We start from the raw sequence: 72,089 nt of genomic DNA on the forward strand, positions 1-72,089 counted from the left end.
CTAAGTTCTAGGAGACTGATGACCTCATATGTTAAGTCCCAAAGTGCTCAGAGCCATTTGAATCATTTTTTTTAAATCATAAAGAAAAACCTAACAATTAAATAGGTCCTAAAAATAATGACTCTAATATGCGTTGTTCTGCACGCATGTGATGTATAGTTTTGCCTGGCAAACACAATAAACAAAAGGCAATTGAAATTAAAACTCCTGTGGACATAGTTCCACTACCATGTTATTCATTTATTACCAGCCGTTTTTAACTTAAAAAAAAATTACTATTTTTGGCGATGGACTTTCCTTTGTATGTTGATGAAGCACACACCTTTCGCTGTCAGCTGACGAGACACCCAGAGTCGCTACAATAATGCAGTTCTGGTCATAGGCGCCGTTTAAAGCCCACCTCCACCCAACTGACATGACACTGGCAAGAAACAAAAGTTACCCAGTCATCTTCCTGTGACTGATGACTGTCCGAACTCCAGGGGCTGGTCGGATCGAAACCAACCCCCTTCTGCCATTCAGACTTTACACAAAAACAGTAAATTTCAGGGCGAGGCTTGATACAAGCGAACAGAGCCTAGTGTATGCAAGGAAATCATGCTAGGTAGAGACTTATCATTTCCGTCAAAACAATTTCTTCCATTCAAAAACAGAAAGATCTAGGTTCTTGCGACTGCACTTCACTGAGAGAAGGTTTCTCCCATCAAAAAGGGAATGATGATGTGCAATTGAAAAGCATTAGCAAACAAACTACTCCCCTCCTGAATAAAAATACAAATTTCCACTGACACCTTAATTTTATTGCCACATTTTAAATAATACGTACTAATGCACAGCAACAATCAGTGTTTTACATGCAGCCAATAAAACACCATTTCTTTTCAGAAACCCAAACCAAAATATTGACCTCTGCAGAAATGTATCACAACAAAGACTTAAAATTAGTATTAAATTACTCTACTCTTCATTAGTTGCTAGCAAATTGGCAGCAGCTTAACTCTGATGAATTAAAACCCATTTTGTGCGTGTCGAAAACAAAGTCTCTATACATGAATGAATGCTACAGCACATGGAAATTATCAAAACCAAAACAAAAAAATCTGCTTTACACTTCAGTTGACATCCTTCTTTTCAGTTTTAAATGAGCTACTTACTAATCTCCAGCTGCCGCTTATAGACCCATGATTCTCTTCCTTTCTGCTATCTGCTGCTCATTTAACTCCTACAGAGGTTTTAAGCACCATTGCACATATTTGCCCTGAGTCAGCTCCGCCACCCTCCTCCCTCCCCCGTAAAAAATTCTTACATGTGATTGGCTAAATAGTCTATCACCACACAATTCACCCAGTATCAAAATTACCCCTACAGAATCTTAAACGTAAATGCAAGAAAATTATTCACACAGACATATAAGGTGAAAGGGTACAGTACCGCCTGACATTGAAAATAGGTACAACATTCTTCGTTATTCTTGCCAGTACAACAAAGTTTTTCTAATAATAACCCAATTTCAATTAATACAGCGAAGCCAGATACCAGTGTGGGAAAGAATGACAATTTATTTATTTAATTGATCAAGTGTGCTCTCCCACAAAATAAATCCCTACATCCAGTTTGGGAGATCAGTGAAATGAATGAATGTATGGTCGTCTGCTAACCGCAGATACTGAATGTGAATATATGATCATATTTGAGACAATCCTTTGGTCACATTTGGTGGAACCAAAGAGATGAAATTTACCGGAGCTGACCAATACGGTAGCAAGGTGCTCCTCCACTTCGGCAGAGGTGCGAGAGGATCTGAAGAACGGCCACGTTTCAGCACTCTGCCGCTGGATCTAGTGTTGGTAAGACCTGTCTTAGGTGTGCTCCGTAAAGACAAAAGAGTGGAGACATGGTGTGCATGTGAAATACTTAAGAGTAGTTTAAAATAATAATTTCTCTATTTCAGGAACTTTTGTGGGGAGAATTAAATGTCAGGCAGATAATATTAATGGGAATCAGCGGAAGTGACCAACGGTCACAGTGAAATCACGTGTAGCAATAAGTTGAAATACTTCCGAGTGCATAAGTTAAGCTGTATTACTAGTGTGTGTACTATAAGTTGGAAATATTTAAGAAATGGCGTGTGCAGGACTTGAAATTAGAGACGAGTACTTCCACGTGGTGAGTACTGTGTGAGTCTCAATCTGTGTATGAGACAAAGGATAAAGAGAAGTACTCGTCCATGGTATCAGTTGGGAACTCGCGTGTGTGATGAAAATGTTCTTAGTATTACTTTGCGTGTTATGTTTCCGTGTGACGCTTGATTCAAATTATTATACTCTGAGAGAGAAGCAAAGTGAGTCAGCCGTCTATTCAGCAACGCCACTTGGCTTGCATTGCACATGAAGACGTGTATATATCCTCCAGAGTTCGTAGTAGGAAAGAAAAGTAACGAAATGGGGCAGTGTCGTGCGAAACTGGGAATATACTTATTGAAGTGGGAAAGCTGAAAGTGATAATGTTGTGACTATTCCTTGTGTTGTATTCCACGTTGCAGTGTGGTGTATGTCACGTAATTTAAGTAAGTGTGGTTTGCTTGGGAGAGTAGCAAGGTAATTTCAGAGGTAGTGGTTATGCATGTTCCTTTTGTACCGCTCGGTCTGGAGGAAAGTTTCGTGATAATGGTTGTGAGAGTCGAAGTGTGAGATAGAGCAAAAGATCCACCATCCTATCCAGAAAGAGCACTGTAGCGTTAAATATTTACGAGACCATCAGATAGAGAATCACCAATGTAAAGCCATGCCAACTGGGCAGAATTTCTCATGTTTTATTGTTGTAGTTTATAGAATTTGTGTGTCTAGGTTATAGAATTTATCGGAATAAATAAGATAGTGAAAAGAAAAAGATTGGTGGCCATTTCCTTCGAGTTGTATGTTGTCATGATATCCAGAATTTATAATGTGTGCACCATTCATATTCCGTGCGATGGCCACGTGTTGATCAAAGCCGTTAAATAAGAAAGAAAATGTGGTATTGCTAATGCGTAGTGAACAGTCAGAGTTCTGTAAATTACTGATAGCTGTTGCGTAATATTCATACAGGAGGATAATTTGAAACTTAATTTTGATTACGAGAGTTCATGTTACTCTATAAATAAGAATGAATCCACTCCCTTGGCAGACCACTCATCTTGCAGGCCTGACTGCTTGATGCCACAGTATGAGCAAGGCATGTTGGTGCCTCTAAAAGGTAAGGCCAAACTTTCAGGAAACTCCTCACATACAAAGAAAGAAAATATGTTATGTTACTTTCTATGTTAGAGCTCATTTTATTACTTCTCTTCAAATCACATTAATCATGGAATGGAAATACACAGCAACAGAACGTACTAGCGTGATTTCAAACACTTTGTTACTGGAAATGTTCAAAATGTCCTCCGTTAGCGAGGATACATGCATCCACCTTCCTTCGCATGGAATCCCTGATGCGCTGATGCAGCCCTGGAGAATGGCTTATTGTATCACAGCCGTCCACAATACGAGCAAGAAGATTCTCTACATTTGGTACCGGGATTGGGTAGACAAGAGCTTTCAGACGCCCCCATAAATGAAAGTCAAGTGGTTGAGGTCAGGAGATCGTGGAGGCCATGGAATTGGTCCGCCTCTACCAATCCATCGGTCACAGGATCTGTTGATGTGAAGCGTACCAACACTTCGACTGAAATGTGCAGGAGCTCCACCGTATTTGAACCACATGTTGTGTCATACTTGTAAATGCACATGTTCTAGCAGCACAGGTAGAGTATCCCGTACGAAATCATGAACGTGCTCTATTGAGCGTAGGTAGAAGAACATGGGGCCCAATCAAGACACCACCAACAATGCCTGCCGAAACGTTCACAGAAAATCTGTGTTGATGACGTGATTGCACAACTGCGTGCTGATTCTCGTCAGCCTAAACATGTTGATTGTGAAACTTTACAATTTGATCACGTTGGAATGTAGCCTCATCTGTAAAGAGAACATTTGCACTGAAATGAGGATTGACACATTGTTGGATGAACCATTCGCAGAAGTGTGCCAGTGGAGGTCAATCAGCTGCTGATACTGCCTGCACATGCTGTAGATGGTACGGAAACAACTGATTCTCCCGTAGCACTCTCCATACAGTGACGTTACCTTGTACAGCAGCAACTCCTCTGACGCTGCCATTGGGGTTACTGCACGAAGAATTGCCTCGTCCATTGCAGGTGTCCTCGTGGTTCTAAGTCTTTCCCATTCGCGAGTCATAGGCTGGAATGTTCCGTGCTCCCTAATACGCCGATCAATTGCTTCGAACGTCTTCCAGTCGGGACACCTTCGTTCTGGAAATCTGTATCGATGCAAACGTACCGCGCCACGGCTAATGCCTCGTGCTACTCCATACATCAAATTTCCATGTGGCAACTCCGCATTTGTGAACATTTCACTGACTGCAAAACCACTTTCGTGATGAACACTAACCTGTTGATACTACGTACTGATGTGCTTGATACTAGTACTGTAGAGCAATGAGTCGCATGTCAACACAAGCACCGAAGTCAACATTACCTTCCTTCAATTGGGCCAACTGGCGGTGAATCGAGGAAGTACAGTATATACTGACGAAACTACAATGAGCTGTAACATGGAAATTAGGCGTTTACGGACACATGTCCACATAACATCTTTTCTTTATTTGTGTGTGAGGAATGTTTCCTGAAAGTTTGGCCGTACCTTTTTGTAACATCCTGTATATGTAGGGTCTACATAATATCTGCGAACACTTTCAATTATTTATTGCACAAGAACTAAACATTGCACATATGTCATACATTTTGCGTTTTGAAGAGAAATTCTGAAAGTATTTTTTACAAACTTTCGATATGTGAACGACCCATGACCCCGCAGACGTCGATACAGTAATCGAATTCTTGCCATACCCGTCCCAGCATGGCATCGTCGACTGTGCCAGTCACTTTCTTTATTCTCTCCCGGAGCTCTGCTACATGGTAGAGGCGAACATACACCAGATCCTTAAAGTGTTCCCACCGGAAAAAGTCACACGGAGTGAGATCTGGTGACCAGGGAGGCTATTTCCTAAGACAGCTGTCTCCTTCTGTAGACAGCCGATCCATCGAAGCCGCAGGTCCGTGTTCGCCACGTCTGCGACTGGCACTGACATCGGCAAATTAACAAACTATGCTGTGGCGGTATACGTGAAAAAAGCTTTCAGGATTCTCCTTCAAAATAACATATGTGTGATATCTGTACAACGTTTGGTTCTTGTGCTATAAATAATTGAAAGTGTTCCTGGACTTTATAGAGAGAGAGAGAGAGAGTAGACAACATTCCATTAGAACTACTGACGGCCTTGGGAGAGCCAGTCCTTACAAACCTCTACCATATGGTTAGCAAGATGTATGAAACAGACGAAATACCCTCAGACTTCAAGAAGAATATAATAATTCCAATCCCAAAGAAAGCAGGTGTTGACAGATGTGAAAATTACCGAAATATCAGTTTAATAAGTCCCAGCTGCAAAATACTAACGGGAATTCTTTACAGACGTATGGAAAAAATAGTAGAAGCCGACCTCGGGGAAGATCAGTTTGGATTCCGTAAAAATATGGGAACACTTGAGGCAATACTGACTGTACGACTTATTTTAGAAGCTAGATTAAGAAAAGGCAAACCTACGTTTGTGGCATTTGTAGACTTAGAGAAAGCTTTTGACAATATTGACTGGAACACTCTCTTTTAAATTCTAAAGGTCGCAGGGATAAAATACAGAGAGCGAAAGGCTATTTACAATTTGAACAGAAACCAGATGGCAGTTATAAGCGTCGCGGGACATGAAAGGGAAGCAGTGGTTGGGAAGTGAGTGAGACAGGGTTGTAGCCTCTCCAAGATGTTGATCAGTCTGGATATTGAGCAAGCAGTAAAGGAAACAAAAGAAAAATTTGCAGTAGGTATTAAAATCCATGGAGAAAAAATAAAAACTTTAAGGTTCGCCGATGACATTGTAATACTGTCAGAGACAGCAAAGGACTTGGAAGAGCAGTTGAACGGAATGGACAGTGACTTGAAAGGAGGATATAAGATGAACATCAACAAAAGTAAGACGAGGATAATGGAATGTAGGCGAATTTAGTCGGGTGATGCTGAGGGAATTAGATTAGGAAATTAGACCCTTAAAGTAGTAGAGGAGTTTTGCTATTTGGGGAGCAAAATAACTGATGATGGTCGAAGTAGAGAGGATATAAAATGTAGACTGGCAATGGCAAGGAAAGCGTTTCTGAAGAAGAGAAATTTGTTAACATCGAGCATAGATTTAAGTGTCAGGAAGCCGTTTCTGAAAGTTTTGTATGGGGTGCGGCCTTGTATGGAAGTGAAACATGGATGATAAATAGTTATGATAAGAAGAGAATAGAAGCATTCGAAATGTGGTGCTACAGAAGAATGCTGAAGATTAGATGGGTAGAACACATAACTAATGAGGAGGTACTAAATAGGATTGGGGAGAAGAGGAGTTTGTGGCACAACTTGACTTGAAGAAGGGATCGGTTGGCAGGTCATGTTCTGAGGCATCAAGGCATCACCAATTTAGTATTGGAGGGCAGCGTGGAGGGTAAAAATCGTAGAGGGAGACCAAGAGATGACTACACTAAGCAGATTCCGAAGGATGTAGGTTGCAGTAGGTACTGAGAGATGAAGAAGCTTGCACAGGATAGACTACCATGGAGAGCTGCATCAAACCAGTCTGAAGACTGAAGACCACAACAACAACAACATATTAGGCTTAAGTCATTAAACACCAGAAATGCCTGACTGAACAGGTCTCCCCAAATGTTTGTATCAAATACACCACCTTCCTCGTTGGTTTGCTATAATTCCCAAAGACATTTTTAATACTCACCCCTATGACTAAAAATTCTACTGCTTCATCAGTTCTGATTTGATTATAAAAATATTCTGCTATTCACTAATGGAACTACCAGAGTCTGCCAGAGCAGTCTCACTTACGTTTCCCATTTTTAACATTAATTATTGGCTGCACCTTTTCAGTTTGTTCATGACTAACGTCTGTCTCAGCAGAAAGGTCCTCCTCCACTTCCTGTATACCATCTTTCGCCGTAAGACACACTTAAACCCCCTCCGCCTACACAGTTACGCAGTTGTATCTCATCATCCTTATCAAATGTTAACTCAAATACATTGTGAAATTAAGTAGCCTCTACACTCAACCTCCCTAACTTATTGGCAAAATTAATTTTTTTTCCTCTCATATATCCATTTTCTGAATATATTTTTCAAAACCTTCCCAATCTCTGACTTCATAGTTGCTTTCATCTTTTTCCATCCATTCTGAATTTAATTCATCACACTCATACCCATATACTGTACATTATTGTAAATCAAGATGTTCTGGATTTCGTTATTTCAAACCCTTTTCTACTATCTCAACTGTTACTTACTGTGTTATCATTACTCCCCATTCTATCTTTTCACGCATGAGCACGCAATCTCCTCTTATCCTCAGTCTGCTGCAGAGTTCCATGTTCAACAATATACTATGAACGGTGGGCATCCAGACACTTGAGCGTGCACCATCATTGTGCACTTTCGCGTAGCAATGCCACAAATCACCCTCCAATTTACATTACAGAGCCGACAAGTCTCCGAACCCCACGCACTGTGAAGAGTGGGGGCGCCGGACAATTTAGGAAGTAGTGGTAGTTTCACTGTCCTCCTACCTGTTTCCGTAGATACTCACGACAGTAGCATGTGAACATTCGACCAGCTTCCTCGCTTTCGAACTGCTCACTGACAGTTTCTGCGTAATAATAATCTGCCCTCTGTCATAGTTGTTTATCTCAATGGATTTCCCCACATTCAGCCCATATCCTTGCTAGGGTTATCCCCTAGCCGTGTCTGCTCAACGTAGCGCTGGGCATAGGCATGATTTGGAATATCAGTTTATATGAACCTGCAAGCAAATTTTCACAGGTTTCTAGTGCTGTACTTAGTTTTTCCCTAGCTTATACAATTTGTTGATAAATAATGACTTTGTCCAGGAAAACTTCGTGTTATTTTGTTACTAATAATTACAAACAATTAAAACTAAGTATAGTTATTACATCCCTATGTGTACTTATGCTGCCAGTATTTTCAGTGTTTCCTGGCATACATATACGAAGGTTCAGATTTCTAAGCAGAATGTGCACTCCACTCTGTAATTCAAAATAGCTTAGGTTCGTAGAAAATCTTCTACGCTAGTCAGTGTGGCATGAGACCTATTCGTAGGTACTTCGTTCGTAAAGATCGCTTAAGTTCGTGTCGAGATATTAATTTATAAAATTCGGCATATACCTTAAACATTCAACAGGAAATAATGTAGAAACAACATTCACTATTGAGGGCACGTTTTCACCCAAGCACTCGTCATAATGTTGTTATTTTAAGCATGTTACTGGCTTTTCTGTCACTAGTTGCGTTCAGATTGCATTGGATTTAGTCTTATTTGCTGTTTTAATCTTGATGCTCCTTCCAGTCAGTGTGGATCCCCTCCGTGTTTTACGCCAGCGGCCGAAAACCTGGGTTTTCCCGACACGCGTCCAGAGCATATGTTTGCCTGACAAGTGGTCTAAAATTCTCTGTGGCTCGGAGGGTAGCGTAGTCTATTAGTGTTGAGTGTGGAGCGGTTCAACTCGACCTCCGCGCTCTCCATCCCGTCAAATTTGTGCGCCGGCTCGGCCGCACCCACTCAAAACTTGAAAAAAGTACATGCAGTACCCGAGCGCATAACGGTGACTATTCTTAACGATTATCGTCACAGTTACTGCGGTATATCCTCTCAAACATACACTGACGAAGAGAAAACGCAACACTAACAATAATCAATGGACAGTAACGAAATTTAGGGAATACTTTAGTCTACGTAGCATATTTAAGTTATTAACATTGTAAGCACCAGATATGCCATTGAAAAAGTTGAATGCTACTGCATTAATAACCGGTGTAACTGCCAGGTGTTGAATCTAAGCATGCAAACGTCCATGCGTTGTGTGCTACGGGTGCCGGATGTCAGTTTATTCGACGGAGTTCCATCTCTGTGGCACTCGGACGGTCAATGCTGGTTATGGATGACGTGAAGTTGTTTTGCACTGATGTCCCATATGTGCTCGACTGAAGACAGATCTAGTGATAGAGAAGCCAAGACAACATGCCGTCACTCTGTGTTGCATGTTGCATTACAAAAGCGGTACGCGGGCGAGCGTTAACCTGTCGTACAACATCCCCTTGAATGTTGATAATGAATGGCAGAATAAGTGGAATCATCAGTCAGCGTGAGTGGGATAACCATTAGAGTGTTCGTGTTGTTTTGCAAAATGTCTGATGGGATAACCGCAATCAGTGGTTTTATTAAGTTACTTAAAATCCGTCTTGATTGCAAAATGTTTATTCATATGACCGGTTTCGCCTCCTCTAGAACCGTCTTCAGATCTGCAATTTCGGTTACAGGAGTAACACGTCCACACACAGCAACCTTCACATGCCGATGTGACATGCCTTCTAACCAACATGCGGCCATAACTGTCTCGGCGGAAGAACCATCTTTCATCACAAACACAACAGACCTTCACCATGCTCTCCAATGAGCTCTCGCTTGACACCATTCAAGTCGTAAATGGCGGTGATTTTGGGTCAGTGGAATGCACACTACATGGCGCGTGGCTGTGTTGGAAGTAACTGGTTCGTAATAGTTCGTTGTGTGTGTCAGTTTCGGCTCAGCTTGCTGCTCCAGATGCAGTACGATGCGCCAGAGCCATATACCGAAAATGAAGGTCTTACCCCTCGGGAGCACCACAGTAGAGTCTCGCGACCACCTCTGCCAGCAATTATGTTCCAGTCTATTCTTTCTGTAATATCGCAGAGGGAACAAACCTTTTTTTAGCCCTGTAATACGACCTCGATCAAACTCAGTGAGCTGTCGCTAATGGAATCTTTGTCGTCTTAAAGGCAATGTAGACAAAACATCAACTCGCCACGTCCGATGTTCAAGGTAAATAACGCTCATGACCGTTACAGCGCATATTTAAAGTAAACGTGGTTTGCATCATCATAGAGGCGCTACTAGTTTCACTCGTTGTGATCGGAGCTAAATTTGAAAAGACATCACTTTCAGATGTAGAAACGCGCTTACGACTTTCGTTTATGTTGCACAGTTCCTGCTTGGTGTTACAGTTTCTTTTCTCTTCAGTGAATAGTTACGTGTGCTCGATGGAGGCTGTTGACAGAATCTAGAGCAGTTATCACAGGCCAAATCTCTAGCGAACCGTCAGTCACTATGTGAACCACTGTATCGAATGGCAAAACGGAAGCATGTGTCGCTATTACCTTTGTAATATCTGGTACTAATCCCATCTGTAGCAGCGCCATTCCAAGGGTTAGGAACTTCTCCATGTGGACAGTCGATAATCGACTGAAAATAGTCTCCAGTGAGTACCTCACCCGCTAACATGTCATCAAGGCTTACACAACGGACAAGTTTCTGACCTCGACCTTCTGTGATGAGGCGCGGGTGTACTTTGTCGCCCAGCTGAGGCTTCACAGTCCTTCAACCAATTACAGTCACTCACGACCGCAGCATTTTAATAGAAGAAACAGACGAATACCTACTGTCGTTCCCAAGCGATGGGCCATAAGAAACTTACCTTTGTTCAAGTAGCTTCACTCAGGTTTCCCATTTTGTGACCCGCGTAATATGAAAAAGTAAATTTTGAAACTGACATATCAACTAACACTCCTCTCAGAAAGTTTTTAATTTCTTATTTAATTTCCCCATACTATCCTAACGGAAATAACAGGACGTTCAATACCCCATGACATGACTGTAACATAGGTTATACGTAATTTCAGTCGTTTAGTTGAACCATGTGAAGTGGGACCATTGACTGGTTTGCCTTTACAGAATGTCTTTGGTGATATGGATGAAGCGTGAGAGAAACAGCGCGAGACCGGGAGTTCGCAAGCGAGGATGAGTGGCTCTGCACCCAGGAAGAGTTTGCAAGGGACGGCCAGCGTGAGAACGCGATTTGGTGAGGCTGCTGGGAGCAGAGGAGCATGCATGTGTGAAGGAAGGCACGTGTACAGACTTTCGCTAGTTCGGAGGAAGAAGACAGCCCGCCATGGGAGCCATCTTGTGTAGAATGAAGGTTCTTCACCTTTGGAACTCTTGAAACGTTCAGTCACTGAAAATGAGGCGACGGGTTTCGGTTTCATCCGATGAAGTGATCTTGTTCTATAACCTCTTAGAACTATGTTGTGAAGCTGATCTTCTAAGAGGGTGTGGCGGGAGGGGGTGTTGGCCAGAGAATTAAGGAAGCGTTGGTACCGAATAAGTTGATTTTGTTTGGTGAAAATAAGGAACGGACTGTAACCTGCTGTATTGTTGTGGTAGTCAGGCCTGAGAAGTGAGTTACGAGTGGTACAACAACACTACCGCTCCAAGGGATGGGTACACCGTAATTAATTTTAAGTAAGATTGGTCTATACATGGTACATTGATAAAAGGTTGTCATTTCTGCTATTGTAACATCTAATATTGTACGATTATGTAGTACACTGGAATTTTGTTTGTTTGAGGACTGTGTCTATAGACACAGTGTAGTAATTACCGGACATAGTGGGGAGATCTCGGGTTAATCTGTTGGTAAATGCTCTTGGTAAACTGAATTTTATAAATTGCATTTCCTTTGGTTAATTAACTGTAAATTTTCCCATGAGAGCATAACCTGATCATTTTTGTGTATGATTTCGATTAATTATTTGTTATCAATCGGTCTCGTATATGCTTTTGGTAGAATGATTTAACTGTAGAAATTTAACGGCAAGTGGCCTCTGGAATTGTTAGTTTACTGATTGTTTTTAAAGAACTGTCTTTATTAAGGCAGTCGACGCGGTACAGCTTTTGGGAATAAGTGATAGTTATTTGACCTGATTCTTAATGGTCAAGTGTGGTGAAGTGCGCTCTGCACACTAAGTGGTTTTTGCTTATTTTATTATTATTATTATTATTATTTCAACTTAAGGGATTGAAATGCAACTTTGTTCAACGTAGGGCCGGCCAAAGTTGCCGAGCGGTTCTACGCGCTACAGTCGGTCACCGCGAATCCTGCCTCGTGTACAGATATGTGTGATGTCCTTATGTTAGTTATGTCTAAGTAGTTCTAAGTTCTAGGGCACTGTTGGCCACAGCAGTTAAGTCCCATAGCGCTCAGAGATATTTCAATGTAGTTTTTTTTACGTAATCGTTTCAATATTGTTGCTTAAATATTTTTGGGTATTGTCTTTGCATAAGCTCTCGTAAGCGAACGTCAGAAAACAGACCAAAAGGATTTCAGTACGAGATGAACCTGATCAATTCATGATTGTTGGATTTTAGAAAATGGAAGAGACTACAATTTGTCTTTGACACGGTGTCGACTGTTCAGCCAATGTATAAAAAAGGTTGTTGGGCTAGTGAAAAGTAATAAACTTTTGTAATAATTAGTTTTCGACTTTCAGTGTACAACCAGGCCGCTCCACTTCCCCAGTATCGGTCGCATTGCCATAACATGTAAACTCTTCAGAATGTAAGTGCAAATGTGGAAGTTTTTCAACAATGTAAGAGAGAATGTTGTTTTATCAAATTCTCATAATATATTACAGTATTTTATTTCTCTCCTTTCTCTAGCACTTCCCTCATTATAGCCGCAGTCTCTTCGTTAAATCTAAGAACTATTTGTTTCTGTTACTGCTAGGTGAAAGATGAAGTAGATTAAGAGCCATTATTTCTATACAGTCTTTGAGAATAGATTTGTAGCTCCGAAACACGTTGGACGGTAATTAGAAAATAAAAATGTTATCAATGTAGACGGAATATTACAAATTAATGCATCTCTTACCAAGAAGTTACAGTCACGGACAGGACGCAACGTAATCTCTACTACTAACGTAAGAAAATTGGATTTTCTTAGGTCTCCCCTTTACTGTTGAAACTGGACTTCTGGAATGAGAATATGAGGTATGCCTCAGTTTCACCTGTCAAAGACAGTTTACCTTGCAATTGAAGTAGGTGAAACCACTCACTGTGCCGGTTAGTCACAGCTGGTTTTAATAATTATGTATGGCCTACTCACACGAGCCTCTCGTCAAGGTTGAGATGGCTCGAGAGATGTCTACCGGCCGCCGTGTCATCCTCTGCCTTGCAACGTCATGTCCATGCCAGTGCACCGTGGAGGGGCACGCCGTCTGCACATCGCTCTTCCGGCCTTTGGAGACTTTGGGATAGCAGGCTGAGTGCTACCCCGTACCAGTCCTTCCACCAATTTAAATCTTTGACAGTAGCAGGAATCGAATCCAGATCCTCCGCATGGCCGCAATATACTTTTTCCCAGAAACAAAAGAAAGGAATACAGAGCAAAAACAGAGACAAAAAAGCACAATTAGAGCAGAAGCTGCTGCCAGAATTATCCAATTCTTTGTCTCTAAAAGGCAAGATTTAGCACGTTGCGAAAGAGTTCTCAAAATCGGGGGAGTAGCACGCAGGATCTTAAGTCGTAGATTTAAACACCAGAAACGACATAACGTACAATGTGACCAACCAACCATTCGATCGTATTAGTCTTCGTCCTCGGTAAAAAGAGTAACTGGCCTCAGAACTATATCAGTGGACTATGTAGCTTCAACGGAGCGAATGAGAGAAGCCAATTGCTTCATGATGCAGGTCCAGTTTGCCAGGTAACCGCGAAAAGTACGATTAAATTGGTGGTGCAAAGTATCCAGGCACACTACTGCATTTATCTTTGTCACTAATCCAGGTACTATGTAGACGATCGCTGGTGGAAATGAAATTGTTGATAACCCTACGTCGAGAAGAGGCCGCTGCTATTGATAGAACCGGGAGACTGATGTTCGTTCACAGAGTTTTCCAGGATATTCGCAGTGATAACAGTTCAACTGAATTGGGGCAAAGAAATCCATCCCTGCGAGCCAACAAAAACTTGTTCCCGGGCGCCGACCGCTGCAATATTTCAGCCCCTAGGTGGGTCACAGCTAGATAGAACTCTCGAATGTGTCTCAGTTTAAAATCAGACAGCCACCATCAACAATGGGATCAAGACTCGCTGAACACACTACGATAAATATGGTGCGCCTAACATAAAAGATATATAAAACGGAACATCAGAGAGGCCCGATGGGCCAAAGGAACGTGGCTTCGTCAAGGCCTCATATTACAACCCGATGATATGACGCTTCCACAGAAAGATCCTGGACAACTTCTTCAGTTACTTAGCCCTCATGGAAGGAAGCGGGGAAAATTGTGCGATGTAATATGCCTTGCACAACACACGTATCCAAAATTTGTACGTTCTGAAGAAGAGTCTGAGAGCTTCGTTCCTACTCCAGTATTGTCAATTCGTACCTTCTGAAGAAGAGTGAGACAGCTTCGTTCATGTCCCAGTATTGCCTCTTGGATCTTATCAGTAACAGATTTATAGTTGAGAGTCGCCATTGGGAGCGGACAGCGATGGGTAACAACTCCCAGTGATGTATGCTGAGCCACGACACAATATTCCCCACCTTGTATGGAGTGGGAACACCCTCTAATCCCCTCGTTCCACATTGGGGTAAATGTGAGGCTCATGAGCACCAAAAGGGCACGAAAATTTCCTTAGAGAGGCCACCCATATGTGGCGATCTGTGAGAAGCAGAAGTAACGATACGATCACATACGTAATCTGGCAGAAAGGTGGCTAAGAATTTCGTGTCCTGCTCAGGCGTGAGCAGCCACGTCGAAGGGAAAAACGCTAGATGTATCCATGTAGTAAGGACCCACAAAGTCCTGAAATAAGGCGTGAACTGCACCAACTTGCGCTATTAGCTGACGGAGCTGTAAGAGAAGCAACGCAAGAGCGGCGATGCCGAGCTTGATGCCGAAACCGTCAGTTCCTCAACCACTACTGATGGTTTTTTGGACAACATGGTTGTGGAGATGTAGCAGCGATTAGTATGATTAATCAATTATTCAAAAACAGTCTTAATCGCATTTATTATTATTATACCGTCAACCGGTTTCAACCCGACGTAGGGTTACACTGTGGAATTACAGATATCCGTCAGAAAGACTCCATTATACAAGAGCTAAAATTGCGTAAATTTAAAATATGTTACCCATTGGTCGACTGTTGGTGGTGTCACTCCTCTCTACATCACGGCAGGAAACTATGAGAGACTAACCCTTCGTATGGGCTTAAATAGCGTGCTGAGATCACGTGAATAGACGGCAACACCCCGAGCGGCGATCAACGGCGTTTAATACATTTTATTATATATAATTACTAATCACCTTGGTTTAACATAAATCTAAGTGACAGTAAACAACAGTAAACGGAACCATTCCATTTAAAAAGAGTAACAATTATATTATTAATTGTAAAATAATAACAAATGTTCGGTAATCGACTCGTAAAATTCGTAAAATTATATTAGATTATATGCCTTAATATAAAGTAAAACAGTTAGTGACACAAAAATAATTTCACAGTGTAAACGCCCAGAAGATGACCCCTACGTTGGTTTGAAGCCGGTTCGCGGCATCATAATAATAAATGCGATTAAGACTGTTTTTGAATAATTTACAACTGATGGTTGTTTCCATCTCACCCGCAACCCTTTCACTTGTCACCGCTTCAACTGCAACAACTTCCATTTAATACAACATACATCTGCAAATACAGGGGAGGCGCGATTTGCACAGTCATTTAAGTCATGCAAGAAATAGTTAGATAATTCAAAAGTTCTCAGAAAGCTCCTTGCCCTAACAGCACAATAATTGACCAAAGTTTGATGGAGCTTGGTTTAGGCAGGGCAGTCCAACATTCCAGAGTGGTAGAGTGCCTAATAGCGGATTGACGACTACGCCCCAACATATGTATATCACACCATCGAGAGAACAATCTACCAAGTTATAACATCCACGATATATATATTTTTTTACTTATAATGTGACGAGTGGAATATGAACGTGTGGAAAATTACGTAACTCAATAATATTCATTCAATTATGTAATTATTTCTTAAAAAGATGATAATTGTGTAAAACAGAGACAATATTTGTCTCACGTTCTTTGTTAATCCATGTCATTCTTTTCTTTTGTTTTGTACCCTTTTGTCGTCTTCTTCTGATGTACGTCGCCGACGCAAGACGCGAATCGATTTGAGGTGTGTTCAATTGAAAACATTTAACGTAAAAATATTGTAGTTTTATGTTCATTTGCTGGTAAAAAACTAATAAAGCCAAATGCGTTAAAACTGTTTATGATTAATTATTGAAAAATCACTTATTCTTTTAATTATAATTTTGTATTAATTGTTTTATCATAGCTGCAAGAAGCGCAGCCATTGTTGGTAGCGATTACATAGCAAACTCGTCTGTACTTCTGGTCGAAATATCAAAGGGTTTGTATTAAACTAATTTGCAAAACAGTATTAATAATAATTTTTTGGTGGCATCAATTTAAATGAGTAATTATTTATTGAGCAAAGGAAAATCTTAATTAAAACAGAAATCCTCTATCTTTTGTTGGCCGCCATCTTAACTTTTATCTCAGCGGCAAATTTAAATTACTTGAAACTGCAAACAATATTCCAATGTATAAGAAATAAATGTGAACCCGTGATACTGAACTCTGTTTATGAAAAAAAAAAAAAAAAGAAACGAATCAGACTACATCTTCTAAGAACAGTGCTGATGGTATTTACTGTTGAGCAAAATTTCATTGCTGATATATGAGGCCAAAATTGAATTACGCACGAAACACGGAGAAAAATATACGTCAGTGTTGTGTGCGGGTGGTATTCTGTGGTTCCTTTTCATGATCAGTTTACTATGAATAATTAAATCCATCGAAGGCAAAAATTATAAAAACTCCGATGTATGATCTGTAATTTCTGTGATATGAACACAACTTACATTCAACATTATTACACTACGTCAGGTGCAATTGTTTTGCAATTTGAATAAAATAATTATCCGGGTGAAGTTGTGGTATGAACATTGCATTATAGGCCTAAATGTGTAATTGTCACCATCATTTACAAAATCAAGGCAACTGATAAATATAAGAGTGAATTCAAACCGCAGAATACCATAGAGTATCATATCATCCATATTCATCGCATTTGTCCATGTTGATGATACGCATTACCGCTTAAGTGAACGACATTTAGCATGCACTGGAAAAGGAATAGTTTCCGGTTGGAGAGTAGCGGCCAAAGCACAATGATCAGAAAAGCAAACAGGGATAACGTCGCCTGCAGGAATGTGATCGTGCCGCCAATCCTATAAGAAGAATCGGTCAATCCTGCTACTAGAATCCCAGTAAAATGTGTCAATTGGACCAAAGTCCAATTTTGACACTCCCAAACGTCTTTCATGTGCATCGAGCGTATCATCTCGTTTAAATCCGAACAGCAATTAAAATATGGAGACTGATCAACAAGACACAGAACGCAGTTACATCTCTACCCAACAGTAGACCCCGAGGACTCCTTCGCAAAAGATAAATAATATCTTCTTTATAAATACCACAATGTTCCACTGTGCGAGCTTAACCAGACGGAGCACGGAAGACAACTAGTCTCGGGCACCTCTATGTCAGTAATGGGATGCCGTCTTCTCCGCATCCTCCACCAAAAGTACGGTCGGTAATAGAATAATGACCTCCCGTATGCTCTCGACGGTGGGGATCGTAACTTGCGTCCCGTTGCGAAAGTTGTTGTTCGAAATCATCACCAACCTGAGTGCGGCGCCGCTTATTACGAATTTCGTACGTCACCGTCGAAGCAGCAGGTGGAACGGTGTCAGGGTTTGATTGCAATGGCGGAAAATTACCCACGGTTACAGTGAAAACTGTCGGATGATCATCAGATGCGAGGGAAGATGTAGCCCCAAGTTCATTACCAGGAGGACCAAGGTCAGCAACTGTCAGTTTAAGGCGCTGTTCCAAGGAGGACAGTAAAACAAACACTCTCAGCGGGCAGTTGGTTCGAAGGAAGGAAGGAAGGCTGGATCAGAAGTCCCGTCGAAATCGAGGTCATTAGAGATGGAGCAGAAGCTCGGATTGTGTCAAGAATGGGGAAGGTAAGAGGCCGTATCCTTTCAAAGAAACAATCACAGAATTTTCCTGGATCGATTTAGGGAAATCACTGAATATCTAAATCTGGATGGCGGGATGCGGGTTTTAACCGTTGTCCTCCCGCAAGTGAGTCTAGTGTGCTAAACACTGCTTCACCTCGCTCGGTCAGTTGGTTCTAAGATGGCCGCTTCCGCTGCACAGAAAATACATCCTCTCCTGTCCGTTGTACGTAATATGGAATACGATATCCACAAACCTGCCAAAGATATGGAATGCCGTTTTCGATTTGCATTTCCACCTAACATATGCCGCTATAATATTGAGGTCTATGTTGACTTGACCAGCACCAAAGATGAATGCCTCTCACGTCACTATATTGCGACAAAAGTCCTTAATGTAAATTCCTTGCTGACCAAAACATATCTATATTTCAGGGGAGGATGGTTACCTTGCTTTGATAGGACCTTGTCTACTTGAAGGTGATCTAAGAATTTCACAAAGAATACATAAATCTCGATATCCTAATAAGCAGAATGCATTTGATCCGAGATAACATGAAGAGTATCAACTAAAAAGCTGCGAATGTCTAATGATCCAGGAACATTACGCCCATCTGCTTCTCAAATGAATAACTCGCAGTACATTTACGTGGAACACTTTTGGACGCCATGGGAAACGACAGGAGCGGACTAGGTAGCTCTCAGAAACACACCCAACGAAGGAAGAGACGAGACAACAGAAGTGATACACACACGAAACGGCACAGACACCACTGAAGTCATAAACTCCAGACACTTGAGACGCTTTGGCAGAGAGGATGAGTGAAAAGCTACCCGCTCGCTCGGTGCACAAAGCGGAACTGCTACGGAGGCGGAGCAGTATGGGCTACTAGGGAAAATAATAAAAGGTTTATTGCCTTTGTACGACCACAGAGGTCACAGAGCAGACAATGTGCGTTCTTAGCGATCTCGACAAAACGAAAGTAAGTGAGACACTTGAAAAGCTGATAACTCAGCGTTATGACGCTTCTCCTACTGTGAGTGGCTACAAAACTGTAGGTAATGTTAGAATTAAAGAGGCGTATGAAACAGCTCGCTTTATTCATGGCAGTGCACATCAGTTAAATTTGATTGCTGGACGTTGTTTGTCAGGCAATAAGGAAGCCATATCCTTTTTAGCAACTTCGAAAGAATTTTATCTTTTTTTCTCAACCTCCTAAAAGCACAGTCATTACTGACGAGATAGTGAACAAACACATTGCTTTCTGGCCTCAGCCCTTCAGACGGAATTCCAAATCGTGAAGCATAAGCACTTTATACAAATAGTAGATGGAAATTGTTCAGCGCATAGGAAAAATTATTGACAATGATAATAATGATTACAGGACAATAAACTGTGCTCAAATGTGTCAAGGAACATGCACTTTGCAACAAGTATTAGAAGCCTAGACGGGTAGAAAATGACGATGATAATGTTGAACATTTTGTCTCATTCTTCCTCTTACGGGAATCCAAATAATATTGCGAACTATATATAGTCATCGTGACTGTGGAAGTGTGGGTTGATCTGGGGAACGTGCAGCGATAGCCGAAATGGTTAGAGCGACCGCTCGCGATCAGCGGAAAATCTCGTTTCGACTCCCGAAACTACATGTGTCAATAATAGGCACTATATCCATACCTAATACAGCTGATGTCTAAGCTCTCGCAGTTAGCGAATAAATTTCGTAATATTTAATACAGCCGTGGCTGATCAGCAATGTCTGTCGTTTCAAACGTGCATGCATTTCTGAAGGAACAGACATTGTAAAATAAACAAACAGAAACTACAATATCGTGCCTTGCACATGTCAAACTGTTTGTCCCACAAGTCAGAGGAGTTGATGATCCTTCGCGTCCGAACGAGTTATTTCTTGCCGAACTGGAAACAGAGATAAGCTCGATACCAGGGGCAGGCGGTGATTTCGGGCTGAACCATTCTTATTATGTAGGTTAATGTCTCCACTTAGCGTGTGTGCTGATGCTGAATAGGATGTAGAGCCGCGTAGCTAGCTGGACGGTGGTGTTTAATGTATGAGATATACTTGGTGAGACTTTCAATGCAGCCAATAAATTACGTTTGTACCACTGGAAATTTTGTGTGGTTTTCCTTGCGTCACACTCCCCCAGTCGACCCATGTCTGCATTCCTGTTTTGTTGTTTTGTGGAGTTATCTATGGGAGTTTTAACCTGTTACGTGGGTAGTTTGCTCGCGCGCCCCTTCCTCAGTGGGTAATATACGCCAGCGCGCTCGTTCCCGGTGGCGTTGCGCACTGTTCTCACGTTTCTCTTCGAGTTTTCATTCTTGAATTTAAATTGATATTGGGTGGAAATGAATAAAATGTATTGCAGAAGTTAACAAAACTATATTTTCACACTATTACGTATCGTTTTCAGTGTGAAACAGTTTAAAACAAGATGCAGCACACAAGGAAACTTCGCATTTTGCGCACCAGTATGAAGTCTCATTGCGTAGGTCTTTTCTCGTATACACCACACACCTCCTTCTTGGTCTTTTCTTCGTTGTGGGTGGCAGAAGGTCTGGGAAATGCCTGGCTGTAAGGCGTGTTGCTTTTGGTGTTCGAGGTGGGCGTCCTACTGTTGTCCCTTGATGTGGTGAAGATATGGTCAACTGTTCACCAAGACTAATCAGGAAGCTCATTCTACTTTGTTCGCCACCATGCTTCTTGACATAATGTATGCATTGTAGCATGCAATGTCCAACAAGTGGCGGAAAAGATTCTAATAGTATTTTTTTCAGCCTGCTTCTGGCCATCTGGTAGCTTTGTAACTGAGAATCGCACCTATCCACGCCCCCCCCCCCCCCCCCCCCCCCATATTCTTGTCGTGATCAACGACAACTCGTGGCTTTTGAACGATTCCCTTCTTCGAGTTTACATTTACAAATGTATCGTCATGGAAGGAGCTGACATAACAACGTCTCTTTTGTCTTCCCATTTAATTGCCATCTGCTTGCCTTTGTACCGTGCTATGTACTCCCCTTTCTTCAAATTTTCCTTTTTTACAAATTCAGGAAACCCCTTCCTGTCTTGCCGCAATGTGCCGACAACATCGGTGTTATTTCTGGTTAGTTTGTCCACCAAATCCGTACTGGTTTACCAGTTGTCAAGATAAATACAGTGGCCTTTCCCGAGTAGATCGCGTGCAAGCTCCAAAACAATTCGAGAGGTTATTTTTTCGTCTGGATAGTGGCTACCATAATTAGCGTCCTTTCCAGTATAAACAATAAAGTCCCATACATACCCGGAACTGCTTTCATAGAGTTCATACAATTTGATGCCAAATCTGCTACGCTTTGATGGAATATATTGCTTCCATCCAAGCCGTCCTTTCCACAGCAACAACGATTCGTCAACGGTGATGTTCCATTCTGGCATGCACACTGATCTGAATTTACGCCGAAGATCATAATGGGGTGAATTTTGAAACGTTATCTGCTGATAGTGCCTAGTGGATCATATGAGGCATTGTCAGCAAAGTGGAGGAATTTCAATAGAAGGTGAAACCGCTTTTCACTCATCCCTTTCCTGAAAAAAGGTGTGTCAACTGATTCTCTCTTTGAAAAGTACATTTTGTGGTCTGGTTTGTGAGGAATTCGTTGAAGTACAAGCGTTCCAATAAGTGTTTTTACCTTGTCGCGTGTAGTATTCTGCCAACAGTGAACCCTGGAGCGTGCTGCTAAATTGGGATGAGAAGCTATGAAGTATTCTGTATATAAGTTCGTCTGTTAAGCTATCATTGTGCACAAAGCATCATCCACGAAACACATAAAACAGTTTATCACATCGTTTTGTCTTAGAGGCACAACTGTACCACTATTACCACTGAACAAATATTGAATACGAACTGAACCAGCACGCACAAATTCACTAGGTACCGTCTACTGCAGGAGTGTCTCGTCGTCAGATGTTTCTGAATCGAAGTGACTTTCACTAGCCTCAACATCTGTATCTTGAAAACTTTCAGAACTATCACTGAAATTATTGTCTCTTTCTAAAAGCAGTTTCTCAATCTCCGAATCTGATAAACGACTTCTTTTCGCCATTGCAAAAGATCACTCACTAACGCTGCGTAAACACAGACGAAAAAGGCGCGCTTTTGCGGCTGCTTCACAGGACGCATTTTCGCGACGCGCAGTCAGGTGGACAATGTTATAACTAGCCTAGAAAACCCTGTGTTGCGTGACAAGAGCTACTATCTACTGTACGAAGCTCAACTAATACCACAGCGTCAACGACAGGCCGATAACTCGTCATTCCCACTAGCTACTAGCCACAGAACGCAGTGGACGGATATATCCGTCGAACCTGCTGTGCAATAGCAGAGTATGGGCGGCATGGACGGATATATCGGTCATGCCCACTTAAAAGGTTAAGGAGTCAGTTAGAGATGGTGTATGAACTCCCAGCAGTGTACGTACTGCAGTACAGTGGATTTTTCTGATATTAGTTAGGCTCCTAGAGTGATCTACGGATTGACAATTTTTTCAAATTGTTTAATAAACAACCTTATCCCCTTCAAAATACTCTCAACTGCAACTAATACATTTTTTTCATCGGTGCTTTCCACGTGTTTGTAATCATCTTTAGAAATGGCTGTCAGCTTCTCCCTTGTTTTTTCTCCATGACTTCTTCAGTGTTGTTGAATCGGTGTCCATTCATGCCCCTTCTCATGAGTGAATTAATAAAATGTGATGGGGAGTCAGGTCAGGCGATTAAGGTGGGTGCGACAGCGGAACCATGCAATTTTTAGGCAAAAACTGTCTAACAGATATGGCTGTGTGTGCAGATGTGTTGTCGTGGTGGAAGAAACAGTCTCCTGTCTGCCACAAGTTGGGTCTTTTTTGACGAAAACCGAGCTCCGAGATAACCCACTAATCTTTGACAGTTGATCAATTGTATGTCGACGGTCTATGAGCATAAGTTACGAATTTTTTCAATATTTTCGTCGATTCGGGCAGTTGATGAACGTCTAGAACGAGGTTTGTCATCAATCGACATGTAGCCATTTTTAAATCGAGTAAACTTCTCGTACACTTGAGTTTTTCTCATAGCGTCATCTTGGTAAGCTCTTTTCAACCTTAAAACAATTTCAGCAGCTGGACATTGTTCACTTGTATTTGCCAACATAAAAAACGAAATAAGAACAAAACAGCGCTAGCAAAAACAATCATTGCGTATGAACAGAAGAAGCCTCGTCGACAACACAGTCAGCGCTGAATTGCCAATGAGCTGCACTGTACACACGTAACGGCCGAAATACGTACTACACAAGATGCGCCAACGGTAATGTTATTCCGGTTTTTCTTGGATACCTCTTAGTACATGTGTAGCAGTGCAGAGAATTTATCTGAATGTGCCAATGAACGTTTCCGCTTATACCCATCGAGCAGTACGTCGCCCAATTAGTCTCCCATGACGCATATGGCCTAGAGTGAATGGAATGTTTCCGCGGCCGCGACTGTGACTCATCGCTACGCTACAGAGTCTCCGAGCTACGGACAGAAGGAACGTATCGGTGGGAAACTGACTCACTTACCGTTGAACACGCTAGCAGGTCCCAAACACAATCCGTTTTCACGGACTACAGGATAAGGTAAGGTACGAGGAGGTTCTCCGGAGAATCGGCGAAGAAAGGAATATATGGAAAACACTGAAAAGAAGGAACGGGAGGATGGTAGCACATCTGTGAAGACATCAGGGAAAAACTTCCATGATACTAGAGGGAGCTGCAGACGGTAAAAACTGTAGAGAAAACAGAGATTGGAATACATCCAGGAAATAATTTATGACGTAAGTTACAAGTGCTATTCTGGGATGAAAAGTAGATCATACCACTATTCACTATTTGGGCACTACGAACAGTCGTCAGTGCTGTAAGGTCAGTTACACTTTTGTTGTAAACTATGGATGAATTATTGAGTTTTTCATTTTTTACAATTGTCGTAACTATCTTTCTCTTTTACTATTTCATGGAAATGACACACAAAACACAACTGTTTCTGTAAAATTTTTATGGTTTTCTTCTTTATTTACTTCGAATGAGAACACGTGTCACGTCGTATACATGTCTTTACCTTTTAATCGGAATTTGAATACAACAGATTTTTTACTGACAAAACAAAAAAAATTCTTTAAAAAATTCAAATGACCAGTTTCGATAACAGGCAAAATATAATACTTACAAGAAGCACTTACAGGACAATAGCCAAAATTTCACTAATAATTAATCCACTGTCGACTATTTGTTGTCCACTTTGTTCACATACAGTCGTCCTATGATGTGTTCATCTATATGTTGACTCTTTCCGTCAAAACAATATTATTCAAAGATGATACCAATCGTTCACAAACAACAAAAACTTCCTAGCAAAGTCGTTTTTAAAAAAGTGTTATAAAAATAAAATATTTTAGCACTACTTTTATGGTAAATTGTTATGTCGGCTATGTAACCGGTCCGCCAGAAGTATATATACCTGTTATAACCGAGACCAAACAAATACCCAAAAAAAAGCCACCAGTCTCCGGACTGCATGAAAGATGTCATCTTCTAAATTGCGGAAAAAGTGTCTGGCGTCCACAGTATCTAAAAGGAAGAGACCGAAAGCGTGATCAGCGATGACATGTCAACACGTCACAACCTGTCTTGCGACCTCTCCTAAAGATAGGAACAACCCGCACCTCTTTCGACGCGTGTAATACAATACATTGTTGTCACAGTTTGGGGCAGAAAACTACCCTTAAAAGGCAGAAAATCGGCAATGATCAACGGCATCAGGATGCAGAAGGCAACGGAAACCACAGCATTGAAGACACATCATGCATATGCAAAGGACATGTGGCCCATATGTGAGAAAGGGTGATAAAGATCTCTCCACTGGATTAAGATTGCAGACTAGTCCCCAGTTCGAATCTCCGGGAGGGGACTGCCAACGAGGAGGTGACCATGACAAAAAGATTGAATAATCAACGGAAAAATAACATTTTACGAATGGAATGTCAGAAGTTTGAACGTGCTAGGGAAGCTAGAAAATGCAAAGACTCAGTCTAAATAAAATGGGGGCCAGTGAAGTGAAATAGGAAGAAGACAAGGATTCCTGGTCAGGTGAGTAATGGTAATATCAACAGCTGCTGATGCGCAAGTCGTTATAAACAGGAAGGTAGCGCAGAGAGTTACAGTGAACAGTTCAGTAACAGGTTCGTTCTCATCAGAATCTACAACAAATCAACACCGGCAACAAAGGACCATGTATACACGCAGACGTCGCAAGGAGAAGTTGAAAGGCAGAAAAATATAATCGGATACTAAACTGGTAATTCAGTTCGTAAAGGGAGATGAAAAACGAATAGTGTTGATTGGAATGCGGTTGTAGGGGAAGGAGCAGAGGTAATTATTACGGAAGAATGTGGGCTAGGATACAGGAATGAGACAGGAGACAGACTAATTGAGTTCTGCAATTAATTTCAACTAGTAATAGGGAATACTCTGTTCAAGAAATACAAGAGGAGGAGCTATAGTTGGAATAAGCTGGGAGATACAGATTTCAGTTAGATCGCATCGTGGTCAGGCAGATTCAGATATTGGACTGTAAGGCTTAACCAGGATTAGATATGGACTCAGGTCACCATTCAAAAGTGGTGAAGAGTAGATACGCTGCAAGTTCTCTGAAGTAATAAACACTGCAATAATAAACAGCTCAGTAGGCAGTTCAGGTGAAGAGAAACTGACATCTCAGAAAAGGGTAGCAGTTGGAAAGAAAAACAAAGGTGCCGGCCATTGCGACCGAGCGGTTCTAGGCGCTTCAGTCCGGAACCGCGCTGCTGCTACGGTCGCAGGTTCGAATCCTCCCTGGGGCTTGGATGTGTGTGATGTCTTTAGGTTAGTTAGGTTTAAGTAGTTCTAAGTCTAGGGGACTGATAACCTCAGATGTTAAGTCCCATAGTGCCTAGAGCCATTTTTTGAAAAACTTAGATACAAAGTAGATAAATGCAGAAAAGTAGAGAATAAAATTCTCCAACGAAATTCATGTATACAGAAATACAAGTCACTTAGGAATAAAATAAATAAGAAGAGCAGAGAAGCTAGGATGAAATGTAGTAATGATAAGTGTGAAAATATCGAAAGAGGGATATTTATCGGAAGGACTGACTCAGCATACAGAAAAGTGGAAAGAACCTTCCTTGAAAATAAAAGCAAGGATATTAAGAGCTCAATGTAAATTGCACTGTTAATTGCAGAAGTAAGAGCGTGTAGATGGAAAGAGTATATTGAGGGACTCTATGAGAAGGACACGTACCTGATGACTGGATAGAAGACGAAACAGCAGGAAATACGGTAGAGTTAGCGGAACCAGTATTGGAAGGTAAAAGGGCTTTGGAAGACTTAAAATCAGATAAGGCCGTAGGGATTGAAAATATTCCATCCGAATTTCTGAAACCGGCATTGGAAGTGGCTACAAAACTGGTTTTCACGTTAGCATGTAGAATGTATAAGACGGCCGGTATACCATCAACATCCGCATAATTCCGAGGATTGCATGAGCCGACAATTCCGAGAATTTTCGTACAGTCAGGTAACAGCTCAAGCATCCATGTTGTTTCTGCGTCTAATACACAGGAGAATGGAAAAATAGTTAAGGGCTTTTTTGATGACGATCAGTTTGTCTATTGCAAACCTAAAGGAACCCGAGGGGAACATCTGACGTTGCAGTTGATAACGGAAGCAAGACTGAACAAAGGATTTGTCGATTGGAAAGAGCTTTCTAACTCCTGAGAAAAGAAACAATAAGAGTGGAAGAAGTGCTCGGATTAAAAATGGTACGAGACAAGGATGTAATCATTCTCTCCTACTGTTCAGCCCATGTATCGAAGAATCAATGACTGGAATAAATGAAATACTCAGGAGTGGGATTAAAATTCAAGGTGAAAAGATATCAATGATAAGATTCACTGATGACATTGTCATCCTCAGTGAAAGTGAAGAAGAATTACTAGATCTGTTGAATGGAATGAACTGTCGAACTGGTACAGATTATGGATTGAGGATCAATTGAAAAAAGGTAAACCTAATTAGAAATAGCAGAAACGTGAACAGCGTGAAGCTTAACATCAATGTTGGTGATCATAAAGTAGACGAAATTAAGAAATTCTGCCTCCTTGGAAGCAAAATAACCCTTGATGGACGCAGCAAGATTGACGTAAAAAGCGGACTAGCACAGGCTGTCTAAGAGCAATCTGACAGACACAAAGATAGGCCTTCATTTGTGGAAGGAATTTCTGAGGACGCGAATTTGGAGCACAGCAGAATACGGTAGTGATTCATGGACTGTGGGAAAACCGGAAGAGAAGGGAATCGAAGCATCTGAGAAGTGGTGCAGCAGGCTAATGTAGAAAGTTAGGTAAAATGATAAGTTGAGGAATGAAAACGTCTGCGCGGAATCGTAGAAGAAAGCAATATATTGAAAACATTTTCAAGAAAACGGTTAGGATGATGGAATATCTGTTAAGACATTAGGGAATCACTTTCACGCTATTAGAAGAAGCTGTAGATGGTGAAAGGAGACAGAGATTGGAATACATCCAGCAGTAGCTGAAGACGTACGTTGCACGAGGATAAGTCAAATGAAAACCTTAAATATTTTTAAATATTATTTATTGTGCAGAAGTGGTACAAAGCTGTATCACTTTTTAACATAATCTTCCCCACGCTCAATGCATGTCCTCCAGCGTTTACAATGTGCACAAATTCTTTTGGTAGTCCGCGCAACCACTCAATCACCGCGTGCCGTACCTCTTCATCAGAACGGAACTTCTTTCCTCCCACTGCGTCTTTGAGTGCTCCAAACATATGGAAATCACTTGGGGCAAGGTCTGGTGAGTATGGTGGACGAGGAAGACACTTAAAATTCAGGTCTGTGATTGTTGCAACTGTTGTACGGGCAGTCTGGGGCCTTGCGTTGTGATGTTGCAAAAGGACACCTGCTGACAGCAATTCACGTTGCTTTGATTGCAGGCCGCAGACGATGTTTTAGGAGATCTGTGTATGATGCACTGGTGACAGTGGACCGTCTAGGCATGTAATGCTCCAAAATGACGCCTTTTTCGTCCCAAAAGAGAGTCAGCATAACCTCCCCTGCTGATGGTTCTGTTAGAAACTTCTTTGCTTTTGGTGATGAGGAATGGCGACATTCCTTGCTCGCTCACTTCGTTTCAGGTTGGTGGAAGTGAACCCAGGTTCTGTCTCCAGTAACGATTCTTGCAAGGAAGCCATCACCTTATCGTTCAAAGCGCCGAAGAAGTTCTTCACAAGCATCAACACGTTCTCTCATTGCAGGAGTCAGCTGCCGTGACACTCATCTTGCAGACACTTTGTGAATCTGGAGCACATCATGCACAATGTGGTGTACGACTAATCGGCAAACATGCTACAATATCATTCAATGTCACTCGGCGGTTTTCATTCACTACGGCTTCAACTACTGCAATGTTCTTTGCAATCACAACTCGTTGTGTCTGACCTGGACGAGGAGCATCTGCCACTGAAGTCATACCATTTGCGAACTGCATACTCAATTCATAGACTCTCTGCTGCGACAAACGTACATCACCATACTGAACCTTTATTCGTCGATGAATTTCAATAGGTTTCACGCCTTCACTACACAAAAATCGAATAACAGAACGCTATTCTTCCGTGATGCAAGTCAGAAGTGGGCCGGCAATCTTTATACAGCTACTGCGACGGTATGTGTGCATCTGCACTGTGCTGCCACCTACAGGCCCTTCTGCACGCTGTTTGTAGCACGCTTACCAACTTACAGGTTAACGGAGCGAAATCTCTATCCCTAATTACAAATTTAAGGTTTTCATTCGATTCGCCCTCTTAAGTAATACTCAGAGACTGAAATTTCGACACGAGAGAAATTGATTGCGGGCCATAGGAGACCAGTGAAAATAAATAAAAAAGATTCATTTCCTTTAATTCGACATCAACCCATCGATCTTCCCTCCTTCAAGCTATTTTTTTTTTCACTGTTCCTTCTTTCGATGGCGATCCTCATTTGTGTGACTGATGAGGTGTCGCGCTGAAGTTAATTTCCAACGCTAATCGTCAGTTTTTGATATTTCCTGTTCTACTGTAAGACTGATAAATCACACAAACCATAGCTACTATATCAGAAAATGTACGTATAGGGTTTCACCTCTAAGAGACGTCAGGCGGATTATCTTTTAAGTTTCGGCAGATATTTGCAGTTTTGTTTTTGCAACGTGTAGCTGGAGTCAGTTCAAACAAATGTTGCTTATTGGACAGTCCTAAAACATCGACTGCACACCGACCAGCGCAGCGCCACGTAACGCCGTCAAGAAGTCGCTGACCAGCGCGCCAATGGGAAGAGTGGGCAGCGCCACACCTGCAGGAATACCAGAGTTCAGCGCCCCCTGTCAACACTGATTTCACCAGCCGCCCATCGCAATAGCGTCCCAGTTCGGTAGCAGACTTGGAGAGCATCAGTACTAATTAAAAGGAAGACTTAGCCTGCGTGCTGCGTGTGGGAATAGATCGGCATTACACTTCTATGTAGGAGGCATAGAAAGCACAGGAAGCAAAGTATTGTTTCTTCCCTTAATAGAAATGCAGAGTTAAGTTAATCGCAGAGTGTTTTTTTACAGAAGATTCTGGATTCTTGTCACTAGCCAGCGTAACTTCATTCCTTCTTTGTTTGTGTCGACACAACACTCATCACGTCCTTAATGCGACGCCCATTGTCGACAGGAACTGTCGGTTTGTTTCTCATTACAAATAGAATGGTTTTTAAAGTGGAATTTGAGAGCTGGTTTCTCAGGATGGGGCAGGATAAGGTTACGATTGTGGATGGCGTCGTAATCAGTTACTCTCAGTTGCACAACAAATAAGTAAACTTTATTTAAAGAAATTAAAGTTTTAAAACGATCTCTTAAAAAAACACAATTGAATGTATGACGGCTGAAGACCTTATCACAAAAACAATTCCACAGTTTTAGGGTTGAAGGCCACCAACAATAACCTCAAACAACAAACGGCTAAAGGCCTGGATTAAAAGCCAGGAAAACTATTCCAAACAGCACTTTTAAAATAAATACCTTGCTTTTAAAACAAGTTTGCTTAAGAAAAAAACTTACTGTAACACAGCTGAAGGCCTTGTAACGAAAGAAGTTGAACTATTGCTCAGCTGAAGGCCACGTAAACAATAACTTGAAAATTACAAATATCCTTGAAACAAACACTACAATCTAAGCAATTAGGACAAGCGGTTCTCGGCAAGTGTTCCAGGGGTCGGCCTGTTAAGGTATCTCAAACATAAGGTAAGGTGAGACAGGCAGCTAATTGATGTAATCACGTAACGGGATGGCAACTCAAACTAGGGGCAGCTGAAGCGCCGACCGACCGAATAACCAATCCGCCTAACGTCCGGTCAGTGGTACAACGATAGAATATTTGTAAGCAAGACCGAAGAGACAGACATCTACTGAACGATGTGCAGATGAGGTCTCGCAAGATCCAGGATGATGAGCTGAAATCGGTCTGCAAATTTAAATACGTGGCGTCGTACATACATAGGGACGGAGGACTGGAAAGCAAGATACAACACCATATAAATTGCGGTTGGAACTACTGGAGAAAAATGAGTGGAGTGTTGTGTGACAAGAAGGTGAACATTGGGTTGAAAGGGAAAGTGTACAAGTCGGTGGTAAGGCCTGCGATGATATACCCGGCAGAGACATGGCCAATCACAGTAGCCCAGGAAAGGAAGATGGAAGTGGTGGAAATGAGGATGCTGAGGTGGATGTGTGGGGTAACTAGGAGGGACAGGATTAGAAATTAATTTCTTAGAGGAACTGTAAAAGTGGGACCCATGGGGAAAAAGAAACAAGAGAGCAGACTAAACTGGTACGGACACTTACAGAGAAGAGGGGAAGAGTATCGGAAACAGAGTTGAAGATACACTCCTGGAAATTGAAATAAGAACACCGTGAATTCATTGTCCCAGGAAGGGGAAACTTTATTGACAAATTCCTGGGGTCAGATACATCACATGATTACACTGACAGAACCACAGACACATAGACACAGGCAACAGAGCATGCACAATGTCGGCACTAGTACAGTGTATATCCACCTTTCGCAGCAATGCAGGCTGCTATTCTCCCATGGAGACGATCGTAGAGATGCTGGATGTAGTCCTGTGGAACGGCTTGCTATGCCATTTCCACCTGGCGCCTCAGTTGGATCAGCTTTCGTGCTGGACGTGCAGACCGCGTGAGACGACGCTTCATCCAGTCCCAAACATGCTCAATGGAGGACAGATTCGGAGATCTTGCTGGCCAGGGTAGTTGACTTACACCTTCTAGAACACGTTGGGTGGCACGGGATACATGCGGACGTGCATTGTCCTGTTGGAACAGCAAGTTCCCTTGCCGGTCTAGGAATGGTAGAACGATGGGTTCGATGACGGTTTGGATGTACCGTGCACTATTCAGTGTCCCCTCGACGATCACCAGAGGTGTACGGCCAGTGTAGGAGATCGCTCCCCACACCATGATGCCGGGTGTTGGCCCTGTGTGCCTCGGTCGTATGCAGTCCTGATTGTGGCACTCACCTGCATGGCGCCAAACACGCATACGACCATCATTGGCACCAAGGCAGAAGCGACTCTCATCGCTGAAGACGACACGTCTCCATTCGTCCCTCCATTCACCCTGTCGCGACACCACTGGATGCGGGCTGCACGATGTTGGGGCGTGAGCGGAAGACGGCCTAACGGTGTGCGGGACCGTAGCCCAGCTTCATGGAGACGGTTGCGAATGGTCCTCGCCGATACCCCAGGAGCAACAGTGTCCCTAATTTGCTGGGAAGTGGCGGTGCGGTCCCCTACGGCACTGCGTAGGATCCTACGGTCTTGGCGTGCATCCGTGCGTCGCTGCAGTCCGGTCCCAGATCGACGGGCACGTGCACCTTCCACCGACCACTGGCGACAACATCGATGTACTGTGGAGACCTCACGCCCCACGTGTTGAGCAATTCGGCGGTACGTCCACCCGGCCTCCCGCATGCCCACTATACGCCCTCGCTCAAAGTCCGTCAACTGCACATACGGTTCACGTCCAAGCTGTCGCGGCATGCTACCAGTGCTAAAGACTGCGATGGAGCTCCGTATGGCATGGCAAATTGGCTGGCACTGACGGCGGCGGTGCACAAATGCTGTGCAGCTAGCGCCATTCGACGGCCAACACCGCGGTTCCTGGTATGTCCGCTGTGCCGTGCGTGTGATCATTGCTTGTACAGCCCTCTCGCAGTGTCCGGAGCTAGTATGGTGGGTCTGACAATGTGTTCTTTTTTTTCCATTTCCAGGAGTGTATAAAGATTGAAGGAGCGGCAAAGAGAGGAAGGCCGAAGATGAGGTGGAAGGATAAGATATCCGGGGATCTAAGGGAGAGGTGATGGAACAAGGAAGAGGTAATGGGTAGAGTACTATGGAGGAGAAGGATCCAGAAGAGCAACGCCGACCCTACGAGACGTGGGACAAGGCGACGATAAAGAAGAAGAAGAAGAAGAGACAGACAGCACTACGTCTTCAGAATACACCCAAGGCTGAATGAAACACTAGAACCAAGGAAGATCTCCCAAAAAATAAGCACAGTACAATACAAGAGGGCGTCAAACTACACGCCGTGTCGGACATCATCAACACGACGAGGAAAGGTACACTGCCGGGAAAGTGCGCTAACCTCCAGGGCATGTAACTTGGGCGTTAGCAGTCACCAGGCAGAAAACACCGCTGGTTGCACTTCGCTAATAAAATTAATACTAAATTCAATGATGAATAAGAAATAAAGAAAGATGGCTACAATATTTCTCCGCCTCGAAACACTTCACTTGTTGTGGCCCCGCTCAGTGCCCCTGGGAGCAAGATCCTGCCGACCAGAGGCGATATCTCAGAATCGTCGAGGTTGCATTAGCAGTTAACTCTTCACTCAACTTAAACGTCCAGAGCTCAGTGTGCAATGAAGTCAGAATCGCAGCTACGCCTCCTCGATCCGGCAGTGGCAGCGCGCCGCCAGAGGCCCCAGCTTGTGCTCGCGCTGCACTGAACTGCTCGCTGCTGCGCCCCCCAACCGACGTGATGTCCGTTCGCAACTCTTCGCCAAATCGAGCACGCAGACAGCATTAAAATAACTGCTCATTAAAAACCACAGGATACACATGGATCCGGGAAAACACTTCCACCAACATCTCACAATGCTAAAACCAGTCACTGTGAAACAACACGGATGAATTGTAAGTCGGCACAAACACGGATACTCCAGAAGCGGTCGGAAGAACAAATGCACGTCGTCCGCTGCGACGACCGACCGAACGACCAACCATCGGTCGTCCTCACTCAAGTCAGGCTCAGGAAAGGTCCTACTATGAATCGTGGACTGACAACTTACTGCCATGAGGTCACTTCGACGGGCAGACACACACACACACACACAGGTGAAAGTTGCACTACTAGAATATCACGGTCCATTCACCTAAAACTCGCTGAATCCGGTCCTTGACGTGGTAGAGCACCCTCGCGACCACTCCGTCGGACAGTGGATGTGTGTCGCTAGCGGCCGGGGGAGTACTGGCTGTCCGGACCTCACTGCAGCTCCGTCCCAACTCGCTCGACACACGACTACCCGGAAATACCAGAGCCCGCTCACAAAGATGGTACCACAGTTGGTGATATCGATAAATGCTGCTGCTGCCACTCACGGACAGACAAGGCGAGCAAACTTAGTGGCACCAGTGAACACACACAGAAAACGAGACTCCACTACCGCTATCACAAGGTGCCAAGTTATGAACTGCATCAACGCGAGCCACACACGGCTCAGAATTCTAGGTTCCCATTCAACAGAGCGGCCCCAAATTAGTCCTGTGCGATATTCCTTTTGTCGACGTGTATTAAAAGGAAGAGTAAAACACGAGGAGTAACCAGTGCTACAGCAGGGGAGCACCACCATATTCCACGCTGACTGCTGGTGGCATGTGGAAAAAATGGTTCAAATGGCTCTGGAAATGGGACTTAACATCTGAGGTCATCAGTCCCCTAGAACGTCGAACCTAACTAACCTAAGGACATCACACACATCCATGCCCGAGGCAGGATTCGAACCTGCGACCGTAGAAGTCGCGCGGTTCCAGACTGTAGCGTCTAGAACCGCTCAGCCACTCTGGGCGGCCGTCATGTGGAAGCACTGTTCAGTTGCTGCCGCAGTATTGTTGGTTCTATGTGTTTTACTGTCCCTCTTAATACGTAATGATTGAACTAATAACGTACTAGAGCAATATGGGACCGCTCTATCGAATGAGCAAGTAAAATCTGATTTAAAAATCGTTTTATTTGTATTTGGAAACAAACCGACGCATCCGTTGATGCAGGGGATCGTATGAAGGACGTGGTGAACAGTATTTTTGGACTGATTCCAACTACACGTTGCAACAACGAAATCGCAAATATCTGCCGAAACTCCGGAGAAAATGCGTCCGACGACCCATAGCAGAGACACTTGGTATAGCACTAGTGCTCGTAAAATGTATAGCTGTCTTCAGTATTGAGCCTCGGTTCTCCACTAATCCACTTTCTCTCTCTCAGTCACCACAGTAGCCGCAAAAAAAGTGCTCCCCCACAGAGAAAAAATTCCAGTGGCTCTGTGGCGGGCTAACCCGATGATATTGAGTATCGCGTTAGTCGATAGTCGAGACTTTTTTTACCTTTTCCGTTCCCACCACGGCCGGTTTTGAAGAGCTGTATTATAAAAGGGATTCACTGTGTTGTTTTAGGCTTCCATGGTGAACATTTTCGATGAGAAAAAAAGGCTTTCATAAAGCACGCCCGTCACGACTCTGTAAATTTCACAACATAGCCTACAGAGGAAGAAAATAGTGCTTGCCTTCTTGACATGTTGACTAGAATATATGTTGTGTTTACCGTTTGTAATAGGAAAATTGCAAAGTTCTCTGTCACTTTTATAAAAACATCGTTAATTCACGACAATTTTGCCACAAAGACCGATTTTTTCTTTAAGTAACATCAGCAACAGGGAATGCAAACCCTTTCATTAAGTAAAGCGTTTTACTTTGACAGCACTTGTCCATATCAGCATGGACTATATTGTAGGCCACAAGCTGGCTGTATGAGGAGTAATTTTCATAATCTTTGCATCAGGCGGATTAGTTTCGGAGAACATGTGTCGAGATCTCTTTGTCCTGCCAGAGTTAATGATGCTTCGGGTAGATGATGTCAAGCTGGTGGCTGTCTTGCTTCCGGTCCGCCACGTCCTTTACTTCGACTTGTACTGTAGTTTTCATTCGGGATGCCGTTTTCGCCATCTCGGGATAAGCTTAATCATTACGTTCATGGTTAACAGAACACTGTCTCGGTTACCTTGCGTGAACTCAGGAAAGTACTACGTCATTTCTCATCCTCTTAAACGCACTTAATGCGGGAACCGATGTAGTAAAAATTTTTTAATTTACTAACACTATTATTTTTCTATGCTTGCGTCACGACGATTGTTAGTTCAACGCACTTTAACAGAGACAGGTTAGCTTTTCAAATGCGAATCTTTAAACCGCCTATCTTTTATCAGTCAGCATGCAGCAACTAAACTGAAATAGGGTTTTACGTTTGGTTAATACTAGATCTTCACATCGTATTCCGTCGACCGAAAAACTTATGGATTACTGACATGATCACACACAATTACCGCGACGAGTGACGTGAAGCATTTTCAGATGCACTGCATTCCGCATGATATACGCGGCGTGTTTTTTAAGTAAGTACCGTTTTGAAATTTAAAAAAAGACATGCTAAGATGTAATTGCGCAGGCTTCCGCGGCCAGAGTCAGTTGACATAAAGGTTTTCTGGGTTTGGTAACGCTTCGTAATGTAAAAACTACTGCTGCTATACAAAAGCCAACGTTTCTGCCACGATAGCAGCGGTCTTCTTCCGGGTCATCGACAAGATGAGATCTTTGGTCTGATTCGCCACATGCGGACGGGCATTGTCTTGTAGCAAAACGATGCCCTTCTTCTTGTGGTACCGCTCAAGGGAAGTCAATGCACTGTCTAAACGTTTGGTTCTGTGCACATTCGTCAACATTTTCGGTACACAACGTGAGCACAATTTTCGGTAATTCCAGTGCTCGGTCACAATGCCATACAAAACACTACGTGAAATGTCTGAAGATGGCCTTGTAAGCCGAAAACCGTTAGCAATAAATGTAATATCGTAGAACAAAATCAAACTGGTGCTTTTCATTTATTACTACGAGAAACATTAGGAACGTCATCCCACAAGGAGGAAATCGTAAAGAGTCTGTTTTGTCCTACCTTATTGTCCACTTCCTGCACCAAACTTTCATTAACGACCGAAGGACGCCCACTCCGTTGTTCATCCGGCACATTTGTGTGGCCATCTTGAAATGCTGTCACCCACTTTTTTACCATTCCATAACTCACAATTTTTTTTCGTAAATTACACAGATCTCATGATGAATATCGATCGCTTTTAGGCTTTTAGCACTAAGAAATCCTATCACAGCCTGTACTTCACTGTCGGCGGGACTCAATGATTATCGGAGGCATCTTAAACACTCAGTACACAACGTACACGAGGAAAAAATAGACTGTAATGGCGTCAGTGCATAGATTAAGGTACAGGCTTTCATAAAAAATAAAATAATTGAGATACCTTAGCACGTCTTTTTTTTAAATTTCAAAACGGTATTTACTAAAAAACACGCTTCGTATTTTAAGAAGCATTGCATATGCAGCGTGGTGTCTTTCAGTCAATTTATGGTGGAATTTTACGTTAAAGAATTGTCTGTATGTCTAGGTATGCCTGTATGTTTGTGTCAGTGCGTGTGTCGCTGATGGTTCCCATGTACCAGTCCTCCACTGGTGGATCCACCTTTGGACAAGGAACACATCTCTGGACGTAATGTGCGCTGGATCCATATTCGAACCTTAGACCAGACATGGGTTATTTTGGATCCGCCTCTGAAAAGGTAATGTCGCAGAGAAGAGCTGAGCTTTCACGTCCTTGTTGCGCAGGTAAGAATTAACGTTAGGGTCATGAGAAGAATAGAGAAAAGTGAAAATTTGCACACTGCTATATAGATACAAGCTAGATTCAGTAATTGTTTTCATTGTTCCGTACGTCAGTTATTATCACTGTCTTGAGTGTTTGAAATCTATCAGTCACACATGCTAATTCACACTTCATACTGCGTTTTGGAATACTGCTGTTAAATAATTCTGTACTATTCTATATTCATAGTGTTGCTTAGTCACGTTTCATGTTCATGAAGTTGCTCAGTTATATTATGTTCATGTTATAGTACATAGAATAATCAGATTAAAAATTAATTGCCAGTCAAAATTAGAACATACGTTTTAACGCTGTAACTTCTTGCAGGTAGAAGGCTGCAGATAATTAGATATATGGAAGTTATACAGTAGTTCAATCATAAAGCGAAGAAATATAGAGGTTTCAACATGTAGACGTAGTTCACTATGGGAGACCTCAAGTCATCGAATAGTAAGAAATAGAAAATTCACACTGTACCTGTGCTCTTAGTGTATCCAGCCCCACCCTGCAGAAAGATTCACTCGCCAATTATGGTTGACAAGAACAGTTTTCGGTAGAACGAACTTCTTTAATTTTATCATAGTGGCTATCACACAATGTAAATGTGAACTGATATACTGAATTTCTCTCACTGATTTATGGAATTTTAAGAGAAATCTTTCTTGCGAAGATGCCTCTGTCAATAGTCTCGGAAAGGGGAACCACATGCCTAACATGTATGGGGAATCGCGGAGTTCCTTGAATCTTTCCTGTCTCTACAATTACTTTTGCTGATTAGAGATCTCCAAAAAAGGTGTGCAATAGACAAGCATTTCTTACTACCGCCTGAATAATCACGGTAAACTACTTTCACCGACACAGAAAATAATTACGACTAATCATAAATGTTAGAGAACATCGGACCACACGAACAGAAATATAATGCTTACTCTCTATCATGATGGAAATCTTCCATATGTATGTATTATCGGCAAAACCCGATTTTAGGATGAACTAGTTTCGCCTAGGTTAAACTCGTTTATCCTGTTTACGATAGGATAAAACAGTTTAGCCTGGTTGGAATCGGTTTATCCTAGGTAGAATTTACATGCTTTGGGATAAACTGGTACGTCCTTGTCTGAACTAATTTTACATAGTTGGTATCTTCTATAAGCTTATCAAAGTAAACTGAATAAAGGAATAGAAATAAAAAGTCAATATGATTCAATAAAGTTTTTTATTAACTAATCAGTAATTTCACATCTATCACTAAATCAACTTACATGTATCCATCCATGGCAAACACCTTATCTGCAGTTTGCTTATTTACTTATTTTTGTAAGGTTTACTTTGGTGGCACTTAGAATTGCAGATTACTTTGTCTTTCTTACAATTGCATTTGTTTGTTGTACAGTTTTTCATGCAACTATAACTGTCTTCGTACTGTTCAGTATTACTGTCATCTTCGATTGCTTTCTTTAGGTCATCTTCATCTTCAATATCATTTATGATTTCTTGAGGCAACGAGGACGTGGAAAGTCGTACTGTATTGAGCAATGACAAACATGCCCAACATAACTTCACTACCAGAAATATTGTCTTTAACCTTTTGTTGTAGATTTTGTAAATAGCGCAAAAAAATTTGCAGTATTAAAACATAATACTAATTTTTAGAAGGAAAGTAATGTAATAAACATATATTTGATTACGAATGCCACACAAAACGAAAAACGAGCAAATAAAATCTCAGCCTCTACAAAACTCTTTGGAGACAACAACACCTACACTCTTTGGTTTGTTTATATTTTGTAAAATCTGTGGGAGTCGACATCGGTGGAACAGTGCCTGTTTCACTTGATATTTAAGGACACTGGAAAGCATTCAGTATGTTTTCCAGAGCAGTGCTAGCAACAAGAATAAAATCAGTTAGTAATACCATCAAATTAATCTTACAATCTTAATATTCTTCCCACACACAGTGCTCACTTTCTCGTCTCTATTTTTGCCACAGATGCACGACCCCCTCAATACTCCAAACTAAATTGTATCATCTGATGATGAATCGCCAGGTTATTCGAAACGGGCCATGATAAACAAAAATGAAAGAAAAAATGGCGATTGGTTGCAGTAATTCCTGGAGCCTTTCATCAACAGTTGTTCGCAGCAGTTCCGGTGGAATCTGAGCAACGTGTTCCTCTATACAAGACTTTAGAGCAGGTATTGGCTGAAAGTGTCGCTGGTAAAAGCCTTCCTTTAGAGAGCCCCAGAGCCAAAAGTCGCATGGACTCAGATCAGGTAATCTTGTAGGTCATGCAGCTGGAAAATCTCTGAAGATAACACGTTCGTAGAAGGCTGCATTAAGCATACGTTCCTTTACTGTCTCTCGACATGAATCACGTGCTTTGAAGAGGTATCGATAGCGTACAGACGTCACGATATGACTGACAGGCTCTCTGAATGTATTCTCTTCAAAGAAGGAAGTTCCGAGAATAAAAGTGCTTGTGGAACCACACCACACAGTCACACAGGGCGACAGCAGTGACTCTTCGCGCTCAAGACGAGGTTTAACTGTACCTCAAATCCAGACGTTCTGTGTATTCATGGCATTCTACAATGTATAACGTGCCTCGTTATTCCAAGGAATGTTGCACTGCCATATATTAGCAACTTCGATCCATGCCACAAACCAACTAGCAAATTCCGAACGTTGTTGCGGACGATGAGGTTTCAGTTGCTGCGCCGTCTGGATCTTATACGGGCACCAGTGTAAAACGGACCACATATCTTTACAGTGCTGGGACGATTCTCGTTACAGTGCTTGAGCACTAGCACTAACGGGCATATGCTTCATGATTACTTACAGCAGCAGCAACTTCGTAAATAGCTTCCACCATGATAGGACGTATTCCTCTTCCAGGTGTCACACCAAGCTCCCCGTGTTTTCGAACTTCATTATCATGTTGCCTAAGCCATTTAATCATGTCGGGAAACTTCTCAGTCCTTTCAGTCATCGATACCCTCTCAGTGCAACACTGTGTGAAAATAGTTTCAAAATGGTTCAAATGGCCTAGAACTTAGAACTACTTAAACCTAAGAATATCACACACAGCCAAGCCCGAAGCAGGATTCGAACCTGCTACCGTAGCGGTTGCGCGGTTCCAGACTGAAGCGCCTAGAACCGCTCGGCCACATCGGCCGGCTACAGATTAACCAACAGCGCGCCGGCTGATGTGGCCGAGCGGTTCGAGGCGCTTCAGTCTGGAGCACCGCGACCGCTGCGGACGCAGGTTCGAATCGTGCCTCGGGCATGGATGTGTGTGATGTCCTTAGGTCAGTTAGGTTTAATTAGTTTTAAGTTATAGGGGACTGATGACCTCAGATGTTAAGTACCATAGTGCTCAGAGCCATTTGACCCGTTGTGAACTAACAGCGCAAGGTCTCTCGTCTTGGTAGCCATATTGTTCACTCACTTTACGGCTTGTAAAGCTGCAGCGTGGATGTCACACCGTCATACAAACATTATATAACCCCGGATTTGCTCCTTGTGGACATAAATATAATTAATTTGTTTTCTGCCATAAATCTGATCTGCATTAATGCATTAGCATATCTAACAACCTTCGCTGCCACACGATAATTACGGCCCATTCAGGAATTCCATGAGCAGCAGCACTTTAATTATGGCTACCCGCTATGTCAAGAGATTAAAAATTAGCAGCTTGGAATAGCCATTGTATTCCGACTGCCTGCGACAAAGCATAAATGGGCCAGCCGCTCCCCTGATAACAGAAAGTAGCTACATCGTTCTCGCCACAAAGATGTGCACAGGACACGGTAGCCATCTGCCGTGTGTACCAAGGCTGACACTGTTACGAACCTGTACACAGTATGTTTTTCACTTTTTACCAGATATCCCATAATTAATTTGCCAGAACCCATCCCAAGTAAGCCCGCATCTCGTGGTCGTGCGGTAGCGTTCTCGCTTCCCACGCCCGGGTTCCCGGGTTCGATTCCCGGCGGGGTCAGGGATTTTCTCTGCCTCGAGATGGCTGGGTGTTGTGCGATGTCCTTAGGTTAGTTAGGTTTAAGTAGTTCTAAGTTCTAGAGGACTGATGACCATAGATGTTAAGTCCCATAGTGCTCACAGCCATTTGAACAATTTTTTTATCCCAAGTAATCGTAATTCTGTAGTTCGTTCTCTAGATTGTCGCACAGATGACAAAATGGTAGCTATCGAAATAGGCGACAGAGGGATAGAGAAACAATTAAAATCGCTCAGAAGAGGAAAGGCCGCTGGACCTGATGGGATACCAGTTCGATTTTACACAGAGTACGCGAAGGAACTTGCCCCCCTTCTTACAGCTGTGTACCGTAGGTCTCTAGAAGAGCGTAGAGTTCCAAAGGATTGGAAAAGGGCACAGGTCATCCCAGTTTTCAAGAAGGGACGTCGAACAGATGTGCAGAACTATAGACCTATATCTCTAACGTCGATCAGTTGAAGAATTTTGGAACACATATTATGTTCGAGTATAATAACTTTTCTGGAGACTAGAAATATACTCTGTGGGAATAAGAATGGGTTTCGAAAAAGACGGTAGTGTGAAACCAAGCTCGCGCTATTCGTCCACGAGACTCAGAGGGACAAAGACACGGGTTCACAGGTAGATGCCGTGTTTCTTGACTTCCGCAAAGCGTTCGATACAGTTCCCAACAGTCGTTCAATGAACAAAGTAAGAGCATATGGACTATCATACCAATTGAGTGATTGGATTGAGGAGTGCCTAGATAACAGAACGCAGCATGTCTTTCTCAATGGAGAGAAGTCTTCCGCAGTAAGAGTGATTTCAGGTGTGCCGCAGTGGAGTGTCATAGGACCGTTGCTATTCACAATATACATAAATGACCTGGTGGATGAGATCAGAAGTTCACTGAGGCTTTTTGCAGATGATGCTGTGGTGTATCGAGATGTTGTAACAACGGAAAATTTTACTGAAATGCAGGAGGAACTGCAGCGAATTGACGCATGGTGCAGGGAATGGCAATTGAATCTCAATGTAGACAAGTGTAATGTGCTGCCAATACACTGAAAGATAGATCATTTATCATTTAGCTACAAAATAGCTGGTCAGCAACTGGAAGCAGTTAATTCTATAAATTATCTGGGAGTACGCATTAGGAGTGATTTTAAATGGAATGATCATATAAAGTTGATCGTTGGTAAGGCAGATGCCAGACTGAGAATCATTCGAAGAACCCTAAGGAAATGCAATCCGAAAACAAAGGTAGTATGTTACAGTACGCTTGCTCGCCCACTGCTTGAATACTCCTCAGCAGTGTGGGACCCGTACCAGATAGGGTTGATGGAAGAGATAGAGAAGATCCAACGGAGAGCAGCGCGCTTCGTTACAGGATCATTTAGTAATCGCGAAAGCGTTACGGAGATGATAGATAACTCCAGTGGAAGAATTTGCAGGAGAGACGCTCAGTAGCTCGGTACGGGCTTTTCTTAAAGTTTCGAGAACATACCTTCACCGAAGAGTCAAGCAGCATATTGCTCCCTCCTACGTATATCTCGCGAAGAGACCATGAGGATAAAATCAGAGAGATTAGAGCCCGCACAGAAGCATACCGACAATCCTTCTTTCCACGAACAATACGAGACTGGAATAGAAAGGAGAACCGATAGAGGTACTCAGGGTACCCTCCACCACACTTCGTCACGTGGCTTGCGGAGAAATGGATGTAGATGTAAATGTAGATAATTGTGACAGATATTAACCCAAAAATACTACAGAACTTTCTTTATATTGTAAGACCTCTTACCGATTTAATGTGTCCCACCAAAACGTCCTCTCTAGTGCGCAATTCTTCACCTCACAGCAGCTGTGTGGATGAATCGCTAAAATACATTGACGGTAAAAAAATCGCAACATCAAAAAGGATAAATGGATGTTGGTGTGCGCGTTTTTACATCTGAAAGGCGATTTTGAAAGTTGGAAGTTGATATTTCTTTGGAAAGTTGGCCACTCATTCTGCTGTGTCTGCGTACACAAACTCCGAGTCTGAGATATTATTGTCGTGAGTTTTAGCGTGCGAACGGTTGTCGAGAGTCGTAAGACGCAGCCTAAGGTGAAGACAAGCCGCAACGCAGATGAGGACACAGCCCGCCGTGACCGTGCTTGTAGCGCCGAAGGAGACTGCTATTAACTGATGAAATTTGGTAATTTACCATTTTGTTGCACGTAGTTGTTACTAGCTTGTGCACTGGAAAGATTTTGTCAGAATAGTGTATGCATACATTGAAAAAAATATTCGTATCTTTGTTCAGAATCGTGATTATTGATTATACACGCTGTGGAATAATTAAAGTTGTTGCTACTAGTCATACAGTCCACACAACGGAAAAGCCCGTGAAAATTTGTTAGTTTCTAAATCGTCATTTTCTGAATACGATAAATTAAAGCTATTTATTTGTTTCCTCCATTTTCTTAGACCACTGATGGCTTCCTTACCAAACCCCTCCGGATCATTCAATTTCTATATATAAAACAGAGCAGTAGTTGTATCCGAAGTAATGACCATGCATTGCACCCTGCATGAATCGCAGTATTTCCTTTCAACTAGTTTAGTATATTACTGAATGCAGAATATTCACTCAGTTCCCTCGGCAAGACGAGCTAAGTTGTCTGTTGCGCGCAGGTTGTTTTAATTGTTATGCTAGGTTAGAAAATATTTTTGTAATCACAATCAGAAACGAGTGAATTAAATTTTACGTGATTTGTAGGAAGAGTAACAAATTTCTGTTGATATTTTCAGAGGTGAAAATTTACACATTTCCGTACGTCTTTCACAAGAACAATAATAATTACAAATACATTGAAATAAATCATATTTTCACATGGCGACCTTGCCATGATTTCGTTTCGTTGGATGATTTTGCAATTAGAGATGCTTCGCCTTGTTACTGCATGCAAGTTTTATGCAATAGTAGAGGGTCAGCAGTATTTCTGTTGCTTGTTCGGTGCTCCGTATTAATACATTTCTTTTTATTTCAGCACTCTTCTGGTTCAGAATTTATTCATTTTGTAACAGTGGAGCTAACAGTTTTGTGTTAAGATATTTGTTTTACATTTTTGTCTCATTGCTACAATGACAATGAAAACTAGACACAAGCAAGATTGAGAAGACTGTAGAAGTAGCTCCAAATAAAGTTTTGGAAACTATGAGGCACACTGTCGATAATTCTTCTCAGGGTGATTATACCCTCTGTCAATAACGTGAATAATCGGAGTATAGTCTATTAGTTTCCAATCATGGGTGGTGAACTGCGGGAAATTACATGCAATTCAGGAGATCAAAATTCCATGACACAATCCGATTTTGGTATGAAAGATTGAGGTATGGCTTCTATAACAGCAAAATTATTTTGTCCTCCCATCTTTCAGTAATAATGTTACACAATTAATATTACCTCAAGTTGATGGGATTAGAAAATCAAATAATGTGATTACATACTCCAATGATGAAATCGGAGACTTTAATAAGGAGATCAAATGTCTAATGACGAGCTTCGTAGGGAGATCAAAAAATCTAGTAACAAACAGGAACAAAACTTGAAATTGTTTCTGGATGACACTAAGGACAATTTAGATCGTAAATTCGAAGAAATGTCAGTGTGCCTGAAAATTCAAGTACACAAAAAATGGCACTGAGCACTATGGGACTTAACATCTGAGATAATCAGTCCCCTAGAACGTAGAGCTACTTGAACCAAACTAACCTAAGGACATCACACACATCCATGCTCGGTGTAAGATTTGAATCTGCGACCGTAGTGGTGTGTGGCTCCAGAACCGTTCTAGAACCGCTCGGTCACAGAGACCGTCTCAGGTACCTGTGGAACTCAAGAACTAATCTTGAACCCAGACTTAACCATGTGCAGTCTGTTGATAATTTTGAGTTGCGACAACAGAAGTCACGACAACAATTGCATATAGACGAATTAGGTCATAAGTTCGCGTCATTACAGTTATAAATTAATCCTGGAGTTTCAAAGACGTTAAATCAGTTGATGCCTGTTGCAAAACGAGTCGAAGAATTATCCGAGAATGTCACGCGAATGAACAATGATTCATATAAAAGGTCAGGTGATACTCAGCCGGTTCCTTCCGCTGATACTCAAGAATTTCAGTCTCTGTAACGGTTTAAAGAAGGGCAGTTGACGATTTATCAGCAAAATTAATGTGACGTGTCAAAGACACAGGAAAAACTTGCCAATATGGATGAAAAAATCGGTTGCGATAACGATACCAGTACGTTCGATAATTATCACGTAGAAAATTACAACGAATGCACTAATTTTGGAAATGCTTATCTGTTGCGACAATGATAACAGTACGTATAATAATTATCATGTTGTAGAGTCTCTTTTTATTTCTTTCTTGTTATTCCTATTATTTGTCAGGCATGGAGAGCTGGGCTACATGGGTTCTTCCCTTGGCTCAGAGGATGAGGTACAATAAAACATCCCTTACTCACAGGAGTTATTTATTGACAAACATTTCCTTGACAACAGTGCATTCAGCGGACTTCAACTGGTTTACTTTACTCGCTTGGTTCAGTGCTTCCGTAGCAACACGGCGTAGTGGCCTCGGTGCTGGCGGCGGCGGGAGATGCTAACGCAGACTGCAAGGAATGCCCCAGAACCAGCAGCTGACGACGGCCGCACGTCGCGAGCGCTGCTTACGCAGCAAGACTGTGTGCCGGCGAGTGTACTGGCCTGCAATTCTGGGCTGCTGGCCGGCCACTTCGATGACGAAAGTTGCCCCGTGCTAGGAGCGAACCCGTGTTCGCAGATTCGGCGGCTCTGGGCGGCGTCCATTGAACTGGAGTTCTTCCCAATTCACGGGTGACTTTACTGGTTCGGCCGCATCCCTTCGTCCGAACCAGTCACACGGGTTATTTACTATACGTCTCCCTCTGTTGCTCTAGGTGAGACTTCGACTTTTATGACTTCACTCAGAACGAAGACTCGACTTCTGTGACTTACTGGCGAAGGGACGACATCTTCTTCTTTCTTCGTAAACCGTGGTAACTAGACGCTGCTATCCGGTTCGTTGCTGTCCTATGACCTCCATAGCTGCCGCTTGTTCTTCATGCGTACCGTCGGGAGTGCATCAGCACGCCCAGCAAACGTGACGAGGCTTCCGGAACATGGCAAGGGTACTCCATAAGTTGACCAGCACTTCCAGCAGACTTCGACCAGACTCCCAGCAGACTTCAGAAGAAACTGCAAACTTCGAGAGGGAGCTGCCTCTTTCTAGGGTATTTATTTCGTGTTCCTGTTGACGGCGTGGCGTTTGTAGCACAGTGACTGACCTCTGTGGTTCGATGCTAGAAGGTTCCCTCGTGTATCGTACACGTGACTTATGCTGGCTCCTGATCCGTCTGCCCTGCTTTCCAGCGGGGCGGGCAATGTCCTCCGGACGACGCCCCAGTAGACTGCTGACTGCTTGGTTCGCATACTCGATCGGAAGATTACCTCTCCGCGGTCCTGCTCCACTTCCGTGTATCTGCTAGCGTGCTTGAGTCCCTGCAACTTCCTTCACCAAGTCTTTACTTAATTTTATGACTAATATTTACACATACGATCACTACACATATTACACTCCTCCACCGATCGTAAAAATTCGTCCTCGAATTTACACTATGTCCACTGTCAGTAGACTGCTGACTGCTTGGTTCGCATACTCCATCGGACGATTACCTCTCCGCGGTCCTGCTCCACTTCCGTGTATCTGCTAGCGTGCTTGAGTCCCTGCAACTTCCTTCACCAAGTCTTTACTTAATTTTATGACTAATATTTACACATACGATCACTACACCTATTACACTCCTCCACGGTTCGTATAAATTCGTCCTCGAATTTACACTATGTCCACTGTTTGGGAAATTCATCCTCCACAACACATCTATTTACTCACAACACTTTGTTCTTGGTTATTATTTTCGCAATACATTTTCACAATACTGTCACTACTGTACTTACGACATTCCTCCCTCTCCACGAAATTCGTTCAGAATTTTTACCCTCAGCTAGCACAACAACAGAGGATATTACAAATAGAAGTACATAATGTAAACCTTAATATAAAACTATAATATAATAATGTCATGCAATACATATTTGTTCTAACGGAATGTAAGTAAAAGGGTAGGAAAAATTACAATTGTGGCATTGTGTAGGTTTCAGCCATTCTGCCAGTATTTGATGTAGGACTACATTAGGGTTTGTTTTAGTTTTACATTTGACGTACAGGAAAATAATACAAAGTATAACTATAACCAAGAAGCTTCCAGAAATACCTGTGCTCACAGTGATAAGTCGTATTTTATGTTGCTGCTGTAACTCTAACACATGCTGCATTATAGCATTGGTGTTAATTTTGCCTTGTTGTGCAATAATGAAAGCGTCTAGGGATTGTAAGATAGAAGTGTCTAGGGAATTATTTAGATATGAAAGGTTTTGAGGAGGTAATAGTTGCATTGTTGTTCGTGGCCAATAGATTAGTGAGAAGTTTGAGGAAACAACAGTTGAACCGGTTACAGTTGCTGGTAAACGAAATTTTGAGCAGGAGAAGGAACAAAAGGTACCATTTACTAACAATCCGCTGTCTCGAAGTTCAATGTGCTGATTTACAGTAACTACTCCGTTATTGTAACATTGCCTAACCACGCTGGTTGGATGGTGTACTGCATAAAGCCAATGATTTCCTATTTGTTCGAAAAAGAACGGTGTATCAGTTAGTACGTCGCGTGCGCAATTTGAGGCATTATTTCGTTGGAAAAATAACTGAGATTCACAATTCTCGGCGTTCACTTCTGTGGCACGTGATGGGCATATGATGAATTCCTCATGTATGCACTTATTCAATTCTGCAGTAGTCATTACTGCGGTTGAGTTCGATGCTTTCGAAACTAACAATACCTGGTTTGTGCGGAATTGTACAAATTTATTGATTTTACTCCACTTAACTGGAAATGGGTGTATTATGTAACAATCAAATATATCAGTTTTACCAGTTACTGGGAAGGAAATGTGAATTCTTAATTGTACATCGTCTGTATCGACAAAGATTTTTGCTAAGTTGTAATATTGCGGTAAATATTCCTTGCGTGGAGGAAAAATTAATTGGAGTGAATCTGGTAGTTGTTTACAGATCTGGATCAAGGTTACTATGAACTTCCTTAGTGATATTAAAGTTGGTGATAAATGTCCTTGTATTGCATGTTGTACAGCTTCTTTGATATCTCCTATTGCTAACCGCGCATCTGTTAACTTACCTGTGAGTAACCGAAGTAACTTCCCTACTAAAATTTTCGGGTCCGCCCAAACTAGCCTGGTTTCGACGATCCGTAAATCCGTATTTAGTACCGCTGACGTAGTTTGGATGTATTTATTTAATTCTTGCGTGACATTTCGAATGATCTTCGTGTTATGAAGTATTGATCGTTCTAAATCGTTCAGCCTTGTGGTATGCCAGGCCATGCTAGCTCTATTGTGACTTACTATTTCCGTAATATCTTGCAAAGTATTATTTAATTGAATGATGTCATCATCGTCGGCTGTACCAAAAAGAGTTTTTAGCACTTTCCCTCCAGAGTTTATCCATCCTCTCTTGACCCGTCTAACTGCATGAGGTACTAATTCTTCCAGTTGATGTAATTGATCTCATAGTTGGTTGTAACAGTTTTGTAGAGTTTCATACTCAATTTCTGTCTCGTTAAATATCTCTGCTTTTCGTGCCGTTGTGTTTAATGTACTGAACTCTACGTCTAGCTTCCTTAATTCATTGCGTATTTGCCATAGATTATATTGTAACACTATCGTCCACTGGTGATTGGTTAATATTACCGGATCTTGGTGAACAAAAATGACGCCACTTGTTAACTGATGAACCTGCAAGCCATCGGTCATGCATGTTACGAGTAATAGTAGTACTGCTGCATGGTAGTATTCCATTGTAGTGGAGGGCGATACTTGTAATAATTTGATTACTAAGTAAATTGCTATAAGTAAGTGATTAATGTATGTGGAGACCATGAGAAGAAAGGAGAAAGAGAAAAAAAAAAAATAAATCAATGGTTCTCAAGGTTTTAAAACCTTCGTATCCGTGAGTAACCTTCAGGCTTACCTACTTCCAGTCTAATACATATTATCTATTGCTATACCAATAATCCATAACAATTAATTTGTGTTTAGTATTGTATTTACACTCTTCCTTTCTTGCTATAAGACCCTTATCGCTACAAAACCTATATACAGTTTCATCAACAGTCGGATGGCTTGTGCAGTGGATGCTTATTTCACTGTGCACGGTCGAAGACGATATGATGCTGTATGTATTTTTTGTGCAGATGTGTCTGTTGTTTGTCGTTGTCTTGGTGCTGCACGTTTATGTTGTATTGGTGGAGGTGTCATATCTCCTTTGTAGGGTTTTACTCTGCTGGCATGTACTACAGTTGTTTTAGTTGGTAATTGCAACTTAACATTCACTGGTGATGTTATTTCTACTACTTGGTACGGACCCTGGTAATCTGTAACGAACTTCTTAGTTTTTCCTTTCGGAACGTACGGTGTTGATAGCAGAACCCATTGTCCAATTTTAAAATTCTGATACTTGGCGTGTACGTTGGTTGCCTTTTCCTGTCGTTCGAAAGCTTTTGTGTTCGATTTTTGCACCTTTCTCCATGCATCTTTAATTATTCTAGCAAACTTCCTAACTGCTTCTCCATTCTTCCCTTCTTTGGGCCTAATGACGTCGAAAGGTGATGGCATCTTTCTGCCGAAGGCTACTTCATAAGGAGACATGCCCGTTCCTTCGTGAATTTTGGTGTTTTACGCGGCAGTGCAGTAGGGTAAATAGACGTCCCAGTCTGTGTGTTCCTTATTTATATAGTGACTAAGCATTTTTCCTATAGTGCGATGTACTCTCTCCGTTCGTCCGTTAGCCTGTGGGTGTAAAGGAGTGGTTCGTAACTTCCGTACTCTTAAGAGGTGACAAAGTTGCTGCACGATATCAGACATGAAGTTTCGCCCCTGGTCAGTTATGATAGCTTCCAGCACACCGAACTCCAGAATTCAATAATTTACTAGAGCCTGCGCAATAGTGTTTCGCCTTCTGATCAGGTAGAGCGACCATCGTGAGATATCTTGAAAAATGGTCCAAAATAGTTAATACGTATTTATTTCCTGTTGCTGTTTTGCTAAAAGGGCCATAGACGTCTGTGCCGACGATTTGGAAGGGTTTTCAAGCTTCAGGGAGTCTTTGTAAAGGTATACGTTGACGGCAAACATTCGCTCGTTGTGCAAAAAGGAATGCAATTACGTACGTAGTGCGCGACGTCCAACTTTCTCGTCTGCAACCAAAAACGTTCGGCTATTCGTCGTTCCGTAGTTCCCTGACCTCCATGCCCTGATAGAATGTGTTCATGCGCCTCCCGCATGACTTCCTGTCTAAGGTGTTCAGGCACTACTACACTCCTGGAAATGGAAAAAAGAACACATTGACACCAGTGTGTCAGACCCACCATACTTGCTCCGGACACTGCGAGAGGACTGTACAAGCACTGATCACACGCACGGCACAGCGGACACACCAGGAACCGCGGTGTTGGCCGTCGAATGGCGCTAGCTGCGCAGCATTTGTGCACCGCCGCCGTCAGAGACACTGTTGCTCCTGGGGTATCGGCGAGGGCCATTCGCAACCGTCTCCATGAAGCTGGGCTACGGTCCCGCACACCGTTAGGCCGTCTTCCGCTCACGCCCCAACATCGTGCAGCCCGCCTCCAGTGGTGTCGCGACAGGCGTGAATGGAGGGACGAATGGAGACGTGTCGTCTTCAGCGATGAGAGTCGCTTCTGCCTTGGTGCCAATGATGGTCGTATGCGTGTTTGGCGCCGTGCAGGTGAGCGCCACAATCAGGACTGCATACGACCGAGGCACACAGGGCCAACAGCCGGCATCATGGTGTGGGGAGCGATCTCCTACACTGGCCGTACACCTCTAGTGATCGTCGAGGGGACACTGAATAGTGCACGGTACATCCAAACCGTCATCGAACAAATCGTTCTACCATTCCTAGACCGGAAAGAGAACTTGCTGTTCCAACAGGACAATGCACGTCCGCATGTATCCCGTGCCACCCAACGTGCTCTAGAAGGTGTAAGTCAACTACCCTGGCCAGCAAGATCTCCGGATCTGTCCCCCATTGAGCATGTTTGGGACTGGATGAAGCGTCGTCTCACGCGGTCTGCACGTCCAGCACGAACGCTGGTCCAACTGAGGCGCCAGGTGGAAATGGCATGGCAAGCCGTTCCACAGGACTACATCCAGCATCTCTACGATCGTCTCCCTGGGAGAATAGCAGCCTGCATTGCTGCGAAAGGTGGATATACACTGTACTAGTGCCGACATTGTGCATGCTCTGTTGCCTGTGTCTATGTGCCTGTGGTTTTGTCAGTGTGATCATGTGATGTATCTGACCCCAGGAATGTGTCAATAAAGGTTCCCCTTCCTGGGACAATGAATTCACGGTGTCCTTATTTCAATTTCCAGGTGTGTATTATCGGTCCGAGTCTCGTAATTCGACAAATGACTCCATCCTCTACGCAAAACTGACTCTGTTTAGCATATTTTTTACATTCAGCGTCTGATGACTGACCTCTTTGCCATTCTTCTGCATTCCGACCTACGGCTTCTATTAGTGCACTCTTTCGACTAAGACAGTCAGCATTTAAATGATTTTTGCCTGGTTTGTGAATGACTTCAAAGTCCATTTCTGATAAGCACAGGAACCAGCGCGTTAACCGACTCGAAGGGTCTTTTAATCCAAGTAGCCATTTAAGGGCTGCGTGATCTGTTATTACTTTGAATTTATTACCATATAAGTAAAACCTGAAATATTTAATACCGTAAATGACAATTAGAAATTCCTTTTCTGTGGTTGAATAATTCTTTTCTGCTGTATTCAACTGTCTTGACGCATACACTACTGGATGCTCTGCACCATTAATGTTTTGACTCAGCACCACACCAATCGCCTGACCAGATGCATCGCACGATAGAATGAACTTACTGAAGTCCGGATAGATCAATACTGGGCTGTGTATTAATTTGTTCTTTAAAGTTTGAAAAGATTCCTCGCATTCCGCAGTCCATTGAAATTTACTACCTTTTTTTACTAACTGTGTGAGTGGTCGTGCTATTTCCGCATAATCCTTTACATATCTACGATAATAATTCGAGAGTCCCAGGAATTGTTGTACTTCTCTAACTGACTAGGGATTTGGGAAATCTCTGACTGCTGATATTAATCGAGGCCCTATTTTTACTCCTTCTTTACTTATAACGTCGCCTAAATATGTAACTTCTTTCAGAGCGAATTGATATTTTCCTAAATTTACCGTGAGCTTGGCATCCCTCAGGCGTTGGAAAAGTTCTCGCAAACGAATCGCATGCTCGTTGATATCCTTCGAGAAAATAATTACGTCATCTAAATACACGAGACAGTGGCGAGGTTTTAATCCACGTACCACACCATCTAACAATCTTTGAAATGTTGCAGGGGCATTTTTGAGGCCAAAAGGCATTCTTTTAAATTGCCAATGTCCACTAGGGGTAGAGAACGCGGTTTTGTGTCTGTCCTCTGGGGCTACTTCTCTTTGATGATAACCACTGCGTAGATCGATGGTGGAAAAGTACGTACTGTTCCCGACATGGTCAATGGTGTCAATAATGTTTGGTAATGGGTAAACGTCTGAAATGGTTTTGCTATTTAGGTGCCTGTAATCGCAGCAGAATCTGTATCTCTTCGTGCCGTCAGCCGATTTTTTCGGAACAATGACAACGTTCGTGTTATACGGGGAGTCCGAATATTCTATGATACCGTCTGTTAGCTGTTGATCTATGAACTCATCGAGTAATGGCTGTAATTTATGTGGAACTTTGTACGGTTTTCTGTAAACTGGGGCACTATTTCCTGTAGGAATTCGATGTTGGGTTATATTTGTAGCTGGTAGTGGTCCTTGTGAATTAAAAAGATCTTGAAATTCGTTTAACACTGTTTCTATTGCCTCTCGTTCGCTTCCTTTCAAATGAGAAATCTTTTCGCGGAATGCAGTGCTGTAGGCGGCTGGCTCAGTACTTGAATCTGACCAATCAAAATCATCCGCTTCCAGTGTACTTATATTAGCTATTAGCATTCCCTTCCTTAATCCTTTATCCTCAGACCCAAAATTATCTACATGTATCGGTACCTTCTGTACTCCGTCAATTTCTGTAACATGAACTACAGTGAAACTTCCTGGCAGATTAAAACTGTGTGCCCGACCGAGACTCGAACTCGGGACCTTTGCCTTTCGCGGGCAAGTGCTCTACCAACTGAGCAACCGAAGCACGACTCACGCCCGGTACTCACAGCTTTACTTCTGCCAGTATGCGTCTCCTACCTTCCAAACTTTACAGAAGCTCTTCTGCGAAACATACAGAACTAGCACTCCTGAAAGAAAGGATACTGTGGAGACATGGCTTAGCCACAGCCTGGGGCATGTTTCCAGAATGAGATTTTCACTCTGCAGCGGAGTGTGCGCTGATATGAAACTTCCTGGCAGATTAAAACTGTGTGCCCGACCGAGACTCGAACTCGGGACCTTTGCCTTTCGCGGGCAAGTGCTCTACCAACTGAGCTACCGAAGCACGACTCACGCCCGGTACTCACAGCTTTACTTCTGCCAGTATGCGTCTCCTACCTTCCAAACTTTACAGAAGCTCTTCTGCGAAACATACAGAACTAGCACTCCTGAAAGAAAGGATACTGTGGAGACATGGCTTAGCCACAGCCTGGGGCATGTTTCCAGAATGAGATTTTCACTCTGCAGCGGAGTGTGCGCTGATATGAAACTTCCTGGCAGATTAAAACTGTGTGCCCGACCGAGACTCGAACTCGGGACCTTTGCCTTTCGCGGGCAAGTGCTCTACCAACTGAGCTACCGAAGCACGACTCACGCCCGGTACTCACAGCTTTACTTCTGCCAGTATGCGTCTCCTACCTTCCAAACTTTACAGAAGCTCTTCTGCGAAACATACAGAACTAGCACTCCTGAAAGAAAGGATACTGTGGAGACATGGCTTAGCCACAGCCTGGGGCATGTTTCCAGAATGAGATTTTCACTCTGCAGCGGAGTGTGCGCTGATATGAAACTTCCTGGCAGATTAAAACTGTGTGCCCGACCGAGACTCGAACTCGGGACCTTTGCCTTTCGCGGGCAAGTGCTCTACCAACTGAGCTACCGAAGCACGACTCACGCCCGGTACTCACAGCTTTACTTCTGCCAATATGCGTCTCCTACCTTCCAAACTTTACAGAAGCTCTTCTGCGAAACATACAGAACTAGCACTCCCGAAAGAAAGGATACTGTGGAGACATGGCTTAGCCACAGCCTGGGGCATGTTTCCAGAATGAGATTTTCACTCTGCAGCGGAGTGTGCGCTGATATGAAACTTCCTGGCAGATTAAAACTGTGTGAACCGACCGAGACTCGAACTCGGGACCTTTGCCTTTCGCGGGCAAGTGCTCTACCAACTGAGCTACCGAAGCACGACTCACGCCTGGTACTCACAGCTTTACTTCTGCCAGTATGCGTCTCCTACCTTCCAAACTTTACAGAAGCTCTTCTGCGAAACATACAGAACTAGCACTCCTGAAAGAAAGGATACTGTGGAGACATGGCTTAGCCACAGCCTGGGGCATGTTTCCAGAATGAGATTTTCACTCTGCAGCGGAGTGTGCGCTGATATGAAACTTCCTGGCAGATTAAAACTGTGTGCCCGACCGAGACTCGAACTCGGGACCTTTGCCTTTCGCGGGCAAGTGCTCTACCAACTGAGCTACCGAAGCACGACTCACGAAGGCAAAGGTCCCGAGTTCGAGTCTCGGTCGGGCACACAGTTTTAATCTGCCAGGAAGTTTCATATCAGCGCACACTCCGCTGCAGAGTGAAAATCTCATTCTGGATGAACTACAGTCCTGCGCACAAAACAATGTGCTGTGTCTAATTCGTCATTTTCTTCCAAAGGTTCCACTATGCATAGTGCGTTTGTGGGTGCGGCAGTATGAATGTCTACCCAAAGTATTTTTCCCGTACTGACCGGTATTGTATCCCGCGAATCTACTTTCAAGGAAATAGCGTGCAGTTTTGGTGATTCCTCATTCCAGGGTAAGGGATCTTGCAGCTGAATTTCCTTGGCAACGGTTTCACTTAGTCGAAACACGGTTCCACTAAGTTCCACGGTATGTTGCCCGAGGTTGATTATGGCGTGATGTTTGTGCAGGAAATCTAACCCTAGGATAGCATCGTACTCGTCGCTCACCCTCGATACTACCTCCGTAACTTCTTGGAATTTTACTCCATTTATGTGAAAGAACAGTGACGTACAGCCTGCTGAACGTATGTCGCTTCCGCCAATACTACTCAAATTATACCTTGGAGGATCGTATTCCTTATTTACTGTACATTTTTGACTAACAACTGACACAAAAGCTCCGGTGTCCACCAATAGCCTACTTTCTTTACCATTAATAATGCCAGATAACCAGCATTCCGCCTTTGCATGCGCTTTGATAGCATGGAATTTTACTGGGAACGCCGGGCGGCGGTTCCAAGGTTCCCTGATACATTTAACTGTCGCCTATTCTCTGATCTTACACTTCTACATTTCCGAAATGTGTGACCTATTCTGTGGCAAACTGTGCACTGTGGGTGCCTGCAATTTTTATTCGCACGAAGTAATGGCCGCTATCGACAGGGGATCTCAAGTTGATTCCGTATTTCTAGATTTCCGGAAAGCTTTTGACACCGTTCCTCACAAGCGACTTCTAATCAAGCTGCGGAGCTATGGGGTATCGTCTCAGTTGTGCGACTGGATTCGTGATTTCCTGTCAGGAAGATCGCAGTTCGTAGTAATAGACGGCAAATCATCGAGTAAAACTGAAGTGATATCAGGTGTTCCCCAGGGAAGCGTCCTGGGACCTCTACTGTTCCTTATCTATATAAATGACCTGGGTGACAATCTGAGCAGTTCTCTTAGACTGATGATACTGTAATTTACCGTCTAGTAAGGTCATCCGACGACCAGTATCAGCTGCAAAGCGATTTAGAAAAGATTGCTGTATGGTGTGTCAGGTGGCAGTTGACGCTAAATAACGAAAAGTGTGAGATGATCCACATGAGTTCCAAAAGAAATCCGTTGGAATTCGATTACTCGATAAATAGTACAATTCTCAAGGCTGTCAATTCAACTAAGTACCTGGGTGTTAAAATTACGAACAACTTCAGTTGGAAGGACCACATAGATAATATTGTCGGGAAGGCGAGCCAAAGGTTGCGTTTCATTGGCAGGACACTTAGAAGATGCAACAAGTACACTAAACAGACAGCTTACACTACACTCGTTCGTCCTCTGTTAGAATATTGCTGCGCGGTGTGGGATCCTTACCAGGTGGGATTGACGGAGGACATCGAGAGGGTGCAAAGAAGGGCAGCTCGTTTTGTATTATCGCGTTATAGGGGAGAGAGTGTGGCAGATATGATACACGAGTTGGGATGGAAGTCATTACAGCATAGACGTTTTTCGTCGCGGCGAGACCTTTTTACGAAATTTCAGTCACCAACTTTCTCTTCCGAATGCGAAAATATTTTGTTGAGCCCAACCTACATAGGTAGGAATGATCATCAAAATAAAATAAGAGAAATCAGAGCTCGAACAGAAAGGTTTACGTGTTCGTTTTTCCCGCTCGCTGTTCGGGAGTGGAATAGTAGAGAGATAGTATGATTGTGGTTCGATGAACCCTCTGCCAAGCACTTAAATGTGAATTGCAGAGTAGTCATGTAGATGTAGATGTCCCTGTCTGTCGCATCGAAAACAGCGAACTCCTGTGACGAATACATTTTTCTTTTCTTTGTATTTGGTCACAACATCGATTTCCTCGATAGCGGTAGCAATGCTAAGTGCTTCGTTTAAGTTTTTCGGAAATTCTACAAGGACACGGCGTGAACATTCGGGTGGCAAACCACGTAAAAAAGTATCTAAAGCTCTATTTTCAGCTTCCATCAAAATGTACTTATTCGCTTCGTCGCTCGCGGTCAACTTGTATGTGTGTATTGACTTTCCGTATCCTATCCACAAAACTTTCAAGTGTTTCATTATGTCTCTGAGAGATGGTGTTTTGTTGTTCTCTGTAAAAACGGCAACTGTTCTGTTTTTTATATAATTTTAACAAGCCTTGCTTCAATTCTTCAAATGTTAATGCATTCCGCAATTCCTCTTGGTATAAGACGTGTGTCTTTGCTTCTCCAATTAATCATAATTTTGTCATTTGTAGTAGCTGTTCATCAGTCCAAAACCCTAGTTTTGCTGCTGCTAACAAATCTGCAAAAAATGCTTATATGTCCTCATCCGGCTTGCCAGAAAATGGGATCACAAAGGTTCCTGCTGATGGGTCTAACATGGTTGGGGTTGCTTTGGAAGGTGAACTACTCTGGAATAATCTGTTTAGCAAGTCACTGTTATCTTGTTTTAACTGAGCAACTTGATTAACTAAGCTTTGTATAGCTTTGGTTGCGGAAACTTCTTGTACCTGACTGATTGCCATTGTACTATTTTCCTGTTTACACAAGTACAATACAAACCAATATTTAACTTTACTACAGAAATCACTACCAAGTATTTAATTTAATGCAAGAAATAATGAGTACTTGCCTATGTCATTACCAAGAGAAAAAACAAAATACAATATCAATTACTACTTGAAAAGAATAATAGTGACTCACACGAGTTTCGCTAAAAACAAAAAGAACGAAAGAGCAAAAGAACTATCTTTAGCCATTTCGCACTCACCAAAAACTGAATTAACGTCTGTTGATTGTAGATGGTTGCTAGAAATCTTGTGCTTGTGGCTGATACTGGTGTTGATGACTTCTTGAGCCGTGGTCCTTGAATCAATATAGCCACTACCGACGTCTAGTTACCGAATAGATCCAAGTTCTTTCTGTCAATATATTTATGTCCTACACCCGAAAGAGCCAAGGTGTTCTGACACCAAAAATGTAGAGTCTCTTTTTATTTCTTTCTTGTTATTCCTATTATTTGTCAGGCATGGAGAGCAGGGCTACATGGGTTCTTCCCTTGGCTCAGAGGATGAGGTACAATAAAACATCCCTTACTCACAGGAGTTATTTATTGACAAACATTTCCTTGACAACAGTGCATTCAGCGGACTTCAACTGGTTTACTTTACTCGCTTGCTTCAGTGCTGCCGTAGCAACACGGCGTAGTGGCCTCGGTGCTGGCATCGGCGAGAGATGCTAACGTAGACTGCAAGGAATGTCCCAGAAACAGCAGCTGACTACGGCCGCACGTGGCGAGCGCTGCTTACGCGGCAAGACTGTGTGCCGGCGAGTGTACTGGCTTGCAATTCCGGGCGGCTGCGATGACGAAAGTTGCCCCGTGCTAGGAGCGAACCCGTGTTCTCAGATTCGGTGGCTCTGGGCGGCGTCCATTGAACTGGAGTTCTTCCCAATTCACGGGTGACTTTACTGGTACGGCCGCATCCCTTCGTCCGAATCAGTCACCCGGGTTATTTACTATACGTCTCCCTCTTTTGCTATAGGTGAAACTTCGGCTTTAATGACTTCACTCAGAACGAAGACTCGACTTCTGTGACTTACTGGCGAAGGGACGACATCTTCTTCTTTCTTCGTAAGTCGTGGTAACTAGACGCTGCTATCAGGTTCGATGCTGTCCTATGACCTCCATAGCTGCCGCTTCGTCTTCATGCGTACCGTCGGGAGTACATCACCATGCCCAGCAACCGTCACGAGGCTTCCGGAACTTGACAAGCGCACTCCATAAGTTGACCAGCACTTCCAGCAGACTTCGAGCAGACTCCCAGCAGACTTCAGAAGAAACTGCAAACTTCGAGAGGGAGCTGCCTCTTTCCGGGGTATTTATTTCGTATTCCTGCTGACGGCGTGACGTTTGTAACACAGTGACCTCTGTGGTTCGATGCTAGAAGGTTCCCTCGTATATCGTACACGTGATTTACGCTGGCTCCTGATCCGTCTGCCCTGCTTTCCAGCGGGGCGGGCAATGTCCTCCGGACGACGCCCCCAGTAGACTGCTGACTGCTTGGTTCGCATACTCGATCGGACGATTACCTCTCCGTGGTCCTGCTCCACTTCCGTGTATCTGCTAGCGTGCTTGAGTCCCTGTAACTTCCTTCACCAAGTCTTTACTTAATTTTATAACTAATATTTACACATACGGTCACTACATATATTACAATGTGGAAAATCACAATCAACGCATTAATTTAGGAAAGGCTGAGATCTTTTCTTTGTTGCGCGATATGTTTTCAGGGCACGATGACTTAACAGCCAGTTACGGTATGAGAAACAACTCACCCGTTCAAAAAAACGCTGTTTTTTTTATTAGAGGCATTTTCTCACATTAGGGATATTAAAACTTTTTTAGCAATGCCAAGAATTAAATTCACCCAAGAGGGCGGTACAAACAGTTTGATTGTTCTTTGCAGCCAATATAGCCAGTTGCTCACAAACTTCAATTTATTTGCAGTTCTCTCGAAGGAGAACCTGCGACAAGAATGACATCGGTTGCACGTGAATCACACGTACGGTGAATTTTATGATCCATTCTTGTCCGCATATGACATGTGGATATTAGTGCTTACATCCACAAGATGCTACTTGAATATTACTTACCTTGACTACATTGTACAGCTTATCGATTTCCTATTACGTACGTAACTTACGTAAACTTATGTTCACGTATTGTACCACTTTTGTACAATATCTGACACTGTCTCTGTTTTGTAATGTACGAATTTTGTGTTTGCTTCTTGCCACCATGTTAGGCAAGAATCATTCTAGAAAATTCTTAAAAGTGAGGGTGGGGGCTATGAAAATTGGAAGTAAATTTTTCTTTGTCAAGTTCGCCACTAATTCTGCACTGGCGTGAATACACAAGTCCTGACTTTTGATATTACTGTCACGTGTAGACTGTTGATAGATTTTAAAATATCGGATATCTGACATACCGATATTTAAAAATATCATCACTGACATTCAGTATGTCGAAAACAAGTATCGATACATCAATATATTCATGAAGAAATATCGACGTACTGGTCTATATAAATATCGGCTGCACATTATAAATATACCACCGGCGTAAGAGCTGTATATTTACGTACTGATTTATTATTAGATGTTCTGTACGCCAACTAACTATCGGTCTGTCTAGCCGCCGTAGAGCAAGAATTGAAAGGAAAACGATGCACGTTCGCTCTTGGCAATAACCACTTTGCTGACAGTGGTAACTGGTTGTAAGTGGCACAGTAGGAGGTGTCCGTTGGGTCCAATGTTCACTTTCGTCACGTATCGGATTTGTGTGGCATACTTCATGTCGACTTCTGACAACGGCAGCGGCTTAGCACCTGTAGTGTCAAAATTGCGTGGTGAATCTAAACGTTGCAGTATCTGTTGCAGCCGCCAAGCGCAGACTACGTCAGCATTTCCTCACACACGTCTCCGTCCACCAGACTTATCATTTAGATTTATGTTCATCATTTTGAGCAACTGCTTTTGAAGAATGCTAATGTGAAGAAAAACACACTAGTTACGTTGATTGCAACTGATATGTTTGTTATTTTTTCACATCGCAAACCTTGTTAATCCATCCGCACTGCCATCCCGAAGTATATCCCGACTTCTTCTTTTGTCTCAACTAGCTTCACATAGTCAAAGGAAAGGCTGGACGTGACGGAAGCTCGGAAAATAGTAAGACTTCTTCACACAGGGAAAGTAAAATTACGTTCTACCACAGTTTTAAAAGAACAACTTCCAATGTTAACCGAATATTGTGAAAAAAATATATAATAAAATTATCGTCATTTCATGTAGAGCCTTGGTATCGATAGATTAATATATCGTCCGAGAAAATATCGGCAATACATAAATGGGTATTTTTGGGAAACAATGTAGGTTTATCGAGATACTGATATTTTATCAACAACCATAGTAACGAGTAGTCTGAAGCAGCCTGAAGTGGAGAGAAGCCACGCGACAGATGAGGTCGCAGCCTGCCGAAGGAGACTTTGGTATTGATGGAGGTTTTTTCGGTAATTACCTTTATGCTGCTCGTAGATGTTGATTGCTTGCGCACTGGTTGTATTTTGTCAGATTTGTGTATGCATGCACTGAGGAAAAAATTCGTATCTTTGTTCAGAAACATGATTATTCGAGAATGAGATTTTCACTCTGTGGCGGAGTGTGCGAGTGATATGAAACTTCCTGGCACATTAAAACTGTGTACTGGACTGAGACTCAAACTCGGGACCTTTGCCTTTCGCGGGCAAGTGCTCTACTAAATTGTCCACCCAAGCACGACTCACGCCCTGTCCTCACAGCTCTATTTCTGCCAGTACCTCGTCTCCTACCTTCCAAGCTTTACAGAAGCTCTCCTTCGAACTTCGCAGAAGTAGCACTCACGAAAGAGAAGATATTGCTCAGACATGGCTTAGTCGTGCTTGGGTAGCTCAGTTCGTAGAGCACTTGCCCGCGAAAGGCAAAGGTCCCGAGTTCGAGTCTCGGTCTGACATACAGTTTTAATCTGCCAAAAAGTTTTAACATGGTCATTGATTATACAAGTTGTGGACTAATTAAAGTTGTTGCTAACTAAATAGTTGACGAAAAGTAAAAGTCGGTTTCTAAATCGTCCATTTTCTGAATATAATAAATTAAAAGTTTTTATTGGTTGCTTTCATTTTTATACCACTTAATCTTGCTTAATAATCCCCACCTGATCATTCAATTTCTTCTAGATAATAGGCGCAATAGTTGCATCAGTAGTTGTGACCATCCATTGCACCCATCCATTGCACTCTGCACAGATCTCAGTATTTCTTTTGAATTAGTTTAGCATGTTGCTGGATGCAGAATATTCACTCCAGCGGCAAGACGATGTAAGCCGTATGTCGCGTGCAGTTTGTTTTTATTGTTATGGCAGGTTAGAAAATATTTTTATAATTGCAGTCAGATACAAGAGAATTTAATTTTTCGTGATTTGTAGGAAGAGTGACAAATTTCTGTATGTATTGTCAGCGATGAAGTTTTACACATTTCCGTACGTCGTTCGCATGAACAATATAAATTACAAATGTTGAATTAAACGTAATTTCCACGTATGTTCACATTCAGCAGCAGGTGCATCAGACAAGCTCCACTAAGAGTAAGCCAATCAGGTTTATTTTAAGTACACGCTGTAACGGTCGTGAGCGTTAGTTACTCTTGAGACTGGACGTGTTGAGTTGATGTCGGTCAAGAAAGCCTTTGGGGCGCTAAGGACGCCATTCTCAACAAGTCACTGAGTTTGAATGGGGTCGTGTAAAAGGACTATGACAGGTTGGATTTTCCTTATATGGTACTGCAGACGAATTTGGCAGGAATGCAGCCACTGTACATGACTGCTGGATACGGTTGTCAAGAGAATGTACGGTGTCAAGAAGACCGGGCTTTGGACGGCCACGTGCCACTACCGAGTCATCGTGTTCGGCATATATGTCTGGCGCATCGTATTGCATCTGCAGCAGCTGGCACCGCAGTGACTCAAGAAGTGTTACAAACCGGTTACTTCAAGGACAGCTCCGACCCAGACGTCCTATAGCGTGCATTATACTACCCCGAAACCACCGCCACTTGCGACTTCAGAGGTGTCAAATGAGAGCTCATTGGGTGGTCGTCTGTTACGTTTTATGATGAGAGCTGGTTCTGCTTCTGTGCCAGCGATGACCGTGTGTTGGTTAGATGGAGGCATGGTGAGGGCCTACAACCAACCTGACTGCATGCTAGATACACTGGACATACATCTGGAGTTATGGTCTGGGATGTAATTTCGTATGACAAAAGGATAACTGCCCTTATTGTCCCATGTACCCTGATTAGAAATTTGTACATCAGTCTGGTGATCTGACCTGCTGAGCTGCTATTCATGAACTGCATTTCAGATCTTTTTCCAACAGAATAACGATCGTCCACGTACCGTTGTTGTAACCCAACATGCTCTACAGAGTGTCGCCATGTTGCCTTGGTCTGCTCGATCACCGTGTCTCCTATCGAGCACGTTTGGGACACCGTCATCTACAAACAGGATTAACCGCTCCTGTAGTGATCAACCAAGTGCGACAGCCTTGAAACTCCATCCCACAAACTGACATCTGGCATTTGTACAACCCAATGCATGCACTTTTATATGCTTGCTTTCAACATTTTGGCGGTTACACCGGTTATTATGTTCGACCGTCGCCTGCTGAAGCACATGAGGTGCATTTATCTGCGTACAGTCCTTGTAAGAAATTGGATCGAGACGTTCCACGTGATCTGGCTCACTGTAGACATTCTATAACCTCTGTATGGCTCTGCACAACTTAGGAAGTGACCTACTTTCGGCGAAAGCTTTTACGCGTGTGGAAGCATTGTTTCTGCGATGCTGAAAATCCACCTCAGAGGAATGCTGTATAATATGAACGACGTATTACCAATACAGTTCGGTCCGACTATCTTTCCCAGCTTCAAAGATGGCAAACGTGTGACGTTTTAGCATGTGTACTGCACAATTATATGAAACAGACAGCTCATGACAACACTCGAACCCTACGGTGCATATAGTGGTAATTTTGCGGGCATTATATACTGTGCCTCTTATAATGGGACAACCCTTGCATTTAATTTAGTCACTCGGCCTTAGACTGATTTGTTTATCGTTTAGCTGCACCATAAAAAAACTTACAATTGTCTGAAATTAGAAACTAACATCCAGGCCACGAGTGTAATTTATTCCTCCGTTACCACCCGCTACTCTTTTGAATCGCCAGGGAAAGCTCTCAGAGGACATCCATGAATTACGTGGCGAACAGTTTTCCAGCGGCAGAGTTACAACTTGGAGATCTTTTTTCTTTGCTTGTACACAGAGTCGGCACACCTTCCAATGATGGTTCTTATTCGGTTAAAAATGGACCAGGTCTTGCGAGTAAATTCAATATCAGGTGGATTGTTTGATATTTATAGTTCATCCGTAGCAACATTAATCTGCCATGCGTTTCTACAGCAGTCATTATATTAAAGCCGTTGTCCACTGACAACTTTGTGATTTGCAGGAGTGGTTGAGGACAGTGACTGGAATGGCTGCGTAAACGGGGAGGTGAGAATTTTTCTGTAGTTTTTTAGTTTTTTGTACTCTCTTACAAGTGCATTTTCCCGCAGCAGTGACAGAGGTAATATGCGACTAAGAATTAGTAGCCAGAAAGTAGACGACAGTCTGATTGTACGCATGTTATAGACTAGCTGTGTGTCAACCAGTCTTTTGTGAGCACAGTTCATCAAATCTCGGCAGCAGTATTCCACAACAGGATAACCAATCCCAGAGATGATGTACTGAGTGTCAATGTAGAGGATCCCTGGTACGTTATTTCTTTTTGAACTGCTAATTCCTTGACCTTTACTATAAAGGGAGTGGAAGGACTTCACCCATACAGTGACCATTTCATTTCTACATATTTATTTGCATAATAGATAAATCATTTAGAGAATTACAGTCATAAATCAGATAATAATATCTTCAAGAAACGCCACTCAGGCAAACTTTACAAACTGCTTGTTATAAAACCACAAGCGAATTAATCTCCTTGCAAACATTTAAAAAAACCGCCACTCGGGCCAAGTAAATCTTTAAAATAAACTTAAAATCAGAAAACCAGGCAATCAATTATTATTCAAATACACATTGACAATCACCCCCCCCCCCTCCCGGGCTAGATATTACCAAACAAAATTACAAAGTTATAGACAGTTTGATCAGTATTGATCAGTAATAACCCAATTATTTCCCCATCAAAATTGACATATTCCATAAGGCTGAATTGCAGCGCATTTTTTTAAAAAACGGTTTTAATTAAGACACGTTCTTCTAGAAATCCCTCAAAATTCTTAAGACAAATATTTAAAACATTTAACCAGGGCAACCTTGCAGAGCCACCACAGGCTTAAAAAAACTGCAGCTTGTACAATAACTGAGGCCCGAGATTGTCAGGCCACGACTTGGCCACGAGCGGTGGAGGCGACTGAGTACTTATCTTCGAATTAAGATGTGGACTCCGTTTGTACTACCACCCCGTTCAGAACGCCGAAATCAGAACCAAACAGTACACGCGAGCTCAGGCGAAGCCCTCCGCCCGTAAGCCCGCTAGTAATTTAAAAGGGGAGGCTCTGCGCTGCGGTGGCCCACTGCTTCCGATCTCTGAGACATAAATCAGAAGCGTCAACAGGGAACCAAACAAACCTTCCTCCACCTTAATGTTCAAACTTATACAGAAAACTACCCCGACAAAATTGACAATAATAAAACTAATTTTATTCCCTTAAGCAGAACCACGTACACTAATGATGCAAACGAAACTGCCTCACTAAAACCCAAGCATCATTAAAACCCAAGCATCACATGGAGCACCTTATGTGGGCCAGCTGAAGTACGAAAAATACTGTTAAGGAGCGAAGCTCACACTTAATAAGAGAAATGAAATCACATATCACAGTCCTTGCAACACTTTGCTGCCTCAAGAGCAATCACCCTTATATTTCACTAATCGTTGCTAGGACTTGAATTACTTAACTTGATGCCAGCTGCTAGATCGATGTGGCGAAAACGCCAGACGTTGCTTAGTCCGATAGTAAGAACGTGTTCCTTAACGGAAGCGAGCACATGCATAGCTTCACGAGGTTTCCAAGAAGCCACGGAGCCGGCCCGCTGTTACTGAACCAAGTAGGATCGAGCGCTAAATGCCGCCCGTACTCAGGCACAAGGTGCTCGCCGTCGTCTATCTAACGTCTCGCTAATACTCGCACTTCCTCGTACCGTGCCCAACGTTGTTCCCCTCCTTCCACTCGGTACTGCCAGCTATATCCTGAGCCGGTCCAGGCTCCAAAGGCAAACTTCTGCCAGAGAGAATAGATAGTGCCTGGCGCAATTCCCGTCACGGCTCAATCCTATTGATCCTTCTGCAGAATGATATGTTCGATTTCGGCAGCTGTTTTAACATATGTTCTTTGTATCTGATTATTCTATCAAGTGCAACGCCTAGATACTAGGGGTTTCTGTTATATCTGACTAGCCTTCGTTCAAAGTACACTGTGAGCTGACTGGGGTGGTCGAGCGGTTCTAGGCGCTACAGTCTGGAACCGCGCGACCGCTACGGTCGCAGGTTCGAATCCTGCCTGGCGCTTGGATGTGTGTGATGTCCTTAGGTTAGTTAGGTTTAATTAGTTCTAAGCTGTAGGGGACTGATGACCTCAGAAGTTAAGTCCCATAGTGCTCAGAACCATTTTTTGAACACTGTGAGCTCTTTGCTGGTCAAATCAACGTGCTGATTGCTGTCAACTTGTTCCCTGTGTGCGCTAAGCGAGCAGCAAAATATTGATCACTCGGTAAATCAGTTTTAGAATTCAGTTACGTTAGTACCAATTCGAACACATCGAAACAGTTTGGGAGGACAACAACACTTTTATGTTTTAGCAAAGCCTTAATAGATTTCTGTCGGGAGAAATACTATAATTTTAATAATTTATCAGGGTATACTCTCTCATCAACAAACGACATTAAACCGAACAAAAGGAAATCCCAGCCAGTGTCAATCCGTCAGAACCTTTCAGGTTGTGTACAAATTAATTTCAGCCAGAATGTCCCAGACTACACGAGAAAACACTGCGCTCTACAGGACAGAGAAATTCTGTTAACGTGGATGGCCGAAAGCCATCAGTTTTCCGAGAACAAATTACTCTCGCAGACATACACGACAGCAGGTACAAGAAATTAATAGGTAGAACATACTTGCAAATCGAGCATCCATTGTTAATTGCCACTAATTTGAACGACATTAGCGACGTGAAAATATTTGCCGCCGTAGTGTGCTCTGGCTGTTTCCTGTTATCAAACAGCGTTCATAAATCAGCGCGCGCAGCCGACGCACAAGTGTTTCGCGCTCCCGCACCGGCGATTCAGATCGGCCCCTGGCCGCCGCCGCCGCCGCCGCCGCCGCCGCTGCTGCTGGCGCGCGCAGATAAAAGCCACCGCGAATAAATCACGCGGAGCCGAGCAGCGCTGGCAGCGGAAAACCATTCCTGCCGGTCGTCGCCTGTTTGTGGTGGCGGCGCGTGGCCGCGAATGAATAACGAACGCGTGTTCCGTAAACAAGTCACCTTCAGGCAGTCGCAGGGAGCTTAGTGTCCGAAACAGACGCCTCATCGGCTGTAGCATTTTTTTTCCAGTTATCTATTTTAGTTTGACTTGATGTTTATTGCACCATGAAGAGATTTGTACGACTGCTTTCATCTAATACGATTGGCATTCAATAAGTAACACAAAACTTTTTTTCTCTGCCAGTTTCGGTTGAAAATGTGCGGAATTAGTTGTGGGACGTCGTGAAATATTCCCTCTTCAGTCCCTGTAGTTTCATGAAGTTCCGACAGGTGGTGGTGCGTATACGTAGTAGAGTTGGCAACACCATTCTTTTTCCCGATTCGATTCCTACGATTCAATCTCACATTGAGAATCGATTCCTACGACTCTCTCACTATTCATTCTAGTCTGCGATGGCACGATTCTTACGGAATGCAAAAAAGTTCTACATCTTACTCACAGATGGCAGGACATATCTGAAATCGTCAGTGGTGTTAGAATCGAATTGTGTCATGATAAGATATGCCAGAAATAATTTATTTATGAGTAAAGATGCATATGACATTACAAGTGTGATTCTCGATTTATACGTGTGATGCCTTAATTGATGAAAGGTCACGTTTGATTTGATTGCATCTATTGTTTTATTTCAGTATTCCAGGAAAGAGGAGTCGATTTCTGCGAAAGGTGGTGCTAAATTACGTGGTATGCCAGTTTGGTTGTGTGGCTTGAACGTATCTATTTTGTGTAAAATCGCGTGCTGTAAGGAAAGACACCAATATACAGATAAACATAAAAACTAAAACCTTAACTACATTCAATATGTACTAACAAAGTTTTACGAGATGGCGTTATAAAAACATGTGAAATACCGTTTTTGTAATATAACATTGCGTTTTTACGAATGGAACTATGTAGGATATATATTTGTAAAATTGACTTTTTACGAAGAATGGAACTATGTAGGTGAACTCAAAAAGCAAAAACCAGTCTAAATACAAAATTTCATCCAAATCGTTAGTGCCGTTTTCGAGGCTCATGTCTGAAGAAGGTGTGTGTTTTGCATTGCATATGTAACAAATAAGAGGTACATATTTATTTATCATACTTGGATTTCTTGATTTTAATCGTGTGTATTTGGAGCTGTGTACTCGCTGTATATCGTTTCTGTCATCACTAGTTTATGTATTACTCGCGCAAACTAAGCTCACGTCGGCGCCCTGGCTGATGGTAGCGACAGTAAATGGGAAATGCCTGTACGCTCGTTCCCGTCAGCCACCACCAGCTGTCAGCTTGGTTTTCACGAGTAATATTACGGCCCACGAACTTCGTTTGTTCGTTCCGATTTTCCTTTGTTCGCACGCCTCCTCCACTTGACTGCCACCTGGCGGTCGCAATCATTCGGCACGACTCGCATGATTCGGAAGTTGCCTTCGAAGCACAGCGTGCTAAGAGTCGATGAATCGTTGGAAATTGCAATCGTCACAACTCAGAAACAGGCAATCGTTCTTAAGATTCTTCTGAACGACGATTCGTCGGTATCACAATTCGATTCTTACGATTCTTTATTTAGAGTCCTTCAAATGAACGACTCACTCACTAATCGCCACAACTCTAATATGTATCCATCAAAATGGCGTCAGTAACAGAGGTACGCTCAAAGTAGAGAGGTGTCATTGAGTTACTTTTAGAGGAAAACCTGAGCATCACAAATATTCGTAGGCGCTTATACACTCCTGGAAATGGAAAAAAGAACACATTGACACCGGTGTGTCAGACCCATCATACTTGCTCCGGACACTGCGAGAGGGCTGTACAAGCAATAATCACACGCACGGCACAGCGGACACACCAGGAACCGCGGTGTTGGCCGTCGAATGGCGCTAGCTGCGCAGCATTTGAGCACCGCCGCCGTCAGTGTCAGCCAGTTTGCCGTGGCATACGGAGCTCCATCGCAGTCTTTAACACTGGTAGCATGCCGCGACAGCGTGGACGTGAGCCGTATGTGCAGTTGACGGACTTTGAGCGAGGGCGTATAGTGGGCATGCGGGAGGCCGGATGGACGTACCGCCGAATTGCTCAACACGTGGGGCGTGAGGTCTCCACAGTACATCGATGTTGTCGCCAGTGGTCGGCGGAAGGTGCACGTGCCAGTCGACCTGGGACCGGAGCGCGGCGACGCACGGATGCACACCAAGACCGTAGGATCCTACGCAGTGCCGTAGGGGACCGCACCGCCACTTCCCAGCAAATTAGGGACACTGTTGCTCCTGGGGTATCGGCGAGGACCATTCTCAACCGTCTCCATGAAGCTGCGCTACGGTCCCGCACACCGTTAGGCCGTCTTCCGCTCACGCCCGCCTCCAGTGGTGTCGCGACAGGCGTGAATGGGGGGACGAATGGAGACGTGTCGTCTTCAGCGATGAGAGTCGCTTCTGCCTTGGTGCCAATAATGGTCGTATGCGTGTTTGGCGCCGTGCAGGTGAGCGCCACAATCAGGACTGCATACGACCGAGGCACACAGGGCCAACTCCCGGCATCATGGTGTGGGGAGCGATCTCCTACACTGGCCGTACACCTCTGGTGATCGTCGAGGAGACACTGAATAGTGCACGGTACATCCAAACCGTCATCGAACCCATCGTTCTACCATTCCTAGACCGGAAAGGGAATTTGGTGTTCCAACAGGACAATGCACGTCCGCATGTATCCCGTGCCACCCAACGTGCTCTAGAAGGTGTAAGTCAACTACCTTGGCCAGCAAGATCTCCGGATCTGTCCCCCATTGAGCATGTTTGGGACTGGATGAAGCGTCGTCTCACGCGGTCTGCACGTCCAGCACGAACGCTGGTCCAACTGAGGCGCCAGGTGGAAATGGCATGGCAATCCGTTCCACAGGACTACATCCAGCATCTCTACGATCGTCTCCATGGGAGAATAGCAGCCTGCATTGCTGCGAAAGGTGGATATACACTGTACTAGTACCGACATTGTGCATGCTCTGTTGCCTGTGTCTATGTGCCTGTGGTTCTGTCAGTGTGATCATGTGATGTAACTGACCCCAGGAATGTGTCAATAAAGTTTCCCCTTCCTGGGACAATGAATTCACGGTTTTCTGATTTCATTTTCCAGGAGTGTGTAATGTCTACGGAGACCTGTCACTAAATGAAAGCGCCGTGAATCGTTGGTCGAGGCGTCTGTCGTTATCACAACAAGGTCGCGCAGACCTTTCCGATCTCCCACATGCTGTCCCTCCCCACACAATTGTGATTCCTCCAATGTTGGAAAGTGCGGACTCATTCGAGGTGATCGACGGACCACAATGAAACACCTCACTGCTCAACTGGACTCCTGCGATGATAGCGCTGACATAATCCTCCAGAAGTTGGGGTACTCAACGGTGTGTTTCCTTTGTAGCCGCCTAACATACACTACTGGCCATTAAAATTGCTGCACCAAGAAGTAATGCAGATGATAAACGGGTATTCATATGACAGATATATTATAATAGAACTGACATGTGCATTTACACACAATTTGGGTGCTTAGATCCTGAGAAATTATAACACAGAACAACCACCTCTGGCCGTAATAAAGGCCTTCATACGCCTAGGCATTGAGTCAAACAGAGCTTGGATGGCGTTTACAGGTACAGCAGTCCATGCCGCTTCAACACGATACCACGGTTCATCAAGAGTAGTTACTGGCGTATTGTGACTAGCCAGTTGCTCGGCCACCATTGACCAGACGTTTTCAATTGGTGAGAGATCTGGAGAATGTTCTGTCCAGAGCAGCATCGAACATTTTCTGTATCCAGAAAGGACCGTCCAGGACCTGCAACATGCGGTCGTGCATTATCCTGCTGAAATGTAGGGATCCGCAGGGATCGAATGAAGGGTAAAGCCATGGTTCGCAACCCATCTGAAATGTAGCGTCCACTGTTCAAAGGGCCGTCAGTGCGAACAAGAGGTGACCGCGACGTGTAACCAATGTCACCCCGTACCAATTACGCCGTCTGATACGCTAGTATGGCAATGACGAATACACGCTTCCAATGTGCGTTCACCGCGATGTCGCCAAACACGGATGCGACCATCATGATGCTCTAAACAGAACCTGGAGTCATCCGAAAAAATGACGTTTTGCCATTCGTGCACACATGTTCGTCGTTGAGCACACCATCGCAGGCGCTCCTGACTGTGATGCAGTGTCAAGGGTAACCGCAGCAATGGTCTCCGAGCTGATAGTCTATGCTGCTGCAAACGTCGCCGAACTGTTCGTGCAGATGGATGCCTGTCATCTCGAATGCTAGTGATACGAGGCCGTTGGGATCCAGC

This window comes from Schistocerca gregaria, chromosome 2 (genome assembly GCF_023897955.1).
Source record: "Schistocerca gregaria isolate iqSchGreg1 chromosome 2, iqSchGreg1.2, whole genome shotgun sequence".
Lineage (NCBI taxonomy): Eukaryota > Metazoa > Arthropoda > Insecta > Orthoptera > Acrididae > Schistocerca > Schistocerca gregaria.